Genomic DNA, 63,235 nt, shown 5'->3' on the forward strand with positions numbered 1-63,235 from the left:
TTCCTGCTGGCTGTCATGACCTATGATCATCACACCATAGGCTTTTACAGATCCAGACCAACACGGCTACCCCTCTGATACTATGACCAACACATCCCCATATGTGTCTCTCTGCACTATTTGGTCCTCATGAGCAGGAGGACTTGTGTTGTGTTCTTGGCTGGCTCATGGATCAGTGGGAACATGGTTTCTCTGGGCCAGACAGCTTTTATATTCAGTCTGTCATTCTGAGTGTCTAATAAAATTAGCCCTTTCTTCTGTGAGAGGCCAGCCATGTTTGAGCTGGCGGGCTCAGACGCGTCCTTTAATGAGGTTCAGATTATCATAGTTGGCACCTTAGTGCTAATGATGCACTTTGCTTTGATACTCATATCTGCATCTTCTCCACCATCTTGATGATGCCTTTAAAACTAAGGGCTGAGTGAAAGCCAACAGGTGTGGAGAAGCCTGGTATTAAATGAGGATATTGATGTAATAAGAGAGAAACTGGATGGAATGATGAGAATCAATAGGACACTGTAATACCAGGGTACAAAATATATATGAATGATGGAATAGGTTGTGCTGGTGAAAGGGAGTGGCACTATATGTGAAAGAATGCATAGAGTCAAATTGGAGACTGAAAAGTGTTTGGTTTTAAATAACCTTCTCTAGTAATAATGCCACTTTATGGTAAATATTTTCTAGTTTGGGGAAAAGATTTCTGATATTGAAAACTTTTCCCCATAAACCTGAAAAAATATACAAACATGTTATCCATCTTCAGGTTTTCATAAAACTAAAACCAAAAGCATGAACAACTCACCCCTGCAAAAGAAAAAAAATAGAAAGTTGAGTCCAAAATGAATTTTTTCCATACTAAAATCATTTTCAATGGCAAGCAATTTTTCTTCAAAAAGCTGTTTTGACAGGAAGATATTTTGAGCATCTCCACTCATTATGAATTATTCTCCAAGTAGTAACGATTAACCCCATTGGACAGATGACAAACTGAGGAATGGAGAGGTGAAGTGACTGAAAAAAGCCAGAGGAATAGTTGGGATCAGCTCTCAGGACAGCTTGAACTTTAGCTTTGTAATAATGACTAATTAATTAATTATTTGATAGTTGAACCTGATATAAGAGGCCCATTATATTAAGTAAGACACAGTCTCCACCCCAAGGAGCTTACAGTAGAAAAGACAGGCAAAGAGTGGGAAGGAAAAGGGAATGACTTTCTCCTATGTAACACAGCACGTCAGAAGCAGGGATAGGAATTGATACCAGACGTCTGAAGTACAGACTTGTATACCCCTAGTGTTTGCCTCACTACCTTCCTCTAGACCTTGCTGCCTCATTGTAATTGTGATTATTTTAGTTTCTGGAAACTCTTCAGGCAAGTAGAGGGCAAGAGAAATGAACTGTTGTCGCTGGGCTGTTGAGGGCGCCCGGTAGTGAGTCACACAAGCCCTCAGAAAATGGACATGGATAAATCAGCTTCCTGCATCACCCGCGTTTTTGACACACAACTCATCAGCAGACAGCACAGGTCTCAGTGTATTTCCAGCAGCTCATCTTCAGTGTGAGGGGGGAACAACCTCTCATAGTACAGCGATAGGGGCATTAGACAGAGAGATTGTTTGATACAGGTGTGTGTCGGGGCTAGAGAGAGAGGGGTAGCCAATTGCAGTCTGTAGCTGGAGGAGAAAAGACATCTCGATCTAGGACGATTCCACACAGACAGGCTCCACATGTTTGCTGTTGCAAAGAAATATATTTGGGAGTTACAAAGTGTCACTTTTAGGATGAAATCGTAACTGACACAGATATTTTTTCAGAGTTTCACTCTTAGCTCAATTTGGGCATGGGAAACTGAGACAGACCAAAGCAGTTACCTTACGAAAGAGAGGGCAGAATATCTGTGCCACAGTTTCCTCCTGTGGAGAATGGGCGGATTAATCAAATTGACACACATATTTTTTTTTAGAATGGATTGAGGAGTTTACATTAAAATTGTCCAAAAATTCTGACAAAAACTGTCAGCTTTTTGTTACTTTTCTCTCTGTATACATTAGCTTGTTGTTATTGCTCTCTATCTATTTGTACTTCTCTCTCTCTGTTAGTTTGTTTTTCTCTATTTACCTCTTAGTTTGTCTTAGTTCTGTGTCTCTCTCTCACTCTCAGTATCTATGTTTTTCTTACTTGTGTCTTGCTGTTAGTTTGTTACGTCTCCCCCCCTCACCCAGTTTGTATCTAGTTCTCACGCTCTTTCTCTATCTCTGTGTTTATGGTTACTTCTGTCTATTAGATTGTTGCAAGGGCAATTGAGTCTAGTGGGTTAGAGTGGTGTGGACTAGGAGCCAGGACTCCTGGGTTTTATCTCCAGCTCTGGGAAAGGAGTGGGGTATAGTGGGTAAGAGTAGCAGGGACTGAGAGCCAGGCCTCCTGAGTTTTATGTGTGGCTCTGAGAGGAAATTCAATACAGGGTGGAGAGGAGAGGAGCCAGAAATGGGGGTTCTATTTCTGTCTCTAATAAGGAGTGTGGGACAGGCACCCCTCATAACTTGAAGCTGAGTGGTTAGGGCACTTGGCTGGCCTGTGACAGATTTGGGTTCAATTCCTCCCTCTGACTGATGATGAGAAGGGGTTTGAATTCCCACTTTACAGGAGAGTGCCTGAGCTGTTTTGCTATGAGTTGCTCTGAAATGAGACTGTCTCTGTCTCTCCTGTAGGAGCTGTTACACTTTGTATCAATAATTAGATAGTCATTGGAGCTGGAACTTGGATTTGTCTCTTCCAGACACCAGGTGAGTGCCCCAACTACCATGCAGGAGAATCACTCTAATGCACGTTTGCTGGCCCAATGACTCTCCATTGTCACTCGTAGCAGTCATTCCTGATGGCAGTGGAGAGTCACTGAGACAGAAGCTGAGATGCAGTCTGATGTAATAGTTAGAGGAGGGGACAGGGAGTCGAGACACCTCATTTGTGTTCCCAGCTCTGGGAGGGAGTTGAGTCCAATGAGTAGAGCCAGCACTCCTAGCTTGTATTTAGTGGGTTAGAGCAGTGGGCAAATTGGGAGTCAGGACTCCTAGGTTCTCTTCCAAGCTCTAGAAAGGAGTTTAGTTGAGTGAATAGAGAAACAGGAGGGGAACCGGAATGTCTGCCTCTTGAAATGAGAATGAAACCCTGACTAGAGCAGTGAACGGTATGTCAGGGGTACAGTCTGTAGTCTTGACTTGATTTCACTGTGTAATTGTGGCCGTGTTTGGTCACCTCCATGCAAGATGCTGCTTCCATTTAGAGCAGTATATAGTGGGAGTAATTCCATGGCATGCAGTGAAATTACCCCACATTTGCAACAGTGCCCTGAAAGCAGAATCTGGCCAACTAGACCCTCAATTCCCCTCTGTAAACTGAGGATGGTAATATTTATACACCATTATCAAGAGTTTGCCCACCTCTGAGTGACAGAGGTATAAATATACCTCAAAAGCAATTGTTCCTATTTCTCCTCTCTATCACCCTGGTGTAAATCAGGAGTAACTCCACTGGAGTCCATTGAGCTGATTCTACTTTCTCTCACGCCAGTATAAATTAAGAGTAACTCCATTGGAGTCAGTGGAGCTGTTTTCCCCATCCTCATTCCCATATTACACCAATCTTCACAAGCTAAGGGTCTGACTCAAGAAAATTAAGGTGGATTTCACAAAAGGAGAGTTAAGTTAATGATCTAATCCTGGCCCTTGCTCTTGTCCCTCCCTGCGCAGACATCCTGAGACATGTCCTGAGAAAGAATATGTCCAACCGAACCACCGTGACCGAGTTCCTTCTCCTGGGATTCTCTGAAGTTTGGGAGCTGCAGATTTTGAACTTTGTGGTGTTTCTAGTGATTTACCTGACAGCCCTGATGGGGAATCTTCTTATCTTCATGGCCATAGCCTTCAATCACCACCTTCTCACCCCCATGTACTTCTTCCTGATGAATCTGTCCATTGTAGACCTCGGCTCCATCTCTGTCATTGTCCCCAAATCCATGGCCAACTCCCTCATGGACACCAGGTCCATTTCCTATGCTGGATGTGTTGCCTAAGTCTTTTTCTTCGTCTTCTTGGTGGGAGCGGATTTTGCCCTTCTCACCGTTATGGCATACGACCGATATGTTGCCATCTGCCCACCACTGCACTATGAGAGAATGATGAATATCAGAGCTTGTGTTCAAATGGCAGCCTGTGCCTGGATCAGTGGGATTCTCTACTCTGTGCTACATACCGGGAGCACATTTGCATGGACTTTCTGTGGAGGCAACATGGTGGATCAGTTCTTCTGTGAAATTCCCCAGCTGCTGAAGCTTGCCTGCTCCAACTCATATCTTAGTGAAGTTGGGGTTTTTGTCATTAGTGCGTGTTTAGTCTTAGGCTGCTTTGTTTTTATCATTTTGTCATATGTTCAGATCTTCAAATCAGTGCTCAGGATCCCCTCTGAGCAGGGCTGACATAAAGCATAAAGCATATTTCTATAAAGCATTATGAGGTTTTTTATTTATAGAAAGCAACATCATACCTGACATTCTGGTACTTCTGGAAAAACTGAGGCCCCACCCCTACCTCATGGCTTTTTCTGCCAGTGTGACCTTGCATGCATCCTTCATCCATGATACTGGACAAAACCACGTCTGGTTTTCTCTCAGTACCAGACAGGGAACAAACCACACAAAAAGGGTTTTATCCAGCTTAAAAACAAATGACTAGCCAGCTACACACCATGCCCACCACTCCCAAACAGCTTCTGCGCAGCTTCCTAGACATCTCCTCTATCAGGAATAAGTTCTTACAAACTGGATCTCCTGCTTTCTGCCCCAGAGGCATTGATGGTGGCTATATTGTCCAACAGTGAACATTATGGCTCCCTTCTGGAGTAGGGCCTAATGGTGTTAAAGAAGTCCGTGGGAACTTGACTCCTTAAGCCTCTTAGAAAATTACAGCTCTGTTCTTAGACCAACCTCCTGTCTTCTCCCTAGACATGACGCCTTCAGGTTAGATGTCTGTAGCAGGGAGCTTACCCTGCTCCTGCCCTGAAGGGCTTAAAACAACCCTGGGGGAAGGTTGTGGCTGGGAGCTACTAAGCTGGGCTGCTTGGGAAGTGGCTGCAGCTGGGCCACGACCCAGTCAGGCCACAACTGGCCTGTATAAAAAGGCTGTGAGCCAGGAACCCAGGCAGTCTCCCTCTGTGTGTAGAGGGAGAAGGGCCTGGCTGCAGGTGGCTAGACACAAAGTACGTGAGTGAAGCAGGGCCGGGGAAGGCAGAGGAGCTGGGGAACTCCAGCCTGGAAAGACCCAGGCTGCAGCCTAGCATTGGGCCAAAAGGTACTGGGAGGTGCAGGGGGAAGCCCAGGGGAAGGCCAAGGCAGCAGGTCCAAATCCAAGCTTGCCAGCCACGAGTGGCTGATACTGCAGTCTGTCCCAGGGTGTGGGGGCTAGACAATGACTGGCAGTAGCCGTGTTCTGAGGCAAGGTGGGAATGGTGGGTGGGGGTTCCCTGAGGAGGGGAGACCCTAAGACTGAGGGGTTACTGCCAGGTGCAGCACCCCAGGTAAAAGGGCAACAGGGAGGGACTCGGGAGCCAGAGGACAGGCAGATCACCAGCCTGCAGAGGGCGCTCCGGAGCTGGAACTGAGCTAATTCCCAAGTCTCACCAGCAGGAGGCGCCGCAGGGGTGAGTCCACATGTCTGCATGTCAGATACACTGCCTGGAGAAGTGCACTTGCTTTATAAATACACAGAAGGATTTAGTTCTCCAGGGCTCTCAATTAATGACCAAACTAACAAGAGACTTCCAGTCCCTCCCAGCCCGGCATTTCTGTGATTCTAGGATCTCTGGTGGATATCGAAGATCATGAGTCAGTGGTCCCATAGCTGCATACCAGGGTTTCATTGCCCATTATAGACACCTGCACTTCATGACCTAAGGCCTGGTTTTCAAAAGTGTTTAGGTGCATGGTAGATTTTTCTAAAGGATATAGGTGTCCAAAACGTATTGATTTCAATGGGAGTTAGATGCCTAATTGCTTTTGAAAAACTCACTAAATGCCTAAATATCCCCTGGGGCCTGGATCTATAAAGAGAACCAGGCGTGGTGACCCACAGTGCAGCAACACCTAACTTTTAGGCACCTAGAAAATAACTGGGACAACAATAAGGTCACACAGCCTGAGTCAGGCCCCCAGGCTCCCTATACAACAGATAGAGAGAGACAGACACTTAAGAATGGGAGTCACAAAATCCAGCACACTAGGAGAGGAGGCGCCTGAGCTAGCCGATGGGAGATGCTGAGGAGAGGAGTGTGTGCTAGCTTACAGAGAGATGCCTAAGTCCAGGTAGGGAGGTCCCTGTGTCTGTTAGTGAACCACAAACCAGTGGGAGATAGGCGTGTGCTCCATCTAGGGCCTTATCTGGTAGTACCCGATACTTGACATCAAATGGATACTCCCCTCCAATCAAACATACCTCGCCCTCCCAAACCCCCACTCACCAGAAACATCTGGAACAAAGAAACAAATCAACCAACCAACAATATACAGTACATCTTCGCTATAACCAACCCCTGGGGATCCAAGCCATTTGTTCGTTAAAGCCACTGGTCCATTATAGCAAAAGAGCCCTGCTGCTGGGGGCAACACCTGACACCTTGAGCCCCCTGGCCATGGCGGAGGCTGACAGCTCTTCCAGCCCTGGGTCAGTAGTGGGAGCAGAGAACTCCTCTGGCCTCAGGGCTGCAGCAGGGGCAGAATTTTTACTCCCCATCCTGAAAAAAGGAGAAGAGACAGAGACCCCATGTGTGACTTTGATATGTTTTTATGTGGAAAGTGCTCTGATACCATGGTGATGGGTGGCAGCACAAAATCCTCAGACTGATCGATTGATCAATAGGTGGAGGGGTATGTATGGGAATGGATGGATAGCGAGACATGATAAATTCATGGACGATAGATCCATCAATGGCTATTAACCATGAGGGTCAGGGATGCAACCCTGTGCTCTGGGTGTCCCTAAGCCTCTGGATGCCAGATGCTGGAATTGGACAACACAGGATGGTCACTCAATAATTCACCTGTTCTGTTCATTGTCTCTGAAGCATCTGACATTGGCCACTGTATGGACACAGGATATTTATATAGGTGTAAATTTACAGTAACTCCATTGACCTGAGTGTAGTTTTTCTAGATATTTACACCAGTGTGCATAAACGGATTGCACGTTATGTTCTCATGGAGACAATAATGTCAAAAGTTGATTATATTTATAAAGAAACACAGAATGAGAAGATGGTCATAGGAGTAAGATGGCCATTTTATTTTTTTGGAGAATTGCCTTGACCCAATCATTTTCCATAAGGCAGCTTTGATATCCTTGTTCCTCATGCTATAAATGATCGGATTCATCATGGGAGGCACCACAGAATACAAAACAGCCACAATGAGATTCAGAGCTGAGACTGAGCTGAAGGTGGGTTTAATATAGGTAAAACTAGCAGTGCAAAGAAACACGGAGACCACAATGAGGTCAAGGATGCAGGTGGAGAAGACTTGATGCCGGCCCTGCTCAAAGAGAATTCTCAGCACTGTTTTGAGGATCAGTATATAAGATAGAATTTTATATATATATTAAAAAAAGCAGTTTAAGGCAAAGTATATACTAAAGGCAATAGCCCCAATTTCTCTGAGATATGAGTCATAGGAGGCAAGCTTGAGGAGCTGGAGAGTTTCACAAAAGAACTGCTCCATCTCATTGTCTCCACAAAAGATTATTGCAAACGTGTTCCCAGTGTGCAGTGCAGAATTGAGAACACCATTGATCCAGATACTGGCTGCCATTTGGACACAAGCTCTCCTGTTTATCATTGACTAGTAGTGCAGTGGTTGGCAGATGGCAATGTACCAGTCGTATGCTACGATCATTAGTAACAGAGGCTCAGCTGTAGTGAAGAAAAGGAAGAAAAAGACTTGGATGATGCATCCATCATATGAAATGACCTTGGTGCTCATGAGGGAATTGGCCATGGACTTGGGGTCGACAATGGAGATGCAGCCAAGGTCTAAGATGGGCAGATTCATCAGGAAGAAATACATGGGGGTGTGAAGATGGAGGTCGAGGGCTATGGCTTTGATGATGAGAAGATTCCCAGTCAGGGCTACCAGGTAAATCCCTAGAAACACCATGAAATGCAAAATCTGCAGCTCCCGAATGTCAGAGAATCCCAAGAGAAGGAACTTGGTCACGGTGATTTGGTTGGACATTTTCTTCCTCAATACATCATGTGATGGCTGTGAAGGGAGGGACAAAGGCAATGGCCAGGGTTCGGCTGCAGTCAGTATAGGCCTCACTGGAGCCCTAGGCATAACTAACAGTATGAACCAATGGCTGCAAATAAAAAGAGATGAAATAGAATGTATGGCTTTGAAATTATCGTGTTATTGGACAGTATTTGCATTCCCCAGGCTTTCTTAAAGCTCAGTTTCCAATTATGCGCAATATGAAATTTTCTACTTACATTGTTTTAAAAGGAAAATTGTGTTTTCAATTAATCAAATTTTCATAGAATGTCTCAGGTATCCTCAAATATATTTCACGGATACTTCATATTATATTTTATATAAGTATCCGTGAAATATATTTGAGGATAACTGAGACTTTCTATATATACACATAGGAAAACTGAAAACTCATTTTTTTGAGTGGATCTAGGCAGAAAAAAATTAGTTTTGCTGCAAAAAATGTTTGTTTCTCACTTTCCAAAACATGAAAAATTGGAGATTTTGAGGCGTCTATGAAAAACCCAGTTTTTTTTTTAATTAAAAAAAAAACTCTGAGAGGCTCTAGATGGTTGATTGACTTGATAGCAAAAATCTTAAGGCATTCCAAACATAATTCAAATTTATGTTCTTAAATTAGCCCTGTATATTAATGCTTTGACATATTTAATTGAAATGGTAAACTTATTGGTCTTTGTGGAATTTTTCCCAGCTTGTGATGCATTTGAGCCTCCAGTGTTAGGAATCATCGGTCATATCTATCTATCTATCTATCTATCTATCTATCTATCTATCTATCTATCTATCTATCTATGCACCCACTGCCAGGATTGTTTGGTTATCCCTCTCTCTCATGCCCCCATAACTGTATAATCCATCAGCCGCTGTCGTGTCCCTTCGCTGGATGTCCTGAGTTGCTGGGTCTCTGCAGTTCCTAGCAGACAGGGATCTACCCTGCAGATGAGCGCTCCCTGCTCCCCTCCTTAGGCAGGCTTGGCTGAGAGGTGATGGAATAAATGGGATGAGGGACTGAACGCCCCACCCCCCTGCAGGTCTAGAGAGGGCCAGGCAGAGGAAGGAGGACAGTGGTGAGGGAAGGAAGTGGTGGCCAAAGCTGGCCAATGGAGAGAAGCAGGAGAGAATGTCTGGTGTTTGGAGGCGGGACAGAAGGAAGTAGGGATGGGGGGCTGTTCCCTGGGGCTGGGGTCATGTGAGGGGAGTGGGTCTGAGCAGAGGAGGGGACTGGTGGGCAGAGGGGTTCAGCTGTGATCTCTGAGGAAGCTGAGTCATGAATTCTGGGTGAAGAATTGATTCTGGCCATGGGAGGGGTAATCTTAAAGAACAGGGACTGAGAGCGTCTGTGAGTTGGAGGGTTGTAAGAGGGGATGGAGGAGATTAAGGGCTAGGAGGATTGTTTGGTGGTCTGGGCTATGTGAGGCAGAGGGAAGGAGACACTCAGGGACTAGAGTAAGAACATTCAGGGGGTGGAGGATGTGGCAGAGTTTGGAGTCAAAGGGTGTAAATCTTCTCTCCCTGAATCCAGACATACTCCAGTATAACACCATAGACTTACCCTGAGATGAGTGACAGGGGAATCAGCCCCATTGACTCAAGTGGGATTCCTCCTGATTTACCCTGGGCAGAAATCTGTGACTAAAAACAGGAGGCATCTGCCTCTGTTGAAGGGTTTCTAATCTTGGGGAACTGTCACTTTAGCACAGCCGAATATTAAGAAGGTGCTGACACTACTTTTGAAATGAAAATACATAACCCATGCACATTCTCACTGGGAGGGGGGATGATTGGGGGCAGAAGAGTTGGTGGGAAAGGAAGAGAGGACTTTTGGGGGCAGTGAGAAGAGGGGTGATTATTGGGAGAAGGATAAATGAAGAAGGTGGATAGGAGATGAGTTGGGGGTCAGGAGACAGTTTTGGAGTAAGGAAATGAGGAGGGTAACATGAGGGTGAGTGACAGCAGCTATGGGGAAAATGGAGACAGGAGCACCTGACATCCCCATATTACCCTCCCATGTCTGGGCCAATATCTGGGGGTTCCCAGATATGGGGGTCCAACACTCCCTGCTCCCCTCATATAATCTTGGGAACATGTGTGCCTGGTCTAGAGAAGCGCCACGCCTCGAGGTGTGAAGTTGAGAAGAGGCACATGTGGAGCGTGCACCAACAACACTGTGAAGACCCCGCTGGCACTGGGTGCTGGTAGAAGTGGAGCAGTTCACAGCTCTCAAACCGATTGTTTCAGGCTGCTGCATCTCCTCGAGGGGTTCTCACTCAGCTCAGAATAGCTCATTAAGATAAATAGGCCACTTCACTGGCAGATAGATGTGTCCGGCTTTGTACTGCGCTTATGGAGAGGTTCTGGAGGTGGATGTGAGGTGTTCCCAGAGAGGCACATAATACAGCTCCTGTCCAGAAAAACATGGTGATTCTGAAAAGATCCTTTTGCTTCTTTCGTCATCCATATGTACTGCTATCTACAGCCGCCACAAGGACCACTTACTTCTACCAACATTTTTCTTTCTCTTCAAACAGCTAGGAAATTAAATAGCCAAAAACTTCATTTAAACAGAGTTAAAGTCTCCCAGTGACAGCTCGTGCCCATCCAGAAGATCCAGTTGGGCAAAGCTCAAGCTTCTGAAAACCTGGACATATAGAATTAAGGTAATATAAAGTAAATGCCCACATAACCTTAACTCTGCCCCATTTGGGCAATGCCCCACAATGCCCCTAACACCCACACTCCCGCTCTGCCTCATCACTGCGATGGACAGGCGCTACCTGTGCTTGCCCTATGCTTGAACACTGGGCCTACTCCCCCCACAGAATGTCAGATTGGTACAATTTAACTACATCCCCTTTTACAGCCCCTTCACACGTGCACACAGGAGACCACCTAAACTCTGCTTCCTGTACCCCTCATTAAATCCACAGTCTGCTTTCATATCCCTCCTCACCACGGAAAAGATGACCTCAGGGCCCTGCTACTGACATGACCTACACAATTCTGTATTGAAATGATGCAGACAGGACCCTTAAGGGACAAATGCACCTCTTCCCTTTGGTCACATATGGGGTGCAGGGGTGACACCAGATCTCCCTTTATTACAAACACAGCTCTGTGGTGCTCATCAACTAATCCCCAAAGCTTCTCATATCACAAACATACCACTCTTCTCCCTCCACCATTCAAGTCAGCTACAGATAACACAATGAATGCAACTGGAGTTTAATGCAGAGAATTCCATGGGGCTATTGTCATCTCCTGGGGGCAGAGTTAAGGCTGTATGAGCGTGAATATTAACTCTCTATTTCTTGGCTGTCCAAAGTTTAAATTTTGCTGTACAACACAATATTCTTGAAGGGTCTGAACTATCACTGGGAAACCTTAACTCTGTTAACAACGGATTTTGTATTTTTTTCCCATCCATAGCTAGATTGAGCAATCAATTCTTGTCTGATTTACACTCGTGTAAACCTAGAGTAACTCTACTCACTTCCGTGAATTTAGTCTGGATTATTACCACCGTAAACACAATATTTTGTATAGAAAAGATTGCACATCACCTTCCCATGGAGACAATAATGTCATAATTTGATTATATCTGTAAGGAAACACAGAATGAAACCATGGTCATGGGAGAAATCTGGAAATTTTACTTCTGGTGAATAACCTCCATCCAGTTAGTTTCTTCAAGGTACCTTTGATCTCCTTGTTCCTCATGCTGTAGATGATCAGATTCATCAGAGGAGGCACCACGGAATAAAGCATACCCACCACAAGATCCAGACCTGATGGAGAGAGGGAGCTGGGCTTCACGTAAGCAAAAAGAGTGGTGCAAAATAACAAGGAGACCACAATGAAGTGAGCAAGGCAGGTGGAGAGGGTTTTATGCTGACTGTCCTCAGAGGGAATTCTCAGCACTGTTTTGAAGATCTGAACATATGACACAATTATAAAACCAAAGCAGCTTAAACCTAAGAATATGTTAAAGGAAATAATCACATTTTCACCAAGGTAGAGGTCAGAACAGGCCAGCTTGAGTATTTGTGGTAGGCTTGCCTTAGCTCCTTAATTTTCACGTGGCACTATCATGTGTCCCTGTTATGGCCTCTGTTCTTCATGCCCTTTAAGACTTTTTCTAATGTTTTGGCATTTTGTTTACTGCAACAGAGTTCAGATAGCACGGATTCATCTCCCCATATGGCAAGCAGATCCCGTATCTCCCATTCTGTCCATGATGGAGCTCTTTTGCAATCCTGGGACTCCATCTTGGTTTCCTGTGCTGATGAGATCTGAACTCAACTGCACCTTGACAAGCTGCCTGAACAGGAAATGAGATTCAAAAGTTCACAGGCCTTTCCCTGTCTACCTGGCCAGTGCATCTGAGTTGAGAGCACTGTCCAGAGTGTTCACACTGGAGTACTCTGGGATAGCTCCCAGAGGCCAATACCGTTGAATTGCATCCACACTACTCCAAACTCAACCCGGCAAAGCTGATTTCAGTGCTAAACCCCTCGTTGAAGGTGGAGCAAAGAAATCAGTTTAAAGAGCCATTTAAGTCGAAAAAAAGGGCTTCATTGTGTGGACGGGTCCAGGTTTAAATCGAGGTAATGCTGCTAAATTCAACCTAAAATTGTAGTGTAGACCAGGCCTAAGGGTACATTTATACTACCCACCAGATCAGCAAGAAGTGTTCGATGTGGCAGGGATCGATTTATCACGTCTCATCTAGATGCAATAAATCGATCCCCAAACACGCTCCGCTTCGACTCCGGAACTCCAGCTCCACAAGAGGAGTAAGCGGAGTCAATGGGGGAGCCACCATGGTCAACTCGCCGCTGTGAGGATGGCCAGGTAAGTCAAACTAAGATACTTCAACTTCAACTACGTGAATAGCGTAGCTGAAGTTGTGTATCTTAGTTCGAACCCCCACATCAGTGTAGCCCGGGCCTAAGCAAGCCCTTATTCCCTTCAGCTCATTTTTGAAAGTCCCTGTTTTAGGGCTTATTGCAATGTAATTGATACTTTAAACTTCTGCCAGCTAAGGAAGTTGAATTTCACTCTGTCTGTGCCAAGTTCTTGTCTAATTTATACCACTGAACAACTGTAGAGTAAGTCCATTGAAGACAATGGAGGTTCTCTAGTTTTAACTGAATGCAAGTGAGTGGTGTCTCTGGCTTGAACTCTGTGTAATTAGTTCTTTATCTCTTTTCTGCTCTGTGTGTATTATACCTTCTTATTTTTAATATTTGGTACTAAATTCATCCCCAGTGTCTCTTTTTAGCTACGCTGGATAAACATCGGGATGAATTTGTTCCATTTAGGCTCTGATGCAGCAAAATATTTAATTTAAATGGGATTATTACTAATATTGGTAACACCAATTATGGATCAGGAACCTATTGCACCAAGTTCTATACAAATACAAAACAAACAGATGGTCACTGCTTCAAACAGCTTAGAGTCTAATTAAAAGATATGAGACAGCAGGTAGAGACAGACAGATAGGGTAGAACAAGGAAGCAATGAGACAATGCTCGTCAGCATGATGGGCAGTTTTTCCAGCACACCTGCTCCCTGACCACGGTTGTGTATTTTGTAGGTATCATGGCAAAGGGGAACTTTAAAGAGGGATTTGAAAGAAGTAACTTTGTGGATGTTTACATGTGGCTCTTCCCAGGCAATGGGGGCAAATTGGGAGAAGGCAAGAAGGTGCATTACTTCAAAAGTGTAAAGGTGGGTTTGTGTTTAAGCACCTTCTGAACTCAGCCTGATATTTATTCCTTAAAAAAAAAAGACTTTAGATACTACTTTTCAAAATAAAATGCAAATGGGACTCCTGACTATAGACAATAATATCTTATACATTGGCTTGGCAGTATTTAATTTTTGTACCTATACATTTGACTGATAATATTGATGTTTATAATTAAACGTTTTTTATTTTTATTAGTTTAAATGTTCACAGTTGCAGGAAATTATGGAAGCGTGAGACAATAGTTATTTAATGAGGGTACTTGTTAAGATTCAAAAAATTAAATTTGAAACTGTGAAAGCACAACGTTTCAACATCACGTCAAAATATACAAAGTCAATATCCTTAAATCAAACACTAGTAAGTTCTCAAGCAGCATTTTTCTTAACTTTGTCTGACTGGAAATGTTGATTGTTGAAGGAAATATTTTTTACATTGGTTTGTGTGTGCACGGTGAAATCAACATTTGCCACTATTTACTAATAAAAATCTAATCCTTCTAAGACTACTTACAGAGGTAGCAATGGACAAGACCATAACAATAAACTATTAATATAGTTTTCAGAATAGGTTAAAGCTGTTGTCTGCATTGTGCATAATTCTCATTCAAATGTTGTACATGAACAAGAAAAAATGACCAGTCCTTGAGCTATATTGTCCTCTCCATTATACCAGATTTATGCCACCGTAATTCCACTGATTTCAGTGAGGTAACACCACTGCAAAAATGGTACAATGGGATGGACAGCTTTTACTCTGTCTTTAATCAGGCAAAACTTACAGTTGATGAAATTCTGATCTTGGGGATGAAGCCAAAATAATTCCAATGACTTCAGCTTTACTCTGGTGTTACTGAGATCCCAGTCTGGCCCAACTGGAGTCTTGCTTGATTAAACACATATAAGTATCTCAAAATTTGGTTTCTAAATATGCTTATTCAGCAATTTTTAACTGCAGATCAATACATCAGCTGCAGATATTCCAAACCCAGTTGTCTTCTCTCAATATCTTGGAGAAAGGCAAAAATGCTACCAAGAAATACGGACCTGGACACAATACAGTGTGAATATTCCTCTCTTTCACAACAGGCATCTGACCCCAAAGTGTCTCAAAGGTGCTAAGAAAAATAAGCCATCACACTGCTTTGGCCTCACTCTAGGAGAAGGCAGGCCATGTGCAGATTTTGCAGAGCTGCCACTTTTTCACCAAAGATAGGTAAGAATAATATTGGGTGTGTTCTGAGGGCAATATAAATAAAAACTCTCATGGAGGAGAAATGACATCAGCCCTACACATTCCTCATTGTCACAGTGATGGATATAGTTCACATCTCTCTTGATTTTGTGGAATATGTAATTGTTGTGTTAATTTTTCCATAACCAACCTCCTATATTGTTTTGAACCATTCCTGAATGGTTGGACTATTTTCCCACTGAGAGGTTACTAATAGCTGAGCGGTTACTAGCAGATTAGAGGTTAATTTTTCATTTGCTTTTGTGTGACCATTTCCACCACAAAGCAACAGAACGATCACCAGAAGGTTATTAGATAATAAATATAGACAACTGAGTCATTTCTTTACGGATTGTGTACAATACCCTCTAGTGACTGGACATGTTTAGTGCATTAAATCTCCTCTTTCACCACAATTTCTCTAACATTTATCCCCATTTAGTCTGTATATATATATATTTTAGCCTGGCTGTGTGAGGCATCATTTAAACAGTATTTTTAACAAAAAATTCTTGGATTGTGCTAGAGACTGAGGTTGCTGGTCGTCTTTTCCATATCAAATCCCATTCCTCTGCATACCTGCTTTTTAACTGTTCCTCATAGGTCAGGTTATCTAAACTTTTGATCATTTTTGTTGGTCTCCTCTGAACTCTTTCTAATCTGTCCACATCTTTCTTAAAGTGTGGCACTCAGAACCGGACACAGTACTCCACGTGAGGCCTTACCAGTGCCAAGTAGAGCAGGACATTTACCTCCCGTGTCTTACATATGACACTCTTTTTAATATACCCCAAATGATATCAACCTTTTTCGCAACTACATCACATTGTTGACTCATATTCCATTTGTGATCCACTCTAGTCCCAAGATCCTTTTCAGCACTGCCACCACCTAGCCAGTATCAGAGGGGTAGCCGTGTTAGTCTGGATCTGTAAAAACAGCAAAGAATCCTGTGGCACCTTATAGACTAACAGACGTTTAGGAGCATGAGCTTTCGTGGGTGAATACCCACTTCGTCAGATGCATGTAGTGGAAATTTCCAGGGGCAGGTATATATACGCAGGCAAGCTAGAGATAATGAGGTAGTTCAATCAGGGAGGATGAGGCCCTGTTCTAGCAGTTCAGGTGTGAAAACGAAGGGAGGAGAAACTGGTTTTGTAATTGGCAAGCCATTCACAGTCTTTGTTTAATCCTAAAATGATGGTGTCAAATTTGCAGATGAACTGAAGCTCAGCAGTGATTCCCCATTTTAAAAACATCAATCTTGATTTGAAAGTTGTCAGTGATAGAATTAACAATAGTAATTAATAATAAATGAAGTTACATATTCAAAGGGGATTAATGGAGCTGGGCACTCCTCTCCTGTTGAAAGCCAATGGGATTTAGACACACAAATCCAGTAGGTTCCTTTGAATATTCCAGTTTATCTGGATAATGAGAGCACGCAGTTACTTAGTAATAGATCAAACAATATGAATAGTAGAAACTCACCTTCCTCACGCTATAGACCATTCATCACCTGCTGATGATGAGACTCCACCATGAGCAGGTCATTCGAGAATTCTCCTCTATAGCACCTTGTAGACTTTGCTCTGAACCAGGTGGTACTGGCCACTGTCAGGGATAGAATACAGGACTGAATGTTCAAAATGACTGACCCAGTTTGACAGTTCCTATGATAAGCAGATACTGTCAAAAAAAATTGTGGTGAATGTTGCACCCACATCAACTCATATGCATTTTATTTAGTTTTAATTACTCATTATTAAAGCTGGTCAAAAATGAAAATTATATTTTTGTGGGGAGCCTCATTCTTTTGTATTCATTGAAACATCCCATAATATTGCTTTTGAGTAGGGAGTTGGCAAAAAGATGAAACTGGAGACTAAAAAGTGTTTGGTTTTCAATAACCTTCTCTAGTAAAAATTCTACTTTATGGTAAATATGTTCTAGTTTTTGGAAAAGATTTCTGATTTTGAAAACTTTCCCCAAAAAACCTGAAAAAATATACAAAAAAGGTTTTCATCTCCAAGTTCTTATAAACAGTGCCAAAAACAGCTTCCCCCCACCGACAAACCAAATGCCATAGAAAAATTAATTCAAAATGAATTTTTTTCCATACTACAATTATTTTCAATGACAAGCAATTTTTCTTAAAAAGGTTGTTTTGACGGGAAGATATTTTTGAGCATCTTCACTAATTATGAATTATCCTCCAAATTGTAATTATTATCCCCATTGGAAGGCTGACAAACTGAGGAATGGAGCAGTGAAGGGACTGAACAAAGTCATGGGAATGGTTGGGATCAGATCTCAGGACACTTTGAACCCTAGCTTTTTAATAAATAATTAACTGAAAGTTGCACCTGATATGACAGGCCCATTATATTAGGTCTGACACAATCTCCGCCCCAGGGACAGGCAAAGGGTGGGAAGGAAAAGACAGCCCCGGAGATTGACTTTCCCAAGGTAACACAGCAGGTCAGTCTCAGGGCTAAGAATTGATACCAGACATCTGGAGTACAGTCCTGTGTGCCCGCAGTGTTTGCTTCACAATCTTTCCTCTAGACCCTGCTGCATCATTGTAATTCTGATTATTTTAGTTTCTGAAATCTCTTCAGAGAAGTAGAGGGCAAGAGAAATTAATTGTTGCCTCTGGACTGTTGAGGGCTCCAGGGGGTGAGTCCCACAGGCCCTTAGAAAACAGGCATAGATAAATCACCTTCCCGCAACACCAAAGTTTTTGACACACAGCTCATCTGCAGACAGCACAGATCTCAGTGTATTTCCAGCAGCTCAGCCTCAGTGCGGTGGGGGAATGGCCTCACAATACAGTGATGAGGGCATTAGAGAGAGAGATTGGTTGGTAGAGCAGTGTGTATGGGGCTAGAGAGAAAGGAGAAACCAATTGCTATATATAGCTGGAGGGGAAAAGACATCTCAGTCTGGGAGGATTCCACACAGACCAACACTGTAAGTTTGCCCTTGCAATGAAATATATTTGGGAGTTACAGAGTGGCTCTTTAATAACACAATTGTAAATGACAATATATATTTTTTTCAGTTTCACTCTTTGCTCAAGTTGAGCATGGGAAACTGAAGTAGTCCAAAGCAGTTACCTTAGAAAAGAAAGCAGAATATCCATGCCTCGGTTTCCTTCGCTTGGGAGTGGAGGAATCGATCAAATAGATACACATATATTTTTAGAATGGATTGAGGAGTGTACATGAAAATTGTGACAAACTCTATCAGTTCTTTGTTACTTTTCTCTATATATACATTAGTCTGTTGTTATTGCTCTTTGTCTGTACTTTTCTCTCTCAATTAGCTTGTTTTTACTTCTCTATCTGTCAGTTTGTGTTAGTTCTATGTTTCTCTCTCACTCTCTGTATCTGTTCTTTTCCTATTTGTGTTTGTTAGTTTGTTGTTACATTTATCTATCTACCTACCTATCTATCTACATCAGGTTTTGTCTAGTTCTACATTTATGGTTACTTCTGTCTTTTAGGCATTGAGTCTAGAGGGTTAGAGTAATGAGGACTAGGAGTGAGGACTCCTTGGTTCTATCCTCAGTTCTGGGAAGGGAGTGAGCTTTATTGCAGGGGCAGGCAAAGTTTTTAGCTTGAGGGCCGCATCAGGTTTCATGAATTGTATGGAAAGCCTGGCCTCCACCTCCTATCTGCCCCTGCAGACTCCTGCCCCATTCACCCCCCCATTCACTGACGAACCCCCTGGAACCTCTGCCCCATCCAACCACCCCTTCTCCCTGTCCCCTGACTGCCCCTGGAACCTCTATCTCTGACTGCTCCCAGCCGCCCCATCCAACCCCTCCTCCTTCCTGACTGCCCCCCAGGACCCCTGCTCCCATTCATCCCTCTGTTTTCCTTCCAACCTCCCTGCCCCCTATCCAGAACCCTGCCCCTGACCACCACCCCAAACTCCCCACCCTCTATCCAACTGCCTCCAAGCAACCCCGCTTCCTACCCCCTTACTGCATTCCCTGGAGCACTGGGCAGCCGCCACAACACAGCTCAGAGCACCAGGTCAGACCGGACTTTGCAGATGCACTGCCCCAGGAGCTCACAGCCCCGCTGCCCAGACCATTTCTCCAGGGGATAAGGGACAGCAGGTGAGGGGCCGGGGCCTAGCCTCCTGGGCCAGGAGCTCAGGAGCCAGGCAGGACAGTCCCATGGGCCCGATGTGGCCTGAGGCGGTAATTTGCCCACCAGTGGTTTAGTGGGTAAGAGTAGCGGGGACTGAGAGCCAGGAATCTTGAGTTCTATGTGTGGCCCTGGGCAGAAATTCCATCAAGGGTGGAGAGGAGAGGAGCCAGAACTGGGGATTCTATTTCTGTGTCTCATAAGGACTCTGGGGCAGGCACCCTTCATAACATAAAGCTGAGTGGTTAGGGCACTCGGCTGGCCTGTGACAGACTCAGGTTCAATCCTTCCCTCTAACTGATGATGAGAAGGGATTTGAATTCCTACTTTACAGAAGAGTGTCTCTACTCCCAGTCCCCTTCTCTAACCACTACATCAGACTGCATCTCAGCCTCTCCTCTGCCATCAGGAATGACTGCTGCAAGTGACAATGGAGAGCCATTGGGCCAGCAAACGTATGTGAGAAATTCTCCTGCGTGAGGCACTCACCTGGTGTCTGGAAGAGCCAAATTCAAATCAATTACTATTTAATTATTGATTCAAAGTGGAGCAGCTTCAACAGAAGAGACTGAGAAAGTCTCATTTCAGAACAATTTCCGTTAGAATTTCAGCTTGAACAGGGGATGGGGAGTCAGGACCCCTGGGCTTTATTTCTGACTCGAGTTCATTGTGTAGATATGGCTGACTAGGTTCAGTCACCTCCGTGCAAGATTCTGTTCTCATTTAGAGCAGTATAAATGGGGAGTAATTCCATGGCATGCAGTGAAATTACCTCACATTCACAGCAGTGCCCCGGCAGCAGAATCTGGCCAGGCAGTCCCCCAATTTACCTCGGTACACAGAGAGTAGTAACATATATAGATTGTTATCCCGAGTTCGCCCACCTCTGGATGACAGAGGTATACAAAAAACTCAAAAGGAATTGTTCCTATTTCTTCTCTCCATCATCCTATAGTAAATCAGGAGTAACTTCACTGAAGTCCATTGAGATGATTCTGTTTTCTCTCATCCCAGTGTAAATCAGGAGTAACTCTATTATTTTCTACTGTTTTCCCCATTTTCATTCCCATATTACACCAATCCTCACAAGATAAGGGTTTGACTCAAGGAAATTAAGTTGGTTTTCACAACAGGAAAGTTATTTCACTAATCTAATCCTGGCCTTGCTCTTGTCTCCCCCCCCCACCGCACCTCGACACCATCACATGATGTCCTGAGAAAGAAAATGTCCAACCGAACCACCATGACCGAGTTTCTTCTCCTGGGATTCTCTGACATTTGGGAGCTGCAGATTTTGCATTTTGTGGTGTTTCTAGTGATCTACCTGGCAGCCCTAATGGAGAATCTTCTTATCTTCATGGCTATAGCCTTCAACCACCACCTTCACACCCCCATGTACTCCTTCCTGATGAATCTGTCCATCCTAGACCTTGGCTCCATCTCTGTCATTGTCCCCAGATCCATGGCCAACTCCTTCATGAACACCAAGTCCATTTCCTATGCTGGATGTGTTGCCCAAGTCTTTTTCCTCTTCTTCTTATTGGGAGCAAATTTTTTCCTTCTCACCATCATGGCATATGACCGATATGTCGCCATCTGCCAACCACTGCGCTATGAGACAATAATGAACAGCAGAGCTTGTGTTCAAATGGCAGCTGGTGCCTGGATCAGTGGGTTTCTCTACTCTGTACTACATACCAGGAACACGTTTGCATTGACGTTCTGAGGAAACAACATGGTAGATCAGTTTTTCTGTGAGATTCCCCAGCTACTCAAGCTTGCCTGCTCTGACTCATATCTCAGTGAAGTTGGGGTTCTTGTCTTTAGTGCATGTTTACTCTTAGGCTGCTTTGTTTTTATCATTGTGTCATATGTTCAGATCTTCAGCGCTCAGAATCCCTTCTGAGCAGGGCCGACATAAAACCTTCTCCACCTGCCTTCCTCACCTCACTGTGGTCTCCTTGTTTGTTTGCAGTGGGGCCTTTGCCTACCTGCAACCCACCTCCATCTCCACATCTGCTCTGAATCTTGTGGTGACTGTTCTCTATTCTGTATTGCCACCAATCATGAATCCAATTATCTACAGCATGAGGAACAAGGAGATGAAAGCTGTCCTGAAGAGACTGACTGGGTGTAGGTAATTCACCAAGAATTAATCTGTCTTTATCTAATAAAAGTTTGCTTACTTAGTATCTGTTCATTAATGTCAGTTATATCCATATTTTGCACACAACCAGGTCTGATTCTGATCTCAGTTGCACCAATGCAAATCCAGATTAATTCCACTGATGTCACTGCTGCTGGGGTGATTTACACCAGCAGAAAAACTGGTCCAATTGTTGAGTTAAATGTGTGTACATTGTGTGCACAAGAGGAATCAGACTTTCATTCTGTGCCAAAATAATATCCGTTACATTGCTTGGCCACGTGCACCCATTCCATGGCCACTGAAAATAATAATTGGAGTTGTCTTGCTTGTGTGCATAAATCAGGAGTGGCTTTGTTGGAACCAAAGGAATCAGACTGGTGTAACACTGGGGTAGGTGAGAAGACATTTCGGGTAGATCTTCAGGACATCAGTGTAGTTCCATTGACTCTGATGGCGCAAAAGCAATTTGCAGCTTCTGTGGATCTGACCTACTGCCTCCAATGGAGCTGTATATCCATTGCCACCAGCTGGGGACTCAGCCCATGGTCTTATAAACCATCATTTGTGGTCTAACCACTAGAGGGGAACAAGGAGACAGACTGTGTTAGGCTAGCTCACGTGTACATTTGGCCATGTGAGAAATGGAGAGACTGGTTAAAAATTTCCAGGGAGGTTTCTAACCACCAGTGGGGCAATGTTCTGGAGCAGCCTCCTAATAGGAGTTGTGGGAGACAAACAACTGAATTCGTTTGAAGAGTGAGATGGACACTTGTCTGAGTGGGATTGTATGATGAGGCTGCTTGTGATGGTGGGGGGCCAGGCTCAACAGTCCTGGGGCTCATTTGATGCATATGTCTTATGGTCCTAAAAAGCTCATACTTCAGGGTTTCATCTGGCCACTGGCAGGTGTCAGGAAAGGATTCCTCCACCCCACCCAGTGTATTCTGGGAGATTTTTTTTTAATCTCTGAAGCATAGGGCAGCCCTAGTTGGAGATGGGCCAATGAGTGGGAAGTGCCAGGGCTCTGAGGTGTCACTGAGCCATTCTCTCTCACTTGGGAGTTTGGCTGTCTTGGTCTTGCCCACATGCTCTAACTGATCGCTATGTGGGGATTGGGAATTTTTCCCCTGGTCAGATTGGCAGGGACCTTGCGGGAGGTGGGGTTCACACCCCTCTGTAACGTGTGGTGCTGGTCACTTGCCGCGATTTACTGGGTGTATCTCCATCATTTCCCTGCCATTGCGGGGCCTTCAGGCATTGGTGCCCCTCGGTCTCTCTTATGGTCTGCCAGTGGCACAGAACTGTCTAGTCTCCTGAGGGCTGTGACACTTTAGTCTAATTTCAGTTGTTGGGTTTGGTCTGTGGGTGCCAGGTGGTGTTGTCATAGAGCAGGTCAGACTGGATGATCTGGTCATTCCTTCTGGCCTTGAACTCTATGACTCTATCCTGACATAGAGGACAGGTGGACTTGAAGGAGATCAAGAGGACCAGACCTCTTGCTCTAGCACCATATCTGGTATGCAACACAGCCGCCAGATTTAGCACTAACACATGTATGCCCATGACAAGTGTTAGGATATAGATAGTCAGGCCTGTCGCAAAGGCCTGTACTTTGAGAATTTAGGTGTATTCTTATCACTTAACTAGTTATAGAGGTATAAAAGAAAGAATCAAATCACTGTCTGCCAGTGTAAGGGCCTTCTCTTACTGTGACAGTCTGAGGCCCTGTTTTTAGGCTAAGCCTTTGGCTAAGCAGCAGAGGCAGCTGGGAAGCAAATGGTCACATCCTCCCATTCCAAACTAGTCACATTGAAGTAAGACAATCCAATCTATCACCTCCAGAGAAGGGAAAGAGCCTAGAAGATGTGAAAGGAAACTTAGTTTGATAGCATCTTGTCTGCCAAGAACTCTCTTATCAATAGCTGGGATGTGAAATCCTCATTTCTGTATTGTTCTATGACTGTAGTCTCCACTTCCCTATTGTTTGTCTGTAAAATCTCTGTCTGGTTCTGTGATTGTTTCTGTCTGCTGTATAATTAATTTTGTTGTGTGTAAACCAATTAAGATGATGGGATATAATTGGTTTAATAACCATGTTACAATGTGTCAGGATTGGTTAGTTAAATTTCAGTAAAATGATTGGTTAAGGTATAGCTACGCAAAACTCAGATTTTACTAGATAGACTGCAATCAATCAGGAAGTAAAGGAGAGAATGGGAACAGGGAAGGGGGTGGGGGACTTGGAATCATGTTTTGCTAAGGGTGGGAATGGGAACAGGGACACAGGCAAGGCTTTGTGGTGTCAGAGCTGGGAAGGGGGACACTGAGGAATGAGACTGGAATCATGCTTGCTGGAAGTTAACCACAATAAACATTGAATAGTTTGCACCTTTGGACTCCAGGTATTCTTGCTCTCTGTTCCTGTGAGAAGGACCAGGGAAGTGAGTGGGTGAAGGAATAAGCCCTCTATCAACAAGGTAAAGGCTCAGTCAACATAACAGGATCCTGTGCCCCCAGCCAACATAAAGATGCCCCCTCCTCGACTTCTCCTTTTATACATTGATAGAAACAAATTACATATTACACCCCAGATGTTGTTAATTACCAGCCCTCCAACTTGAACCTGTTGGGTCAAACAAAATGTCCTCATCCATTATCCTGTCCTCCCCTCCTTATTTTACAAGGGGTCAGTGTGCTCCTGTATCATCCCTTGGAAATTTGTTTATGAGGTTATTTGAGAGCTCTGGGTGTTCTTGTACCATCCTCTCCAGTCAAGAATGTGCTTACTTGGTAAGTCAATACCTGGGGTGTTACTATTCTGCCAAGGTCAAGTCTACTTCATTTTGCAGTGTTTGGTTCATACTATTACTTATGCCTAGGACTCTGGCAAAGCCTATACTGTCTGCAGCTGAACCTTGGCTATTGCCTTTGTCCTTCCCTCCACAGCCATCACATGATGTACTGAGGAAGAAAATATCCATCCAAATCAACAGGCCTGATTTCCTTTTCCTGGGATTCTCTGATGTTCGGGAGCTGCCAATTTTGCATTTTATATTGTTTCTAGGGATTTACCTGGCAGCCTAGATGGGGAATATTCTCATCATCACACCCATAGCCCTCAACCACCATCTTCACACGCCCATGTATTTCTTTCTGATGAATCTGTCCATCCTAGACCTCGGCTCAATCTCTATAGTCATCCCCAAGTCTATGGCCAGTTTCCACTTGAGCACCAGGGCCATTTTGTATTATGGATGTGTCACCCAAGTCTTCCTTTTCCTTTTCTTTGCTACAGATGAGATTCTCTTACTGATCGTCATGCCGTAGAACCGATACGTCATCATCTGTCAACCACTGCACTGTGAGACAGAGAGCTTGTGTCCAAATGGCAGCCAGTACCTGGATCAGTGCAGTTCTCAATTCTGCACTGCCCACTGGGAACACGTTTGCAGTAATCTTTTGTGGAGAAAATGAGATGGATCAGTTCTTCTTTGAAACCCCCAGCCCCTCAAACTTATTTGCTATGACTCATATCTCAATGACTCTGGGGCTATTGCCTTTAGTGTGTACTTTGCCTTAAGTTGCTTGGTTTTTATAATTGTGTTACATGTTCTGATCTTGAAAACAGTGCTGAGAATCCCCTCTGAGCAGGACCAGCATAAAGCCTTCTTCACCTGCCTCCCTCACTTCATTGTGGCCTCTGTGTATTGGTTTGCACTGCCAGATTTGCCTATATTAAAGCCACCTCCAGCTCAATCTCAGGATGGCTGTTTTTTATTCCGTGGTGTGTCCCATGATGAATCCGATCACTTAGAGCATGAGGAAAAAGGATATCAAAGCTGCCCTGTAGAAAATGATTGCGTCAAGGCTATTCTCCTTAAAATAAAATGACCATATTTCTCTCATGACCATCATCTCATTCTGTTTCTTAAAAAATATAATTAACTGTTGACATTATTCTCTCCATGAGAACATAATATGTAATCCGTTTATACACACTGAGGAATTTACACTGGTATATATCTAGAAAAACTCCATTCAGGTCAATGGAGTTCCTATAAATTTACACTTCTATAAATAAGATCAAAATCTATCTATCTGTTTATGTAAGAACAAAAGAATGGCCATACTGGGTCAGACTAAAGGTCCATCTAGCCCATTATCCTGTCTTCACACACTGGCTAGTATCAGATGCTTCAGAGAGAAAGAACAGAACAGGACAATTATTGAGTGACCTATTCTGTGCTGTCCAATCCCAGCATCTGGCATTCAGAGGCTTAGGGACATCCAGAGCACGGGGTTGCATCCCTGACCCTCTTGGTTAATAGCCATTACTGGACCTATCCTCAATGAACTTATCCCTGTCTAGCTATCCATCCATCCCCATACATACCCCTCCATCTATTGATCAATCGATCAGTCTGAGGTTTTTTACCGTCACCTGTCACCATGGTGTCAGAGCACTTTCCACATAAAATCAGTTACCATATCAAAGTCACACATGGGGTCTCTGGCTCTTCTCCTTTCTTCAGGGTGGAGAGTAAACATTCTTGTCAGATAATCTTAGTCCCAGATTTGGACCTTAGCGTCCAAAATATGGGGGTTAGCATGAAAACCTCTAAGCTTAGTTACCAGCTTGGACCTGGTACTGCTGCCACCACCCAAAAAATTAGAGTGTTTTGGGGCACTCTGGTCCCCCCGAAAACCTTCCCGGGGGACCCCAAGACCCAAATCCCTTGAGTCTCACAACAAAGGGAAATAAACCTTTTCCCTTCTCCCCCCTCCAGGTGCTCCTGGAGAGATACACAGACACAAGCTCTGTGAATCTGAACAGAGGGACTCCCCCCCTCCCCGTTCCCAGTCCTGGAGAACAGAATTACCGAGAGTTAATCTCTCTTTCCCCCCTCACCCAGAGGGTATGCAAAGTCAGGCGAATAAATCTAACACACACAGATCTCCCTTTGACTTCTTCCTCCCACCAATTCCCTGGTGAGTACAGACTCAATTTTCCTGAAGTTTCCCACTAAAGAAAAACTCCAACTGGTCTTAAAAGAAAGCTTTATATAAAAAAAGAAAGAAAAATACGTACAAATGGTCTCTCTGTATTAAGGTGACAAATACAGGGTCAATTGCTTAAAAGAATATTGAATAAACAGCCTTATTCAAAAAGAATACAATTCAAAGCACTCCAGCAACTATATTCATGTAAATAAAAAAAAAACATATAAATCCTATCGGATCTTTTTGTACTTACAACTGGGAAACAGAAGATTAGAAAGCAGGAAATAGAAATCACTCCTCATCTGAGAGAGCATACAGGCAGACAGAAAACAAAGAACCCCCACACACCCTTCCCTCCACCCAGAGTTGAAAAAATCCGGTTTCCTGATTGGTCCTCTGGTCAGGTGCTTCAGGTTAAAGAGACATTAACCCTTAGCTATCTATTTATGACACGCCCCCCAAATTGCAGACAGTGGGGAAGCTCACTGGCGGCGATTTCCTCATAGAACTTTAAACTAAAGAGATTAATACAACACATGCACCATTACATATACCACTAAGTATATAACAACTAACAGACTTCTACAGTTTAAGAACACTTTTTAACTACTAGATTTTGGGAAACTGTCACGGGAGAGTGCATCAGCTACGTTGTTAGAAGCTCCTGTGATGTGCTGAATTTCAAAATCAAAATTTTGGAGAGCTAAACTCCAACGAAGAAGTTTCTTGTTGTTCCCCTTGGCAGAATGAAGCCACTTTAGCGCAGCATGGTCAGTTTGTAGTTGGAACCGCCGTCCCAAAACATATGGGCGTAGCTTTTCCAGGGCATACACAATGGCATAGCATTCCTTTTCACTGACTGACCAGTGACTTTCCCTCTCAGACAGTTTTTTGCTGAGAAACACGACAGGATGGAAGTTGTGATCTGTTGCTTCCTGCATGAGCACTGCTCCTATACCACGCTCAGATGCATTCGTGGTTACCAGGAATGGCTTGTCAAAATCTGGGGCCCTGAGCACAGGGTCAGACATGAGTGTTGCCTTAAGTTGGGTAAAGGCCTTTTGACACTCATCAGTCCACTTAACTGCATTTGGCTGGGTCTTTTTGGTCAGGTCGGTCAGTGGGGCAGCGATTTGGCTGTAGTGTGGTACAAATCGCCTGTAGTACCTGGCCAAGCCTAAGAAGGATTGGACCTGTTTCTTTGACCGTGGGACAGGCCACTTTTGGATAGCATCCACCTTGGCCTGTAGGGGGTTTATGGTTCCTCGACCCACCTGGTGCCCCAGGTAAGTTACTCTGTTTTGGCCTATTTGACACTTTTTGGCCTTAACAGTTAGTCCGGCCTGCCTGATGCGGTCAAAGACCTTTTTCAGGTGTAGTAGGTGTTCGGGCCAGGAGTCTGAAAAAATGGCCACATCATCGAGGTAGGCAACTGCATAATCTCCCAGTCCTGCTAGTAGACCATCTACCAGCCTCTGGAAGGTGGCGGGTGCATTTCGAAGGCCGAAAGGAAGGACATTGAATTCATACACCCCCGCATGGGTGACGAATGCTGACCTCTCCTTGGCAGGTTCATCTAGCGGTACTTGCCAGTACCCCTTGGTTAAGTCTATTGTAGAGATGAAATGGGCACGTCCCAACTTTTCCAATAGCTCATCGGTGCGTGGCATTGGATAGTTGTCCGGATGAGTTACCGCATTTAGCTTACGGTAGTCCACGCAAAAGCGTATTTTCCCATCTGGTTTGGGTACCAGAACCACTGGAGATGCCCATGCACTGGTAGATGAGTGGATTATATCCATCTGTAGCATGTTCTGGATCTCCTGTTCTATAGCAGCTTGGGCATGAGGAGACACCCGGTAGGGTGGGGTTCTGATTGGGTGAGCATTACCTGTGTCAATGGAGTGGTATGCCCGTTCAGTCCGTCCTGGGGTGGCTGAGAACAATGGGGCGAAGCTAGTGCACAGCTACTTGATTTGTTGCCACTGCAGATGTTCCAGGGTGGTTGAGAGGTTCACCTCTTCCACGCCACCGTCTTTTTTCCCGTCATAGTAGACACCGTCAGGCCACTCAGCATCATCTCCCTGGACTGTAAACTGACAAACCTGTAAGTCTCTGGAATAGAAAGGCTTGAGAGAATTAACACGGTAAACTCTAGGTTTTAGTGAGGAATTGGGAAATGCTATGAGGTAGTTCACAGTTCCCAGGCACTCTTGGACCATGAATGGCCCTTCCCATGAGGCTTCCATCTTATGGGCCTGTTGTGCCTTCAAGACCATAACCTGGTCTCCTACCTTGAAGGAACATTCTCTGGCATGTCTGTTATACCAGGCCTTTTGCTCTTTCTGAGCATCCTTTAAGTTCTCTCTAGCAAGGGCTAAAGAGTGTTGGAGGGTGCTTTGTAGGTTGCTTACAAAGTCCAGAATGTTAGTTCCTGGAGAAGGCGTAAACCCCTCCCATTGCTGCTTTACGAACTGTAATGGCCCCTTAACCTCGTGGCCATACACAAGTTCAAACGGTGAAAACCCTAAACTGGGATGTGGTACAGCCCTGTAGGCAAACAGCAACTGCTGCAACACTAGGTCCCAATTACTGGAGAATTCGTTGATGAATTTTCGTATCATGGCCCCTAAAGTTCCATTAAACCTTTCCACCAGGCCATTGGTTTGATGGTGGTACGGGGTGGCAACTAAGTGATTCACCCCATGAGTTTTCCACAGTTTTTCCATGGTCTCTGCCAGGAAATTAGATCCTGAATCTGTAAGGATGTCGGAGGGCCAACCTACCCTGGCAAAGACGTCTGTTAGGGCCAGGCACACAGTGTTAGCCCTGGTGTTGCCTAGAGCTACTGCTTCCGGCCATCGGGTAGCAAAGTCCACTAAAGTCAGTACGTACTGCTTTCCTCTGGGTGTCTTTTTTGGGAAAGGACCCAGAATATCCACAGCTACTTGCTGAAATGGGACCTCAATTATGGGGAGTGGCTGGAGAGGGGCCTTGACCTGGTCTTGGGGTTTTCCCACTCTTTAGCATACCTCACAAGACCGGACATACTTGGCAACGTCCTTGCCCATCCCCTCCCAGTGGAAGGACTTCCCCAACTGGTCCTTGGTTCTGTTCACCCCAGCATGGCCACTGGGATGATCATGGGCTAAGCTTAAGAGCTTCCCCCGGTACTTAGTTGGAGCCAGCAACTGTTTTTGTGGCTGCCATTCTTCCCGGTGTCCACCAGAAAGAATCTCCTTGTATAAAAGTCTTTGGTCTATAACAAACCGGGATCGATTAGAAGAGCTGAGAGGCGGTGGGGTGCTCCGTGCCGCTGCCCAAGCTTTCTGAAGGCTGTCATCTGCTTCCTGCTCAGTCTGGAACTGTTCCCTTGAGGCAGGGGTCACCAGTTCTTCCTCAGACTGTGGACTTGAGCTTGGTCCCTCTGGAAGCAATGTATGTGATGGGGTTGTTTCCGTTGCTGGTGAACCGGTCTCCGCTGGTGCACCTGAGGGTATTTCAGGCTCTGGCTGAGCCTTTTGGGTATGGCTGTGTTTTGCTTCTGCCAGTTCTGGCTCGCTGGCGCCCTCTGGCGTTGAGTTTGAAGATGTGGTTGCACTTGCTGGTGCTGGTTGCTGTTCTAGTTCCGGGCCTGGGACTGGAGGTGCTGTGGCGGTTTCAGTGGTTGGCATGGTATTCGGGTCCACTACCTCTGTCTGGGTCTCTGGTAACACAGATGGAGTGTCTGTGGACAGCTCAGGAACAGGAATGGGTCTGGAAGCTTGCCTGGTTTGGCTATGTGTAACCATTCCCACTCTCTTGGCCCGCTTCACCTGGTTGACCAAGTCTTCCCCCAGTAGCATGGGGATAGGATAATTGTCATAGACTGCAAAAGTCCACATTCCTGACCAGCCTTTGTACTGGACAGGCAGTTCAGCTGTAGGCAAGTCTACAGCTTGTGACATGAAGGGGTAAATTGTAACTTTGGCCTTTGGGTTGATGAATTTGGGGTCAACGAAGGATTGGTGGATAGCTGACACTTGTGCCCCCGTGTCTCTCCACGCAGTAACCTTCTTTCCGCCCACTCTCAAATTTTCCCTTCGCTCCAAGGGTATTTGAGAGGCATCCGGGCCTGGGGATCTTTGGTGTGATGGTGGTGTAAGGAATTGCACTCGCATGGTGTTCTTTGGACAGTTGGCCTTGATATGTTCCAGTTCATTACACTTAAAGCATCTTCCATCTGATGGGTCACTGGGCCGAGGTGAGTTACTGGAGACTGGTGAGGTGGAAGAATAGGGCATCTGTGGCTTTACTTGGTTGTATGTGGGGTCTTTGGCTGTCCTCGGTTGTAGGGTTTATGGTCGGTGTGCCCCCTGGGGTATTCGTTCCCCATGACAGTAGCTTTTTTGCTTTCTGCCACTTCCATCCATCTGGCTCCAATCTCCCCGCCTCAGCAAGATCTTTGGGTTTTCTATCTTGTATGTGCCGTGTGATGTCTTCAGGAACACCATCCAAGAACTTCTCCATTTGTATGAGGAGGTGCAGTTCTTCCAAGGTTTTAACATTGTGTTCTGATATCCAGGCCTCATAATTTTTCCCAACGTAGTAGGCGTGTTTGGGAAATGACACATCTGGTTTCCACTTTTGGGTTCTGAAATGCCGACGGGCATGATCCGGGTTTATCCCCATTCTGTATCTGGCCTTGGTTTGAAAAAGTTTATAGTTGTTCATGTTTCCCTTAGGCATTTCAGCTGCCACCTCTGCTAAAGGTCCACTGAGCTGTGGCCTCAAGTGGCCTCAATTCTACCATGTACTGGTCTTCAGGGATGCTGTACCCAAGACAGGCTCTTTTAAAATTTTCCAAGAAGGCCTCGGTGTCATCACCTGCCTTGTAGGTGGGAAATTTCCTATGCTGTGGAACAATTATTGGCGCAGGGTTGCTAGGGTTGGCTGTGTTTTGCTTAGCCTTTTCTAATTCCATGGCCTGTTGGTGGGTTTCTCTCAGGAGTTCCAACTCTCTCCTGTGGGTAGCCTCTTTTTCTCTTTCCCTCAGCTCCATGTCTTGTAGTCTTTTTTCCAGTTTTCACCTGTGTTCAGCTTCTTTGATTTGTTCTTCGGCTCCCATTTTTGTCATGGTAGGCATGGTTCCTGTTTTTTTGTGTTGGGGTGCCCTCCGGTGTTTATCTTCTGAACTGCAGGCTCAGTTGCCTCCTGGAGTCTGCCTAGCAACAGTGCCTTTTCCCTTTCTTTGTCTAGCTAATTTTTTTCAATGTAACTTTATTTATTAATTTTTCAAACCACTTTATTTGCATGAGTATAGTGCTGGTAATGACTCTCAATGGGAGTGCTATTGTCACAAAAGACTCTTAACAGCCCCTTAATGGGTTCTTGCTTAATATGCAAGCCACAACTGCCAGAGAGAGCAGAAAAAAAAATTCTCTCTGGTTCCTTTTTAAAACCAAACTGTTTCTCTCTGCTAAAAAGCCCCTAGCAGAGAAAAGAAAAATATAATATTCCTACTGGCTTCTGGATTCTGTCTATCCCACCTCTGCCACCATGTCAGATAACCTTAGTCCCAGATTTGGACCTTAGCGTCCAAAATATGGGGGTTAGCATGAAAACCTCTAAGCTTAGTTACCAGCTTGGACCTGGTACTGCTGCCACCACCCAAAAAATTAGAGTGTTTTGGGGCACTCTGGTCCCCCCGAAAACCTTCCCGGGGGACCCCAAGACCCAAATCCCTTGAGTCTCACAACAAAGGGAAATAAACCTTTTCCCTTCTCCCCCCTCCAGGTGCTCCTGGAGAGATACACAGACACAAGCTCTGTGAATCTGAACAGAGGGACTCCCCCCCTCCCCGTTCCCAGTCCTGGAGAACAGAATTACCGAGAGTTAATCTCTCTTTCCCCCCTCACCCAGAGGGTATGCAAAGTCAGGCGAATAAATCTAACACACACAGATCTCCCTTTGACTTCTTCCTCCCACCAATTCCCTGGTGAGTACAGACTCAATTTTCCTGAAGTTTCCCACTAAAGAAAAACTCCAACAGGTCTTAAAAGAAAGCTTTATATAAAAAAAGAAAGAAAAATACGTACAAATGGTCTCTCTGTATTAAGGTGACAAATACAGGGTCAATTGCTTAAAAGAATATTGAATAAACAGCCTTATTCAAAAAGAATACAATTCAAAGCACTCCAGCAACTATATTCATGTAAATAAAAAAAAACATATAAATCCTATCGGATCTTTTTGTACTTACAACTGGGAAACAGAAGATTAGAAAGCAGGAAATAGAAATCACTCCTCATCTGAGAGAGCATACAGGCAGACAGAAAACAAAGAACCCACACACACCCTTCCCTCCACCCAGAGTTGAAAAAATCCGGTTTCCTGATTGGTCCTCTGGTCAGGTGCTTCAGGTTAAAGAGACATTAACCCTTAGCTATCTGTTTATGACAATTCTGCCCCCGCCGTGGCACTGAGGCCAGATGAGCTGTTTGCCCCCACTACTGATCCAGGGCCAGAAAAGCTGTCAGCCTCTGCCATGGCCATGGGGCTCAAGGTGTCAGCTGCTGCCCTCAGCGGCAGGGCTTTTTTGCTATAATGAACCCCTGGCTTTAATGAACAAAGGGATTAGATCTTCAAGGGTTCGTTATAGTAAGGATGTACTGTATTTGTTTGGTTGGTTGATTTGTTTCTTTGTTCCACCTATTTTTGGAATATGTGAGTGGGGATTTGGGAGGGCTAGGTATGTTTGATTAGATGGGAGTATCCATTTGATATCATCAAGTAGTGGGTACTATGAGATCGGGCCATAGATTAAGCACACGCCTATCTTCCACTGGTCTGTGGTTCACTAGCAGAGACAGGGGCCTCCTAGACGGGACTTAGGCATCTCTCTCTGAGCTAGCACACAGTCCTCTCCTCGGCATCTCCCAGAGTCCTTAGAGTTAGAAAACTTTTCCTAATCTCTAATTTAAATCTCTCATGCTGCAGATTCACCCCATGACTTCTTGTCCTATCTTCAGTGGACATGGAGGACAATTGATCACCAGGCCATAACACATTTGAAGACTATTATCAGGTCCCCACTCAGATTTCTTTTCTCTTCCTAGTATGGCAACTGCCACTGAGGAAATGATGAAAGAGCAGCAAAATCCCTTGTGCATATGCTAAACCATATGATGGGACACGAATAAAATAAGGCTCAGAACTTCAAAGCTATCAAATTCTGCAAGTAGCTTTGAAAATTCCCTTCAATGGGACTGGACTTCCAATTCACCTTAAGAGCTTTTACCAAGGCCAGTGCTGGATTCTCCATCACCTGATGTCTTTAGATCAAGACTGTATGCTCTTCTGGAACATGTGTTCATCAAACATAAATTATTGGGCCCAAGGCAGATGTAAATGGGCTGTGATTTATAGGAGGTCAGAAGACTCAGACTGGGTGAGCTAATGGTCCCTTCTGGCCTTAAATTCTATGAATATTCTGCAAAAATTTTCATTGATGGGACCTAGGGTCCAGGTCCCCTAGGGCAGTGGTCCCCAACCTTTTCATCTGGTGGATGCCAGATGAAGGATCGTGGCGGCGGTCGAGCATCCGCTGAAATGCCACCGAATTTTGGCGGCATTTCGGCAGCGACACCTCTCGATGACGCTGCTTGTCGGTGGCAAGTGGCGTCGTTGAGAGGAGTCGTCACTGAAATTCCACTGAATTTCAGCAGCATTTCGGCAGATGCTCAAATGCCGGCCGGCACACAGGCTCACTTAGATGCTCCTGCGGGCACCATGGCTCCCGCGGGCACGGCATTGGGGACCGCTGCTCTAGGGACATTTAAAATTCTAGACTAAAGCCTGTTTTCAGTCTCTTGGTAGTTTGGTCCTTAACTGATAGCCCTTGAGAACTAAGTCCTTCTTTTCACCCATAAACAAGTGCACTTCTCCAAGGCAGTGTGTCTGACAGCTAAGCCAGTGGCATCCTGTCTAGGGAGAAAACAGGAGATTGGTCTAATACCAGAGCTGTGATTTTTCAAGAGTTCTGAGGAGCTTTTACCAAAGCCAGTGCTGGATTCTCCATCGCTTGATGTCTTTAGATCAAGACTGAATGCTCTTCTGAAACATGAGTTTGTCAAACATAAGTTATTGGCCTCAAGACGGGTAAATAGCCTGTGATCTACAGGAGGTCAGAAGACTCAGATTGGGTGAGAGAATGGTCCCTTCTGATCTTAAATCCTATGAATATTCTGCAATAGTTTTCATTGATGGGACCTAGGGTCCAAACCCCATTCAGACCTTTACAATCCTAGACTAAAGCCTGTTTTCAGTCTCTTGTTAGTTGGCTCCTTAACTGAGAGCCTTCAAGAACTAAATCCTTCTTTTCACTTATAAAGCAAGTGCACTCCTCCAAGGCAGTGTGTCTGACACCTAACCCGGTGGCATCCTGTCTAGGGAGAAGACAGGGCTTTGGTCTAAGAGCAGAGCTGTGATTTTTTAGGAGTTCTGAGGAGTTAAATGCAAGTTCCCAAGGACTCCTTTAACTCCATTACGTCCTACTCCAGAAGGGAGCCACACTGTTCACTGTTGGACAATATACCCAGCACTAATGCCTCTGGGATAGAATGCAGGAGATCTGGTTTGCTGAAACATATTCCTGGCAGAGGAGGTATCTAGGAATCTGTGCAGAAACTGTTGGGGGGCGTAGGGGTCGAGGTAGATGGCCATTTATTTGGTTTTAATCCGGATAATCCCCATTTTGTGTGACTTGTCTCCTGTCTGGTACTGAGACAAAACCACATCTGGTTTTGTTCAGTATCACAGACGAGAGTTGAATGCAAGGTCACACTGGCTGGTGGAGACACGCAGACAGGGGCGGGCCCACAGCTTTCTCAGAAGTACCAGAATGTCTGATATTCTCAGAAACTCTGGGTGAGGAATCGGCTCTGGGCCATGGGAGGGGGAATCTCAAAGAAGAGGGACCAAGAACATCCATGAAGTGGATGGTAGTGAGAGGAGAGGGAAGGGATTAGTGGTTGAGGTTGTTTGGGGGTGGCAGAGGGAAGGAGATACCCAGAGACTAAAATAAGAGTGTTCAGGGGGTAGAGGATGCAGCAGAGGCTGGAGTCAAAGGGCCTCAATCTCATCTCCCTGAAACCAGAGATACTCCAGTGTAACACCATGGAAATACCCTAAAATGAGAGACAGTGGAATCTGCCCCATTGACTCCAGTTTTCTGCAATTTTTTTCTGAAAATGTTTGGTTCTCAATTGTCAAAACATGAACAATTGGAGATTTTTGGGAAGTCTATGAAAACAATTTATTTTTGATAAAAAAACAAATCTGATAGACTCTAGATGTTTGACTGACTTGATTGCAAGTGTTTTAAAGAGTTCCAAACATAATTCAAATTTTATGCTCCTAAATTAGCCCTGTATATTAATAATCTAACAGGTTTAATTGAAATGGCAAACTTACTGATCTGATTTTTGTTGAAATTTTCCCAGCTTGTGATGCATTTGAGCCTCCAGTGTTAGGAATCATTGGTCATATCTATCTAGCCATCTATGCACCCAGTGTCAGAATAGTTTGGTTCACTCTGTGTCTCTCTCTTATTTTCCCACCACTGTATTATCCAGCAGCCATTACTATGTCCCTTCACTGAATGTCCTGAGTTGCTGGGACTCTCTGTAGTTCCTAGGAGACAAGGATCTACTCCACAGATGGGTGCTCCCTGCTCCCCTCCTTGGGCAGACTTGGCTGAGAGGTGATAGACTAAATGAGATGAGGGACTGAAAGCCCCCCCAGCTCTAGAGAGGGCCAGGCAGAGGAAGGAGGAAAGTGGTGTGGGAAGGAAGTGGTGGCCAGGGCTGGCCAATGGCGAAAAGCCGTAGAAAATGTCTGGTGTTTTGAGGTGGGACAGAAGGAAGCAGGGGTGGGGAACTGTTCTCTGGGGCTGGGTCTTGTCAGGGGAGTGGGTCTGAGCAGAGGAGGGGACTGGTGGGCCAGAGGGGTTCAGCAGGGATCTCTGAGGAAGCTGAGTTAGGAACTCCAGGTGAGGAATTGACTCTGGGCCATGGGAGGGGTGTGTGTGGTGGGCTTGGCCCTGCACTGCCCCTTTGTGGCAGGTGTGTGATTGGGTGTCAGGACCTTGCCACTCACAAGTTCACTAGCCCGCCTTTCGGCAGGCAGCCAGTTGCGGCCTAATGGCCTTCATCCACACTGTCACCCCTTGGCCAGGTTAACGCTTCCTAGTGGCCGGAGTCCATGTAACTCACCCCCAAGCATCAGGGTAGTGTCGCCCAATGTCCAGGGTCCATATAACTTGACCCCATGTGGGAGCATGGCCTAATGTCCCTAGTCCATGCCATCCCCCTTGCAAGCAAGGTAGTGTGGCCTAGTGGCCAGAGTCCATAAGATTCCCACCCCCAAGCATCAGGGCAGTGTGGTCCAGTGTCCAGGGTCCATATAAAATGATCTCCCGCCTCCACGTGGACACAATGTGCCCTAATGGCCAGAGTCCATGCAATTCCTCTCACAAGCGGGGTCGTGTGGCCTAGCGGCCGGAATCCATAGAATTCTCCCAGTTCAGCGGGCGGGGATGGTAGGGGGATCCAAGCCCACCCTCTCCACTGGATCCCAACCCAGGGCCCTGGTAGTGGCAGACTCCCATTACAATGAGCTTGGCAGGGATTGCCCACAACGCGCCGAGCTCCTATGCAGCTTTAACATCAATTGCCTCTATAGTTCCCCTGGGTCACTTCCAACCATATTTTCCAAGTTCTCTGCTTCAAGGATTCCTCTGGTCTGTTCCCCTCCTGTGACATCCTCCATCTAGGTATCAGGTTGCGTTCTGGCATGGCTGGCTTCTGGATCTTTGTGCGCAGGCTTTCCCTCTTCAGGTAGCAGCGTGCCTCCTTCTCCTCCAGCGGTCAGCCCAGATTGAGCAGCTCTGCAAGCTTTTATACTTGTTCTCCAGCTGAAGCATTCCCAGCAGAGCTTCCAGGGCATGGCTTCCTCTGCTAGGAGAAAAGGGTTAACTCCTGCGGTACCAGTGCAGGGCCACTCTGCCTCGTCTCAGGGAATCTCAAAGAACAGGGATCAAGAGCGTCCATGAGATGGAGGGTTGTGAGAGGAGAGGGAGGGAATTAGGAGTTAGGGGTTGTTTGGGGGAATCAGCCCCATTGACTCCAGTGGGATTACTCCTGATTTACACCAGAGTGAGTGAGAGGGAAATCAGTTGACTGCAGTGGAGTATTTCTAACTTTTCTTACCTTTGGTGCATTTTGGTGCTGATTTATTGTGCACAGCTAGAGATCAAACTGGGGCTCAGATTCTCAAACCAGGGACTCCAAAGCTCACTAGAATGCAGTCCACCTACTCGCCCTCGGGGGAAATAAAGTGACAGAGATATTAGCCACAGTGTTTAGTTCTCAGTCAGGTGCATCAGCCTTTGCAGTGCTTGGAGTCTCGCCAAACGGATTGTACTGTGCATGTGCATGGTGAGAGGAGGAGATGGCTGAAAACTGTTTCTGATTCACAGCCCCATAGCTGCTGAAAGGAGAATGTTCTGGCCAACAAACCTAGGCCCTGTGACTTAAAATCTAACCCTGGGCAGAAATCTGTGACTAAAAGCAGGTGACATCTGCCTCTGTTGAAGGTTTTCTAATCTTGGGGAACTGTCACTTGAGCACAGCTGAATATTGAGAAGGTGCTGAAACTCTTTTTGAAATGAAAATAAATAACCCATGCACGTGCTCTCTGGGAGGGGGAGGGGGGATGATTGGGGGTGGAAGAGTTGGTGGGAAAGGGAGAGATGAGTTTTGGGGCCCATGAGAGGAGGGATGATTATGGCAAGGAGGATAAATCAGGAAGGTGAATAAGAGATGGGTTTAGTGTGAGGAGATGGGAAGGGGTGGGACACTGGGAAGGGAAACATGAGGGTGAGTGACAGCAGCCTGGGGGAATATTGGGGACAGGGGCACCTGACAATCCCACATTCCCCTCCCATGTCTATGCCAATATCTGGGGGTTCCTAACCCATCTATGGGGGTCCAACCCTCCCTGCTCCCCTCATGTGATCTTGGGAGCTTTGTCCTTGCCCTGCTGGGGGGCGGAATGTGTCTCCCTAATCCCTTCCCCGTGTGTACTGGGTCTAGGGAAGTGCCGCCTCTTGGGGTGTGAAGCTAAGAAGAGGCACATGGGGACCATACACTGACAGCACCATGAAGACCCTGCTGGCACTGATGTGAGTGCTACGAGTGGAGCAATTCACACTTCTCAGAGCCATTGATTCAGGCTGCACCATCTCCTGGAAGGATTCTTGCTCAGCTCAGAATAGCTCACTAAGATGAATAGGCCACTTCTCTGAGCATCCAATGTGGCAGATGGATGCATTCGACTTTGTTCTGTACTTATCGAGAGGTTCTGGGGGTGGATGTGAGGGGAACCCAGAAAGGCACATACTACAGCTCCCATCCACAAAAAAAATTGTGTTTCTGAAAAGAGCCTTTTGCTTCTCTCATCCTCCATATCCATTGCTATCTACAGACACCACAAGGACCACTTACTCCTACCAATATTTTTTTTTCTCTTCAAACATCTAGGAATTTTAATAGCCAAAAACTTCATTGAAACAGAGCTAAGACCTCCCAAAGCTAAGATCTCATGCCCATCCAGAAGGTCCAGTTCAGCAAAACTCAAGATTCTGAAAACCTGGACATACAGAATTAAGGTAAGGTAAGGTAAATGCCCACATAACCTTAACTCTGCCCCCTTTGAGTGATGCTCCACAACACTCCTAACACCAACACTCCTGCTCTGCCTTGTCACTGCAATGGACATGCGCTCCCTGTGCTTGCCCTATGCTTAAACACTGAGCCTGCTCCCCCCACAGAATGCCACATCGGTACAATTTAACTACGTACCCTTTTACAGCCCCTTCACACTTGCACACAGGAGACTACCTAAACTCTGTTTCCTCCGATCCTTTATTAAATCCACAGCCTGCTCTCATAGTCCCCCTCACCACTGACAAGATGACCCCAGGGCCCTGCTACTGACATGACCTACACAATTCTGTAATGAAATGATGCAGATGGAACCTTCAAGGGACACATGCACCTCCTTCCTTTGGTCACACACGGGGTGCGGGAGTGAGACCAGATCTCCCCATATTACAAACACAGCGCTGTGGTGCTCCTCAACTAATCCCAAAAGCTCCTCATATCACAAACACACTACTCTTCACTCTCCACCATTCAAGTTAGCTACAGCTAGCCCAATGAATGCAGCTAGAGTTTAATACAGAGAATTCCATGGGGCTATTGTCAGTTCCTGGGGGCAGAGTTAAGGTTGTATTAGCATGTACATTAACTCTCTATTTCTTGGCTTTCCAAATTTAAATTTTGCTGTACAATACAAAATTCTGGAAGTGTCTGAACTAACACTTGGAAACCTTAAGTCTGTGTTAACAAAGGATATTGCACTTTTTTGTTTGTTTGTTAGTTAGCTTGTTTGTTTGTTTTGCAATTTATAGCTAGATTGATCAATCAATTCTTATCTGATTTACACTGCAGTAAATCTAGAGTAACTCTACTGACTTCAGTGAATTTAGTCTGGATTATTACCACTGTAAACACACCATTTTTTATAAAAAAAGATTGCACATCACATTCCCTTGGAGGCAATAATATCATCATTTGATTATATCTGTAAGGAAACACAGAATGAAACCATGGTCATGGGAGAAATCTGGAAATTTTATTTTTGGTGAATAACCTCCATTCAGTTAGTATCTTCAAGGAACCTTTGATCTCCTTGTTCCTCATGCTGTAGATGATTGGACCACACTGCTACAGACTGCGGATTGAGTGACTAGGCAGGCAGTTCTGCAGAAAAGGACCTACGGGTTATAGTGGATGAGAAGCTGGATATGAGTCAGTAGTGTGCCCTTGTTGCCAAGAAGGCTAACAGATTTTTAAGCTGTATAAGTAGGAGCATTGCCAGAAGATTGAGGGATGTGATCATTACCCTCTATTTGACATTGGTGAGGCCTCCTCTGGGATACTGTCCAGTTTTGTGCCCCACACTACAAGAAGGATGTGGAAAACTTGGAAAGAGTCCAGCGGAGGGCAACAAAAATGATTAGAGGGCTGGAGCACATGACTTATGAGGAAAGGCTGAGAGAACTGGGATTATTTAGTCTGTAGAAGAGAAGAATGAGGTGGGATTTGATAGCTGCTTTCAACTACCTAAAAGGGGGTTCCAAAGAGGATGGAGCTAGACTATTCTCAGTGGTAGGGGATGATAGAACAAGAGTAATGGTCTCAAGTTGCAGTTGGGGAGATTTAGGTTGGATATTGGGAAACACTATTTCACTAGGAGAATGGTAAAGCACTGGAATGTGTTACCTAGGGAGGTGGTGGAATCTCCTTCCTTAGAGGTTTTTAAGGTCAGGCTTGACAAAGCCCTGGCTGGAATTATTTATTTGAAGATTGTTCCTGCTTTGAGCAGGGGGTTGAACTAGATGACGTCCTGATGTCCCTTCCAACCCTGATATTCTATGATTCTATGATTCATCAAAGGAGGCACCACGGAATAAAGCACACACACCACAAGATCCAGACCTGATGGAAAGCGGGAAGTGTGCATCACGTAAGCAAAAACAGCCTTGCAAAATAATAAGGAGACCACAATGAGGTGAAGAAGGCTGATGGAGAAGGCTTTATGCCAACCCTGCTCAGAAGAGATTCTCAGAACTGTTTTGAAAGTCTGTACATACAACACAATTATAAAACCAAAGCAGCTTAACCCTAAGAATATGTTAAAGTAAATAACCACAGTTTCGCCATGTACAGGTCAGAGCAGGCCAGCTTGAGTATTTGGAGGATTTCACAGTAGAACTGAGCCACCATGTTGCCTCCACAGAAGGTTAGTGGAAACATGCTCCCAGTGTGCAGATTAGAAAGGAGAACTGCAGTGATCCAGGCACTGTCTGCCATTTGGAAAACAAGCTCTCCTGTTCATTATAATCTCATAGTGCAGTGGTTGGTGGGTGGCAACATGTCAATCATATGCCATGATGGTGAGAAAAGCAATGTCAACCCCAGTGAAGAAGATGAAGAGAAAGACTTGGGAATTTAATCCATCATAAGAAATTGACCTGGTGTGTAGTAGGGATTTGGCCACATACTTGGGGACAGTGACGGAGATGGATCCAAGGTCCAAGATGGACAGATTCATCAGGAAGAAGTAACTGGGGGTGTGCAGGTGGTGGTCAAGCACTGCAAGGATGATAAAAAGGGAGATTCCCTTTCAGGGCTACCGGGCAAAGCTCTAGAAACACCACAAAGTGTAAAACCTGCAGCTCCCAAACCTCAGAGGTTACCAGGAAAAGGAACCCAGTCACGGTGGTTCAGCTGGACATTTTCTTCCTCAGCACATCATGTTCTGCCTGCGGAGGGCAGGAGAAGGGCACTGCTCAGGATTAGAGTGACAGAGGAAATGATCCTGATTCTCTTGCTCTAATATACCTTAAAAGAATTTGGCGTGTTTTGCTGAGCAAAACACCTGCTGAGAGGGGATGTGGTCACTTTCTATAAATAGATCAAGGGGATGAACACCAGGGAGGGAAAATAGCTATTGATGCTAAAGGACAATGCTGGCACAGGAACTAATGCAGATAAGCTGGCCATAAGTAAATTTAGGCTGGAGATGCAAAGAAGGTTTGTCCCCCAGCAGAAGAGGGCTGAACTAGGGCTGACATTTATTCCTTTAAAAAAAACAAACACATTAGTATCTTATAGATAGGCTTGGCAGTATTTAATTAATATATATATATATATCAAGGTTCCTTCCCCACTCTGAACTTTAGGGTACAGATGTGGGGGACCTGCATGAGAAGCTCTAAGCTCAATTACCAGCTTAGATCTGGCCTGGCTGTCACCATTCACAAGTACTCTGTTCATTGGGTAGCCTTGCGAATCTTCACCAATTTCTGGTGAACACAGATCCAAACACCTTGGATCTTAAAACAAGGAGAAATTAACCATCCCCCTTTCTTTCTCCCACCAACTCCTGGTGGATCCAGATACAACTCACTTGGATCTAAAAACAAGGAAAAATCAATCAGGTATTAAGAAAAAAGGCTTTTAATTAAAGAAAAGAAAGGTAAAAGAAAACTCTCTGGTACAATGGGGTGGACAGATTCACTCTATCTTTACTCAGGCAAAACTCACAATAGAGGAAATTCTGATCTCAGGGATGAAGCCAAAATAACTCCAATGACTTCAGCTTTACACTGGTGTTAATGAGATCCCAGTTTGGTTCATCCAGCCTTGCTTGATTAAACACTTATAAGTAACTCAAAATTTGGCTCCTAAATAGGCTTGTTCTGCAATTTGTAACTATAGATCAATACCTCAGCTGCCTATATTCCAAACCAGTTGTCTTCTCTCAAAAACCTTGGAGAAAGGCAAAAATCCTACCCAGAAATGCGGACCTGGACACAATACATGGTGTGAATATTCCTCTCATTCACAACAGGCATCTGACCTCACAGCATCTCAAAGGTGGTAAGCAAAATAAGCCACCGCACTGCTTTGGCTTCACCGTAGGAGAAGGCAGGCCCTGTGCAGATTTTGCAGATCTGCCTTTTTTTCACCAAAGATAGGTAATAATAATATTGGGAGTGTTCTGAGGGCAATATAAATAAATACTCTCATGTAGGAGAAATGACATCAGCCCTAAATATTCCTCAGATGTCACAGTGATGGATATATGTAGTTCAGACAGAAGGTTCAAGACAGTGAGGCAACACATTATGTACGGGAATAAAGAGATAGATCATGCAAGTGCCTCAGCACCAAGAAGCCAGCAGATTTCCGATGGGTTCCCAAGTTTCCATTTCAGTGCTGGGGAGCTGGTTGTGTGAGGGGTTTGTAGACAGTCTCCCTCCTCACTCTGTGCATTGCCAATTCTCAGCCCAGAGAATTTGCGGGAACTGATGCCTTGGCCCTCAGAGTGGTTTGTTCTCATTGCCAAACTCACATCTGGTTCCTTATTTTGTAACGTCACTATACACAGTACATCATCTAAACTGGGACATAAAGATGTTGTGTTTATGTGTGAGAACCAGTGACCGTGTGTCTATGATTGTTTTTGTGCTGGAGGAAAGAGTGTGTTTGGTGCATTTAGGCTGTTGTGTTAGAGTGAGTGTTTGCATGTTGCATGCTGCATGTGTGCCTGCTTGTGTGAAGTGTGAGTGAGCATCATGGTGTGTGTGCGTGCATCAGTCGATGGAAGATACCGCATGGATGCTTGTGTGAGTGTTTGCCTGTGTGTTTAAATGGCAACTATTGAACACAATAAAAGTTGCCTTCCTCTTTCCTTATTGCTCATAATCTAGCACATCAAATTTCCTATGATATGCAGGAGGCAAAATCCCATTAGAGCTGGGAGAATAATAGATTTTTCATTTCACTGGCAATTTTGAAAAATCAGAAAAAAAATAATTGTGGGTCAAACTTAAAATGGTATTTTTCCAAATTTCAGGTGAATCAAAAATAATTTTGTTTCAGGTTTCTTTTTGACAAAATCTAAACATTTTTTTTTCAATATTGACCATGTTTCAAAGTAAAATTAAGGAAAAAAATTAAGGAAAAATTGTTTTGTACTAGAAAATCAGAATGTTTCATTCCCAAAAGGGCAATTGTTTTACACTTCATCGGACAATTCCACTTTTTTAACCTCTGACCAGCGCAAACTACTGTGGTCCCTTTTAAGAATGGACTTAATTCTTCTCTCACACTGATATAAATCCTGATTACTTCTATTGACCTACTTTAGTGTCAGTGAATTTACTCCAAATTTATATCAGTCTAAACTAGGAGCTGAACTTTTCTCTGGCAGCTTGATCAATATGCCCATTTTTTAAAAACTGTTTATTTAGGAAGTTTCAACAAGTTTACAAATCCTTGCTATGTAAATATCAGAAACAAAACAATCATTACAACAGTGAACTTTGGTTTAAAGAGATATCAGGCAGGAATATAGTCACCAGATCTTTCTATTTAACAGGGTTCTACCATAGTGCAGAATGAGGATCATTACAACTCCTATGTCATTTCTGGTGATTTTATTAAAGTGAGTGACATTTCTGTATTCACATATTAACAGACCAGGTATGTCTATCAAATGTTCATATGCAACGCAATTGAACAAGTGTGCTGGGCTTTATTTTTTTGTTTTTTTTTTTTACCAGTGAATATAGTTTGAGCACTGAATAAGAAGTCACCAAATATCTAAGTATCTATCTGTCCTCTGTCTATTTTGCTGAATATGTAATGAGCCATTTGCAGCAGTTGATGAGAAGTTGAGAGGATTGTGGGGGGGCGAAGGGAAAAAAATCATGGGGAAATAGTTTTACTTTGTGTAATGACCCATACACTCGCAGTCTTTATTCAAGCCTAATTTAATGGTATCCATTTTGCAAATTAATTCCAATTCAGCAGTCTCTCGTTGGAGTCTGTTTTTGAAGGGTTTTTTGTTGTTGTTGTTGTAATATTGCAACTTTTAGGTCTGTAATCGAGTGATTAGGGAGACTGAAGTGTTCTCTGACTGGTTTTTGAATGTTATAATTCTTGACATCTGACTGGGGTCCATTTATTCTTTTACATAGAGACTGTCCAGTTTGGCCAATGTACATGGCAGAGGGACATTGCTGGCACATGATGGCATAGATCACGTTGGTAGATGTTGTAACTATTCCAAATACTCCAAGTTGTAATTCTTATCCCCATTGTAGGGATGACAATTGAGGAATGGAGCTGTGAAGGGCCTGAACAAAGTCAGAGGAATAGTTGGGATCAGATCTCAGGACATGCTGAACCTTAGCTTTTTAATAATTAATTATTTCATTAATTCATTAATTATCTGATATAAGAGGCCCATTTTATTAGGCAAGACACAGTCTCCACCTTAGGGACAGTCAAAAGGTGAAAGGGAAAGACAGCCCCAAGGACTGATTTTCCCAAGATAACACAGCAGGTCAGTGGCAGGGCTAGGAATTGATGCCAGGTGTCTGGAATACAGTCCTATATGCCTGCAGTGTTTGCCTCACAATCTTTCTTCTAGACCCTGCTGCCTCATTGTAATTGTGATTATTTTAGTTTCTGGAAACTCTTCAGGGAAGTAGAGAGCAAGAGAAATTAATTGTTGCCTGTGGGCTGTTGAGGGCTTCAGGCAGTGAGTCTCACAAGCCCTTAGAAAACAGACATGGATAAATCACCTTCCTGCAGCACCAGTCTTTTTGACACGCAGCTCATCTGCAGACAGCACAGATCTTAGTGTATTTCCAGCAGCTCAGACTCAGTGTGTTGGGGCAACAGCCTCTCATAGTACAGTGATAAGATCATTAGACAGAGAGATTGGTGGATAGAGCAGTTTGCAAGGGGCTCGAGAGAGAGGGGGAGACCAATTGCAGTGTGTAGCTGGAGGAGAAAAGACATCTCAGTCTGGGAAGATTCCACATTGACTAGCACCATAAGTTTGCTCTTGCAATTAAATATATTTGGGAGTTACACAGTGGCACTTTAAGGATGAAATTGTAAGTGATAATAGATTTTTTTTTCATAGTTTCACTCTTATCTCAATTTTGGCATGGGAAACTGAGGCAGTCCAAAGAACTTACCTTAGGAAAGAGAGGGCAGAATATCTGTGCCTCAGTTTCCTTCTACTGGGAGTGGGAAAATTGATGAAATTGACACACATATTTTTTAGAATGGATTAAGGAGTTTACATTAAAGTAATCCGAAAACTGTGACAAACACTATCAGCTCATTGATATCTTTCTCTCTGTATACATTAGTTTGTTGTTACTGTTGTTTGTCTGTCTCTTTGTACTTTTCTCTCTCAATTAGTTTATTTTTACTTCTCTAGCTAACTGTTAGTTTTTTTTAGTTCTGTGTTTCTCTCACACTCTATCTGTTCTTTTCTTACTTGTGTCTCTCAATTAGTTTGTTAATCTATCTATCTATCAATTTGTGTCTAGTTCTTAGTTTATTGTTACTTCTGTCTATTAAATTGCAGCAAGGGCAGTTGAGTCAAGTGGATGTGAGTAGTGGTGACTAGGAGCCTTGACTCCTGGGTCTACCCCCAATTCTGGAAAGAGATTGGGGTCTAGTGGGTAAGAGAAGCAGGGACAGAGAGCCAGGCCTCCTGAGTTTTATGTGTGGCTCTGGACGTAAATTCAGTCCAAGGTGGAGAGGAGAGGAACCATAACTGGGGGTTCTATTTCTGACTATCATAAGGACTCTGGGGCAGGCACCCCTTGTAACTTGAAGCTGAGTGATTAGGGTGTTAACCGTACACCAGGTGAGTGTTATGCTTTATTTTTATCATTGTGTCATATGTTCAAATCTTCAGGTGAGTGACCCAAGTACCACGCTGGAGAATCATTCTCACTAGCGTTCGTTAGCCCAGTGACTCTCCATTTTCACTCACAGCAGTCATTGCTAATGGCAATGGAGAGTCACTGGGACAGAGGATGAGATACAGTCTGATGCAGTCGTTAGAGGAGGGGACTGGGAGTCATGACACATCACTTGTGTTCCCAACTCTGGGAGGGAGTTGAGTCCAGTGGGTAGAGCCAGAACTCCTGGCCTGTATTTCCAGCTCTGAGAGGAGTGTTGGATTTACAGAGTTAGTGCAGGGAGCAAACTGGGGGGGACTCCTGGATTCTCTTCCAAGGTCTGGGAAGGGGTTCTGTTGAGTGCTTAGAGAAGCCGGAGGGGAGCCGTATATCTGTCTCTCACAGCGAGCATGGAAATCTGGCTATAATGGCAGCCGGGGCATCAAAGCTCCTAGGCTGTATTCCTAACTCGAGTTTACCATATAATTATGACTGGGTTGAGTCACCTCCATGTGAGATGCAGCTCCAGTTTAGAGCAGTATAAAGTGGAAGTAATTCCATGGCATGCAGTGAAACTACCCCACATTTGCAGCAGTGCCCCTGACAGCAGAATATGGCCAGCCAGATCCCCAGTTCCCCTCGATAAACTGAGGATAGTAACATTTATACACTGTTATCCAGAGTTCGCCTACCTCTGGGTAACAGAAGTACACAAAAACCTCAAAAGCAATTGTTTCTGTTTCTCCTCTCCATCACCCTGGTGTAAATCAGGAGTAACTGCACTGGAGTCCATTGAGCTGATTCTATTTTCTCTCACCCCAGTGTAAATCAGGAGTAACTCCACTGGAGTCACTGGGGCTGTTTTCCCCATCCTCATTCCCATATTACACCAATCTTCACAAGCTAAGGGTCTGACTTAAGGAAATTAAGGTAGTCTTCACAAAAAGAGAGTTATTTCTACTGATCTAATGCTGTCCCTTGCTCTCTTCCCTCCCTCCACAGACATCACACGATGTCCTGAGAAAGAAAATGTCCAACCGAACTACTGTGACCGAGTTCCTTCTCCTGGGATTCTCTGAAGTTAGGGAACTGCAGATTTTGCACTTTGTTGTGTTTCTAGTGATTTACCTTGCAGCTCTGGTGGGGAATCTTCTTATCTTCATGGTTATAGTCTTCGACCACCACCTTCACACTCCCATGTACTTCTTCCTGATGAATCTGTCTCTCCTAGACCTTGGCTCTATCTCTGTGAATGTCCCCAAATCCATGGCCAACTCCCTCATGAACACCAAGTCCATTTCCTATGCTGGATGTGTTGCCCAAGTCTTTTTCCTCATCTTTTTGTTGGAAGCAGATTTTTCTCTTCTCACCATCATGGCGTATGACCGATATGTCGCCATCTGCCAACCACTGCACTATGAGACAATAATGAACAGCAGAGCTTGTGTCCAAATGGCAGCTGGTGCGTGGATCAGTGGGATTCTCTACTCTGTGCTACACACTGGGAACACGTTTGCATTGACCTTCTGTGAACGCAACATGGTGGATCAGTTCTTCTGTGAAATCCCCCAGCTACTCAAGCTCACCTGCTCTGACTCATATCTGACTGAAGTTAGGGTTATTGCTTTTGGTATATGTTTGTTCTTAGGCTGCTTTATTTTTATCACTGTGTCATATGTTCAGATCTTCAAATCAGTGTTGAGAATCCCCTCTGAGCAAGGCCGGCATAAAGCCTTCTCCACCTGCCTCCCTCACCTCATTGTGGTCTCCTTGTTTGTTTGCATTTCTAGCTTTGCGTACCTGAAACCCACCTCCAGCTCCCCATCTGCTCTGGATCTTGTGATGGCTGTTCTCTATTCTGTATTGCCACCAATCATGAATCCAATTATCTACAGCATGAGGAACAAGGAGATCAAAGCTGCCCTGAGGAGATTGACTGGGTGTAGGTAATTCACCAAGAATTCATTTCTGTCTTTAGCTAATAAAAGTTTGCTTACTTAGTATCTGTTCATTAATGTCAGTGATTTCCATGACCACACAGATTGCACACAACCAGGTCTGATTCTGATATCAGTTGCACCAATGCAAATCCAGATTAACTTTGCTGATGTCACTGCTGCTGGGGAGATTTACACCAGTAGAAAACCTGGGCCAGTTGTGGAGTTAAATGGGTCTAAATTATGTGCGTAAAAGGAATCAGACTTTCATTCCGTGTCAAAACTACCTGTTACATTGGTTGGTCACTTGCACTCATTCCATGACCAGTGAAAACAATGATGGGAGTTGTCTTGTTTGTGTGTATAAATCAGGAATGGCTTTGTTGGAATCAGAGGAGTCAGACTGGTGTAAGACTGGGGTAGGTGAGAGAAGACATTTGGGGTAGATCCTCAACACATCAGTGTAGTTCCCTTGACTTTGGTGTCCCTAAAGCGATTTGCAACATCTGTGGATCTGAGCTACTGCTTCCAATGGAGCTGTATATCCATTGCCACCAGCTAGCAACTGGGTCCACTGTCTTATAAATCACCATTCATGACCTAACCATTAAATGGGGACAAGGAGCCAGACTATGTCAGTGGGGCTTACATGTACATTCGGCATATGAGTGATGGGGAGACTGGCTAGAAATTACAAGGAGGTTTCTAACCACTAGTGGGGCAAGGGTCTGGAGCAGCCTCCAAATATAAGTTGGGTAGGGCGGGGGGCAAGTGACCAAATTCATTTTAAGAGATAGCTGGACACATGTCTGAGTGGGATTGTATGATGGAGCTGCTTGTGATGGCAGAGGGCAGGGCTCAGCAACCCTGGGTCTCACTTGCAGCATATGTCTTATGTTTCTAAAAGTTCATGCTTCAGGGTTTCGTATGGCCACAGGCAGGGATCAGGAAGGGATTCCCCCCTGCTGTGTATTCTGGGAGATTTTTTTTCCTTTCAATCTCTGTAGCATCAGGGCAGCCCTAGCTGGAGATAGAACATTGGGTGGGATGTGCCAGGGCTCTGAGGTGGCACTGAGCCATTATCTCTCTCTTGGGTGTTTATCTGGCTGGTTCTTGCCCACATGCTCAGGGTCTAACTGATCATCATGTGGTGGTCAGGAAGGAATTTTCTCTCCAGTCAGATTGGCAGGGACCTAGGGGGGGTCGCTTTCCTCTCCAACATGTGGTGCGGATAACTTGCCTATATTTTCTGCGTGTATCTCAATCATTTCCCTGCCATTGTGGGGGCCTCAGGCACTGGTGCACCTCAGTCTCTCCTATTCTCTGCCGGTTGCACAGAACTGTCTAATATCCTGAGGGCTGCAATACTTTGGTCTAATTTCAGTTGTTGGGTTTGGTGTGTGGGTGGTAGTGGAGTACAGCAGATCAGACTAGATGATCTGGTCATCCCTTCTGGCCTTGAACTCTATGACTCTGTGACTTTATGGATGTGCAGGAACGGGGGAGAGGAGAAGTGGCCACACAGAGAATATACATGAGTAGAGTACATAACTTTGCATTTGTACAGCTTTCTGTGAGGCACTGTCTTCCTGGCTGAGGGAGGTGACTCAAGCTCAGATGGAGCCCTTGACCCGTGTAATTGTGCAATGTCACTGTATAAACCCCATCCATGGGCAGTGTGTGTTATGAGGCCCCTCTATGCCCCTCCTAGAGGATAGGAGGCTGTTCCAGTGGCTGTCAGGCAGCCTGGCTGTTCAGCTCAAGCTGTGGAAGCCCCTACTTTGGGCCCTAAATGTTTCTGTTTGAATCCCCGGGTTTCAAAGCCTAGATTATATGGTGATCCTCACATACATGCAAGTGGCTTAACAACTTAAGAGGACCTTATTCCTGCACTAATCAGAGGCTGATGTTGCCTACCAAGCTACTGCAGAACAGTAGCGGGAGTGAGACCTAAGACAGGAGGGACTCCCTAGTGAGAGAAGGGACAGGTTTATTCCCAGATAATCTCAGATATGCCCATTTCTTGTCCCTCTCCACCCTGGAGACGGAAGATGCACGGCATGGGCAGGTGTGTGTGTGTTGCTCTCAGCTCAGGTTGGTAGAGCTGGTCAAAGTAACTTGTCATTGGGAAATGGTTTCTCAACCTGTTCGTGACAGATGCTGCTATGTTTTTAGCTGAGTTAAACAATCTGCCAATGGCTTGGAAAAATGTTGCCCAACTCTGCCCCCAACTAGGTTGGCCACTGTTGCATTCCCAGAGTACCGGACTTTCTAGTACTTCTGGGAAAGCTGTGGCCCCATCCACCAGTGTGACCATGCATTCCTCCCTAGTCCGTGATACTGGACAAAACCACATCTGGTTTTCTTTCAGTACCAGACAGGGAACAAGCCACACAAAAGGAGATTACCCAGTTTAAAGCCATATGAATGGCCATCTACCTCAACCCATCATGCTCACCCCTGTGGAACAGCTTCTGCACAGCTTCCTAGATACCTCCACTACCAGAAATGTGTTCCAACAAACTGAATCTCCTGCATTTTGTCCCAGAGGCACTGGTGGTTGGTATATTGTCCAACAGTGAACATTGTGGCTCCATGGCTGGTGTAAGGATACTCTGCGCCCTAGGCAAAACTTGCAGCTTGTGTACCCCACCCCACCCCGCCCCCCAGAGCATCGATTATAAACTTTCAAAGATAAATACTGAATAATATGGCATTGTTCATTAGAATTAATACAACTTTGGTTTGAAAATTTATTAATTTTATTAGTTAGTCTACATATTTAATGAAAATAAATGAATAACCAGGCATCGGGGTGCAGAAGGGGTTGGCTGGAGACAGGTGGTCTGGGGCTGGAGGCAGGGCAGGAGGTGTGGGGCTGGCTGCGGGCAGGTGGGGAGTGTAGCAGGGGCTGGCTGAAGACAGGGGGTGCGGGTCTGGCTGTGGGCAGGGCAGGAGGTGTGGGGCTCACTGGAGACAGAGAGTGTGGGGCTGGCTGGAGGCAGGGCAGGGGCTGTGGTGTTGGCTGGAGGCAGCGCAGGGGGTGTGGGGCTGCCTGGAGGCAGGGCAGTGTGGGGCTCGAGGGAGGCAGGGCAGGGGGTGTGCAGCAGGCGCTGTGTGAGGACAGGGCGTGTGAGGCTGGGTGGAGGTAGGAGTGTGTGGGACTGGGTGGAGACAGGGGGTGTGGGGCTGGCTGGAGGCAGGGGAGAGGGTGCAGCAGGGGCTGGCTGCGGGCAGAGCAGGGGGTGTGGGGCTGGCTGTGGGCAGGGCAGGGGGGAACCACTCCCCGGTGGCCCGGATAGGACAAAGGTCTCTGCAATTCCCCCCGCTGGTGAGTGCAGGCCCAGCCCTGCAGCAGAGCTCAGGGGAGTGGGGGTGGGGCTGATCAGGGGCGGAGCCTGCAGCAGAGCCGGAGCAGCAGGGAGCAGCGCAGCACCCCCGGCTGCCAGGGGAGGAATGACATCACTTCCCGGCCGGCCAGAGCTGATCAAAGCCGCAGCACTGGGTGAGCATACCAGACATTTTGGGAACCACTTTTTGGAGCCCTCAAATCTTGGCGCCTTAGGCAGCCTCCTAGTTTGCCTAATGGCTGCACCGGCCCTGTGTGGCTCCCTTCTGGAGTAGGGCCTAACAGAGTTAAAGGATTCCTTGGGAACTTGTGTTTAACATCTCAGGACTCTTAGAAAATCATAGCTCTGGTATTAGACCAACCTCCTGTCTTCTCCCTAGACATGACACCTCCGGGTTAGCTGTCAGACACACTGTCTTGGACAAGTGCATTTGCTTTATAGGTGAAAAGAAGGATTTAGTTCTCCAGGGCTCTCAATTAAGGACCAAACTAACAAGATACTGAAAACAGGCTTTAGAATTTTAAAGGTCCCTGAGGGATTTGGACACAATTATAAAAAGAAAGCAGCTTAAGGCAAAGTACACACTAAATGCAATAGCCCCAGTTTCACTGAGATATGAGTCATAGCAAGTAGGTCTGAGGAGCTGGGGGATTTCACAGAACCGACCCATTTAATTGTTTCACAGAAGATTATTGCAAACGTGTTTCCAGTTTGCAGTTCAGAGAACCCCACTGATCTAGGTACTGGCTGCCATTTGGACACAAGGTCTCCTATTCTTGATCTTCTTGAAGTCCACCTGTTCTCCATGTCAGGATAGATAGGTTTTGGTTGCTTGGTTCAGCTCTCACTCTGAATTTAAAGGCACTAGTCTACAAAACAAATTCTGCGGGCTACCAGCTTTCCTGCTTACTCAGTTTTACTATTTGGCAGCTACCCTTCTGAAACAGAAATAAATATGGATGCAGTAGGGCGTGTGGGTTTGAAATGATTGTATTATTGATAATATTTGCGTTACCTAGCCTTTCTTAAAGCTCTATTTTAAATTAAGGGTGATCATAAATTTTCTGCTTATATTGTTTTCAAAGGAAAATTGTGTTCTCAATTAATCAAATTTTCACAGAACATCTCAAGTATCCTCAAATACTGTGATAGACCCAGGCCAGTTGGGAACAGCAGAGTAGTCCTGTTGGTATCTAGGGAGTGGACGGGTCCTCCTACTGCTAAAGGATCTCCCCACAGCCTAAGAGGAGGATCCACAGGTCTGTGATACCAAATAATTGTGGGGGATAATCAATCAAATAACAGGAATGGGAGTGAGGTCACAGGGCTAAATGAAGGGAACCTGATGGGGGCACCGAGCAGAGAACCCTGGACAATGCCCACTGCTCCTCGAAGGCATCAAGGGAGCCAGTGGACACTGCCCAGAGGAACTCTGCTTGGATGCGTGAACGGACGGAGGAGCGGAAATAGGCCCCACAATTATAGGAAATCCGGTTGGCCAGCCTCCTCTCACTGGTGTTGTAAATGGCCCTTTTGACCAGAACTAGGAGGAGGTTGACAAGGATGTCCTGCGACTTTGTGGGGCCATGGATGGGGAGAGCATAGATGAACAAGTGAGGGGAAAAGTGCAACCAAAAATGTAATAATATATCCAAGAGGAACCAGAATAGAGGCTGCAACAGCAGAGGAGTAGAAAGGAGATATACTGGCCACTGGAGAAGTAGTTTTCTATTCCCTGAGTGACCAGAGCAGGGGCTGCTCCAGGCCAATGAGAACACCTGACTTCAATTAACCTGCTAAGAGTCAGGTGAGGCAGTTAAGCACCTGACTCTAATTAAGACCCCTCTGGTGCTACAAAAGGGCTCACTCCAGTCAGGCCAGGGGGAGCCAGAGGAGAAGTATGAGTGTGAGGAACTGGGAGCAAGAGGCGTGCAAGAAGCTGAGAGTGAGTAGGGATACTGGTGGAGGACTGAGAAATATAATTGTTATCAGACATCAGGAGGAAGGTCCAGTGGTAAGGATAAAGAAGGTTTTGGAAGGAGGCTATAGGGAAGTAGTCCAGGGAATTGTAGCTGTCATGCAACTGTACCGGGAGGCACTCTAGACAGCTGCAGTCCCCAGGGGCCTGGGCTGGAACTCAGAGTAGAGGGTGGGCACGGGTTCCCCCCAAACCTCCCAACTCCTGATTAAACACAGGAGGAATTGACCTGGACTGTGGCTTCTACCAGAGGGGAAGGTCTCTGGGCTATTTCTTGACCCACAGGGTGAATCTGCAAGGCAAGCAAATCTGCCTACAAGCACAGGACCCACCAAGATAGAGGAGGAACCTTGTCACCATACATAGCAGAACTGAAAACCCCTGTTTTTTGGGGGTGGATTTAGGCAGAAAAAAATCAGTTTTCTGCACATTTTAGCTGAAAATGTTTGTTTGTCACCTGCCAAAACATGAACAACTGTAGATTTTGGGGAATTCTATGAAAGCCCAATTTTTTTTTTTAAATTTTTTTTGATAAAAAAAGATAGACTCTAGATGTTTAGTTGACCTGATAGCAAAAGTCTTAAAGACTGCCAAATATAATTTAAATTTATGTTCTTAAATTAGCCCTGTACCTGTGCTTGTCCTATGCTTGAACGCTGGGCCTGCTCCCCCCACAGAATGCCACACTGGTACAATTTAACTACATCCCCTTCACACTTGCGCAGAGGAGACCACCTAAACTGTACTTCCCCCTATCCCTCATTAAACCCACAGTCTGCTCTCATATCCCCCCTCACCACTGACAAGATGACCCCAGGGCCCTGCTACTGACATGACCTACACAATTCTGTATTGAAATGATGCAGACGGGACCCTCAAGGGACACATGCACCTATTCCCTTTGGTCACACATGTGGTGCGGGGGTGAGACTAGATCTCCCCATATTACAAACACAGTTCTATAGCACTTCTCAACTAATCCCCAAAATTCCTCATATCACAAACACACCACTCTTCTCCCTCCACCATTCAAGTCAGCTACAGCTAACACAATGAATACAGATAGAGTTTAATACAGAGAATTCCATGGGGTTATTGTCAGCTCCTGGCGGCAGAGTTAAGATTGTATTGTTACCCAGGGTTCTTTTAACCCAAAGCTCTCGGCAACTTTTACTCTGTGTGAGGAGATGTCAGGAAATAAATCAGGGAGACAGCCATGCCACCAATAGATGGCTGGTACAAACAAGACAACACAAGAGTGCTTTCACTTAAAATTAAACTTTACCAGTCTCAGGCACTTACATACATCCACAACAAGATTAGTAAAACACCTCCAAACCTCAATAATTACTGAAGCTGAGTGTGGCTCTCGAGCGGCACAGTGGCAGCCTGTCTGCCAGTGGGGAACAGAAGATGCATCCGGAGGGAGACACCAGTCCCGAAGAGTCCCTAAACGAGTCCCCTTATTTATACATTAGTAATAGAATGACATGTCCTTTAAAGAAACCTTGTTAAGTAAGCAGTTTCAATGATCAAGCAAGAGGCTCCTTCTGATTAGTGAATAACCAGGTGTGTTTTTTTTCCAGAACTTGCAGCCTTGAGACCTCAATAGACATTCCTGGGGCATATCCGACTCTTTTAAAATGCATGTATCAACAACTTCAACACAGTTCTTATAAGGAAGGATGTGGGGTCAAGCTGCCCTTTCTGTGGCACCCAAAGCCCCCTCCCCTCCTGCTTTGGTCAAGCTGAGATTGCTGAATGGCCAATTTACAGCTTGCTGACTAGGCTCCCTTTAACAATAAGCCATAGTGGTTTCAAGCACTTTACTGGTTTGCCAAAGTTTCCCTGTAGAGTATGAGCATGTATATTAACTCTCTATTTCTTGACTTTCCAAAGTATAAATTTTGCTGTACAACACAATATTCCGGAAGGATCTGAACTATCACTGGGAAACCTTAACTCTGTGTTAACAAAAGATTTTGCTTTTTATTTTATTTCATTTTAATTTTTTCTGCCATTTATAGCTAGATTGGTCAATCAATTCTTATCTGATTTACACTGGGGTAAGTGTAGAGTAACTCTACTGACTTCAGTGAATTTGGTCTGGATTATTATCACTGTAAGCACAACATTTTGTATAAAAAAGATTGCACATCACATTCCCATGGAGACAATAATGTCATCATTTGATTATATCTGTGAGGAAACACAGAATGAAACCATGGTCATGAGAGAAATCTGGAAATTTTATTTTTGGTCTCTCCAAGGCACTTTTGATCTCCTTGTTCCTTACACTGCAGATGATCAGACCACATGGCTACAGACTGGGAACTGAGTGGCTAGGCAGGCAGTTCTACAGAAAAGGACCTAGGGGTTATAGTGGATGAGAAGCTGGATATGAGTCAACAGTGTGCTCTTGTTGCCAAAAAGGCTAACAGATTATTGTGCTGTATAAATAGGAGCATTGCCAGCAAATTGAGGGACGTGATCATTCCCCTCTATTTGACATTGGTGAGGCCTCATCTGGAGTACTGTGTCCAGTTTTGGGCCCAACACTATAAGAAGGATGTGGAAAACTTGTAAATAGTCCAGCGGAGGGCAACAAAAATGATTAGAAGGCTGGAGCACATGATTTATGAGGATAGGCTGAGGGAACTGGGATTATTTAGTCTGCAGAAGAGAAGAATGAGGCATGATTTGATAGCTGCATTCAACTATCTGAAAGGAGGTTCCAAAGAGGATGGATCTAGACTGTTCTCAGTGGTAGGAGATGACAGAACAAGGAGTAATGGTCTCAAATTGCAGTGGAGGAGGTTTAGGTTGGATATTAGGAAACACTATTTCCTAGGAGGGTGGTGAAGCACTAGAATGTGTTACATAGGGAGGTGGTGGAATCTCCTTCCTTAGAGGTTTTTAAGGTCAGACTTGACAAAGCCCTGGTTGGGATGATTTAGTTGGGGATTGGCCCTGCTTTGAGCAGGGAGTTGGACTAGATCACCTCCTGATGTCACTTGCAACCCTGATATTCTATGATTCATCAAAGGAGACACCACGGAATAAAACACACACACCACAAGATCCAGACCTGATGGAGAGTGGGAGGTGTGCATCATGTAAGCAAAAGCAGCCTTGCAAAATAACAAGGAGATCACAATGAGGTAAAGAAGACTGGTGGAGAAGATTTTATGCCAACCCTGCTCAGAAGGGATTCTCAGAACTGTTTTGAAGATCTGAACATATGACACTATTATAAAAACCAAAGCAGCTTAACCCTAAGAATATGTTAAAGTAAATAACCACAGTTTCACCAAGGTACAGGTCAGAACAGGCCAGCTTGAGTACTTGGGGGATTCCATAGTAGAACTGAGCCACCATGTTGCCTCCACAGAAGTTTAGTGGAAACATGATCCCGGTGTGCAGTGTAGAAAGAATTGCAGTGATCCAGAAACTGTTTGCTATTTGGAAAACAAGCTCTTCTGTTCATCATAATCTCATAGTGCAGTGGTTGACAGGTGGCAATATATCAGTCATATGCCATGATGGTGAAAAAAGCAAAGTCAACCACAGTGAAGAAGATGAAGAGAAAACTTGGGAAATTAATCCACCATGAGAAATTGACCTGATTAGTAGTAGGGATTTGGCCACAGAGTTGGGAACAGTGAGGGAGATGGATCCAAGGTCCAAGATGGACAGATTCATCAGGAAGAAATATCGGGGGTGTGAAGGTGGTGGTCAAGCACTACAAGGATGATAAAAAGGAGATTCCCTTTCAGGGCTATCAGATAAAGCCCTAGAAACGCCACAAAGTATAAAATCTGCAGCTCCTGAACATCAGAGAATCCCAGGAGAAGAAACTTGGTCACGGTGGATCAGTTGGACATTTTCTTCCTCAGCACATTATGTTTTGCCTATGGAGGGCAGGAGAAGGGCACTGCTCTGGATTAGAGTGACAGAGGAAATGATCCTGATTCTCTTTCTCTAATATACTCTAAAATAATTTGGCGTGTTTAACCGAGCAAAACACTAGCTGAGAGGAGATGTGGTCACTTTCTATAAATAGATCAGGGAGATAAACACTAGGGAGAGAGGAGAACTATTAATGCTAAAGGAAAATGCTGGTACAGGACTAATGCGGATAAGCTGGCCATGAGTAAAGTTAGGCTGGAGATGCGAAGAAGGTTTGTCCCCAGCAGAAGAGGGCTGAACAAGGGCTGACAGTTATTCCTTAAAAAAGAACAAAACAAACAAACAAACAAAACCCAGCAACAATCTATACTAGTCACTGGGTGAGTAGTTTTCTGTTCTCTCAGTGACCATAGCAGGGGCTGCAGTAGAGTAATCAGGAACTGGCTAGAACCAATTAAGGCAGACAGGCTGATTAGAACACCTGCAGCCAATCAAGGCAGGCTAATCAGGGCACCTGGGTTTAAAAAGGAGCTCACTCCAGTCAGGTGGGAGGAAGGAGCCAGATGAGAGGAAGTGCGTGTGAGGAGCTGGGAGCAAGTGGCACAAGGAGCTGAGACTGAGAGGGTGTGCTGCTGGAGGACTACGGAGTACAAGTGTTATCAGACACCAGGAGGAATGTCCTGTGGTGAGGATAAAGAAGGTGTTTGGAGAAGGCCTTGGGGAAGTAGCCCAGGGAGGTGTAGCTGTCACACAGCTGTTACAAGAGGCACTATAGACAGCTCCAATCCACTGGGCCCTGGCCTGAACCCAGAGTAGAAGGCGGGCCCGGGTTCCCTACAAACTCCCAACTCCTGATCAGACACAGGAGGAGTTGATACAGACTGTGGGGGAGATCACTGAGGTGAGCAAATCTGCTAATAAGTGCATTACCCACCAAGGTAGAGGAGGAACTTTGTCACAATTGGTGTCAGAGCTGGGATCTGGTGTGCACAGCTCGGCAGAAGAAGGAGGGTGATTTAAAAAAAAAAAGTTAGAGGGTTTATTTTTTTTCACCACAATGGAAGACTTAGTGTGGGCATTGATACAAGCTACGGCGGACCAGCAGGAGGCTACCCGTGTCCAGACAGCTGCCCAACAGGAGGTAGTGCGGCTGCAGCAAGAGACTAATTGCCTGCTGATGGACCAAGCTTCTCAAGACCGAGCTATGTTGCGAGACCTGGTAAACCAGGTAAAGACCCTTACAGAGCTGAACCGCGGCCATGGTAGGACGCAGTTCATACGGGCCAGCCATTGGCTGCAGAAAATGACACAGGAAGATGATGTAGAGGCATACCTTCTGGCCTTTGAGAGGACAGCCCTACGGGAGGCCTGGCCTCGAGATCAGTGGTCTGGCATCCTTGCCCCATTCCTGTGTGGGGAGGCCCAGAAGGCTTACTATGATCTGCCTGAAGAGGCTGCAGCAGACTACCCCCACCTGAAAGCAGAGATCCTGGCCAGATCCGGGGTAATGACTGCAGAGCGGGCCCAGTGCTATCATGAGTGGAGATACCAGGAAAATAAAACCCCATGGTCCCAATTGTATGACCTCTTCCATCTCACACGAAAGTGGTTGCGAACGGAGTCCCGGAGTCCAGAAGAGATACTAGAGGTTCTGGGCATCAATTAATACATGAGGGGACTACCGCCAGACCTTCGTACCTGGGTAAGCCAGAACAAATCTTCTACCTATGTTGAGGTTGTTGCACTGGTAGACAGGCGAAGGACAGCGAGGGAGCTGACCCGACCAGTTAAGGAAGAGGCACCCCAGGTTAAACTAGCAGCGCTAAGCCCTAGAGCTCGAGTGATGGGGCCACCAGGGGAGCCCAGGTGGAAAAAGAGAGGGGCTGAAGGCACACCAGAAGCCACAAAGAGTCAGAGAACTGGGAGAGAAGAGGATCATTTGGTTTGACTGCCCAAACCAAGAGACCGGGGAATGCCTAGGGCTCCATACAGATGTTATGCCTGCGGGGAATGGGGACATATAGCTGCACAGTGTCCCAATGCTGAGGAGACAATGCTGTGTAACCTGGGGAACTGGGCAGACCCATGCTCCCTAATCCACCTTGTGGGGGTCTCACTAACCCCACATATGTATACCAGACCAGTAAAGCTAAATGGGGTGGAGACCACAGCACTGGTTGATTTGAGGAGTGCTATCACGCTTGTCTTGGGGAAGCTTGTGAAGTGTAGTCAGTTGCTGTGGGCTAAGCGTACGGGGATAACATGTGTCCATGGGAAGGTTGGTTATTACCCCACCATCCCAGTAAAACTCGAAATTCAGGGGAACACTACTGAGGTAGCAGCAGGTATAGTCCCTAAACTCCCATACCCAGTGCTCATAGGGATGGACTTTCCAGGGTTTAGAAACTTACTCCCAGTAGGAGGATTGGAGGAAAAGGGGAACCCTGAAGTTAGTGAGGTCTCCATAGTAGATTGTCAGCCCTCATTTTTTTCTGAAATATCCCCAGATTTATTTTCCATTCCCAGACATGGTAGAAAGTCGAAAAGGGAAAGGAAAGCAGCTAAGGCCTTGGGAACCCGAACACTGACTCAAAGCCAGAGGGTCGTTCTCGTAGGAAGGAGGACCCAAGCAGCTGAAAAGGAGGCCACCCCGGAGGGAGAAGCACCCGAGTCTGACCCCCACCCTAGCGTTTCTGAGCCAGTAGAGGCAACAGAGACTGGGCCCCTAGATCTTGGGCAGATTAGTCCTGGAAGAGGAAATTTTGGAGACAAGGCCGAAGACCCAAGGTACAACAACATTAGGAAGGAGGTGACTGAAATAGATGGGGTCCCTGTGGAAGGGAAAACTCAGGGACCAGGACCCTACTTCGTAATGAAGAAGAATGTCTTATACCTGGTTGCACCAGTACAGGGGCAGAAGATACAGCAGATCCTAGTACCTCACAAACACCAGAATGCTGTAATAAGTCTTGCTCATAGTCACCTTTTTGGGGAGCATTTGGGGGTAGAGAAGACCCTGGCACGAGTCCTACGATGGTTCTTCTGGCCCGGAGTACACGAAGAAGTATGGAGGTACTGTGCGTCCTGCCCAGAGTGTCAGCTGCACAGTCCCCGTCCCCACCTGAGGGCACCTTTAGTATCCCTTCCCATCATAGAGGTCCCCTTTGAGCAAATAGCCATGGGACCCCTGGAGAAGATGGCTTGGGGCCACCAATATATACTTGTTGTTTTGGACTATGCTACTTGCTACCCAGAAGCCATCCCCCTGTGGAACACAGCCTCTAAAATGATAGCCAAAGAGCTGGTGGGGATTTTTGCCAGAGTGGGGCTACCAAAGGAGATATTAACAGACCAAGGAACCCCATTTATGTCAAAACTTATGAAGGACCTCTGTACACTGCTCCATATACATACCCTGAGAACTTCAGTCTACCATCCGCAGACTGATGGATTGGTAGAAAGTGTGATACAGCATGGCCAGAGGGGAGCAGGAAAGTGTTAGCAGGAAGCTTTATTCCCTGTAAGAGGAGGAAGGTTTCCTATAGATTAACTAGAGAACCTGAAGCCAATTAGAGCACCAGAAGTCAGTCACATGATAAAAACCCCTGCTTCAGTCAGACAGGGTGGGAGTTGGAGCAGAAAGGTTTGGTATTGGAACAGAGAACAGTTTGAAGAAGTTGGAGCAGAGAACAGTTTCGAAGAGAAACAAAGGAAAGTTTGGAGGAGTGCTGCGGTGGGCTGAGAATTCCAAAAACCCTAGGTTAGGGGCACCTGGCTTGTGCAGAAGGAGGGCAAGAAACCCCCCTCACAAGCTGAAGGGCAGGAGAGGGAAGTAGCCCAGGGGAAGGAACCGCCAGTTCAAGTGGTTCACCACTACCCTTAGGGCCCCTGGGTTGGGACCTGGAGTAGAGGGCGGGCCCAGGTCCCTCCCTCTCCACTGCCCTCCTCAAGGACACTAGTGGGGTAATTAAAATACCAATTCAGAGGCAAGCAATGGCCCCCTGAATCTTCCCCAAAGAAGAGAAAGCACGAGACTCAGCATAACAGTACTGGCAATTTGCCACAAAAGGTTTAACCTAGCCCTCAAGTCTATGATAAAGAAGGTGGTAAGTCGGGACGGGAAGGATTGGGACGCCCTACTACCCTGCCTTATGTTTGCTATCCGGGAGGTACCTCAGGCCTCACCTTGGTTTTCCCCCTTAGAGTTATTATATGGGCATCACCCCCATGGCATACAAGACATCACCAAAGAGATCTGGGAAGAGGAACCCAATGCGGGGAGAAATATAATAAAACATGTAATACAGATGCGAGACCGGATAGCCCATGTCACCTCTATTGTATGGGAACATTTGGAAAAGGCCCAGGAGGCTCAGAGAACATATTACAATCACCAGGCAAAAGTCTGACAGTTCCAACCAGGGGATCGGGTGATGGTGTTGGTAACCACAGCAGAAAGCAAGCTTCTGGCCCAATGGCAGGGGCCCTAGGAGGTGGTTGAATCCGAGGGAGAAGTAACCTACAAGGTGCGGCAGCCAGGACGCTGAAACAAGAACATATTTATCACGTCAACCTTCTGAAACCCTGGCATGCACAAGAGGCGTGCATAAGTGTCCAACAAGACCTAACGCAAGAAAACAAGCCTTCCAAACAAGTGAGAGTGTCTCCTGATTTAACACCAGATCAGAAGAATGAGGTGTCTGAGATGATCTTCCGGAACCAAGATGTGTTCTCAACAAAACCGGGTTGAACAGCCGAGACGTATCACCACATCGTCACGAACCCTGGGGCCAGAATAACAATGAGGCCCTATTGGGTGCCAGCGGCCAAAAGGGAGGAAATAAAGGCAGAAGTAAAAAAAATGCTGGAGTTGGGGATCATCGAAGAATCCCACAGTCAGTGGTCCAGCCCAATCGTGCTGGTGTGCAAACCTGATGGCACCACAAGGTTTTGCAATGACTTCCGGCGACTAAATGAAGTATCCCAGTTTGATGCGTACCCCATACCTGGCATAGATGAGCTAGTGGACCATCTGGGGAATGCCCGGTACTTGACTACTCTGGACTTGA

General features: G+C 45.4%; 1 protein-coding gene, 1 long non-coding RNA gene and 1 pseudogene across 2 annotated transcripts; all 3 read left to right on the forward strand.

The window, feature by feature from the left end:
• The first annotated feature begins 20,918 nt into the window (after positions 1-20,918).
• LOC115639654 lies at positions 20,919-21,597 on the forward strand (annotated as a pseudogene).
• A 1,583-nt stretch (positions 21,598-23,180) lies between these two features.
• Positions 23,181-43,897, forward strand: LOC115639656. The gene is made up of 3 exons (XR_003997724.1): positions 23,181-23,260; positions 27,750-27,753; positions 43,887-43,897. It is a non-coding gene; the product is annotated as an uncharacterized LOC115639656 (long non-coding RNA).
• A 4,124-nt stretch (positions 43,898-48,021) lies between these two features.
• LOC115639651 (olfactory receptor 14A16-like) lies at positions 48,022-48,942 on the forward strand. The gene has a single exon (XM_030542616.1). The coding sequence runs from the start codon at positions 48,022-48,024 to the stop codon at positions 48,940-48,942; it is 921 nt and encodes a 306-aa protein (XP_030398476.1).
• The last annotated feature ends 14,293 nt before the right edge of the window (positions 48,943-63,235 follow it).

This window comes from Gopherus evgoodei, unplaced genomic scaffold (assembly GCF_007399415.2).
Source record: "Gopherus evgoodei ecotype Sinaloan lineage unplaced genomic scaffold, rGopEvg1_v1.p scaffold_100_arrow_ctg1, whole genome shotgun sequence".
Lineage (NCBI taxonomy): Eukaryota > Metazoa > Chordata > Testudines > Testudinidae > Gopherus > Gopherus evgoodei.

What these genes read in the sequence shown, in the direction of transcription:
- LOC115639651 (XM_030542616.1), top strand. Translation starts at nt 48,022, where the DNA reads ATGTCCAACCGAACTACTGTGACCGAGTTCCTTCTCCTGGGATTCTCT.